Raw genomic sequence first — 70,253 nt, 5'->3', positions numbered from 1 at the left:
TTACCTCTTATATAACCTTACTCAAATGTTGTCATACAAAGTAGTGAGAACTGTTCATATAAACTGGTGAAAAGCTTTACCTTTCATATACACTACTGAAAAGCTTTCATATACACTGTAAGTGACAGTGAAATGATTTATTTCTTGGAAAAATGTATGTTTATTTCAGATTATGTATTTTAAGTTGTTTAGTTCAAATTTTAAGGTTTATGTAAAATTATTGTATTTTATTTCTTTTGAAACCATTTGTTGAAAGTTATCGCGAGATTTGCGTTTATAAGAAAGGTAGCGAGATTTGCATGAGAGAAGGAGCAGAAATCTGGGAAAGAGTAGCAGTCTCGTATTTCCTGTAGCTGTAAAGGTATTTGTATTTATGTTTGTAATATTTTGTAAATTTATTGGTTATGGTGTTTTAATTACTTAATATTTAATTTAGAGTGGACAAAGAAGAATTAATCTATTAAAGACCTCCGAAGTGGCAGGCGGTCACGAGGTAACTTTGTTACAGTATGTGTCACCTGACTGTCTGTAAATGTATCCATTTCTAAAGCTTGTCTTTATTTTTGTAGTTTTCACGGCGTTTATTAAAGAGCCCGTTTTGAAGGAAGCCGTGCCAGTGTTGTCACTTTGGAGCAACAGTGAAAACTCCTCCAGCCAGCGCCGGTTACAAACCGTTAAGACGACAGCAGCCGCAGTGAGTGACAGTGTAACTCGCCCAGCCAACGCCGGTTAGGACCGTTAAAGAGGACGGCCGCTGCAGTGAGTGACGGTGCCGTGGTGTAACACAAGAGGGCGCCATTTGTCAAGCTCACCGTTTTCAAGAAACCAAGCGCAGCAGCAACAACCTTGTACATCAGAAGTTCGGTGGAAATGAATTAAGGACAGTGTTAAAAGTAGAATAAGAGTGGATTAGGTGAAGTTTAAAGCCACATAAGTTTCTACAACACATTTGTCAAAAGGTTACTTATTCTCTACTGAACTTCAAAGTGATGTGTTGTTGTTAAGGAAAGAGTGTTGTGTATGTATCTTGAGGTCAAACTAAGTGGGAAGTTAACAAATTTCTTTAAGTTGAAATACATCTGTATTAAGAGTGAATCTCATTACAGCTACAGTATAAAGTAATATTCAAGTCACATAAGTTAGAAATTTGAAGGAGTATTTTGCAATTTAAAAAGAGCATTTAGTGACGTTTAACCAGACTTATAAAATGACTGACAAAGATCATAAAGAACTCTATGCTCTATCAAGTACTGAAGTGGAGGAAAATGATTCTGAGCAAATCTCAGAACCACAGACTGTTCGAAGAAGTGAAAGAGTTAGAACGTTAACCGAAAAGGGTAAAGAGCTTCAAGAGGAGAAACTTAAAATGCTTCAACACAGATATGCAGTCGGTTTTGAAAAATGGAGATATGAAGCAAGACTGAGCAAAGTCATATTAAGAAAAGAAGCTTCAGACAGTGAATTAAAGGAGCTGATTAACAATGTAAACGTCACCTGCATATATATGCAAACCATTTATGAAGAAATACGGCAAATACACACTCCTGGTGCAGACGCAAGGCGCAAAGTAGATGCATGTACATCACTTTCTGCATTTATTGTCAGAAGAGCTGAGAAACAACTGCAAGGAGACTCTGCAGAAGACGAAGAAGAGCCGTGGCCAGATTTTGGGTCATGCTTAGGATCTGAAAGTATGACATCAAGGTCAAAATCCAGAAGCTTTAAAGGTAGTTCAGGTAGTTCACAAACAACCAAGAGATTTGAAGCAGAGGCGGAGACAGCTGCATCTCAAGAAATATTAGCAGTTATGGAAGAGCAAGAAAAGGAAACGATTGAGTTACAAAAATTAGAACGCGAGAATTTGGAAAGGCAGCAAGCAATGGAAGAGCAGCGAAGAAAGATTAAACGCTTGGAAGAAGTTAAAAAATTCAATGCCGCAAAGGCACGAGTAAAGGTTTATGATGAAGCTGAAAGTATTTCTGAAAGTCAGAGTTCATCACAGAGCATTAAAGCAGAAAGTGAAATCCAAGCAATCCCTGTCACAGCGCACAGTTCTTCTCCAGCTCTAAATATTACCCATTTCCATAATGCTAAAATTGTTGAATCTATGCCACATAATCCTACAGTAATAAACCAAGCCCAACAAAGTCCTGCTGAACAACCTAAGGCCACCATAAGCCAAACACTTAATGCATCAAGTCCACCATTCATCCCTCAAGCCACACAGGTTTCCTCTGCTGCAGCTCAACAACAGTCAAATTATGAGCTAGTTGGCATACTAGCAGAAGCAATAAGCGCTAATCGTCTTCCAACTCCAGAACCTGCATTGTTCACTGGTGACCCCTTAAAGTTCAAAGATTGGCAGTTGTCCTTTGAAACCCTGATAGAAAGGAAAAACATTCCAAAGAATGAGAGACTCTATTATCTCAGAAAATATCTTGGTGGACCCGCGAAGAAAGCAGTTGAAGGTTTTCTTCTAGTGGGGACAGATGAAGCATATGACTCAGCTTGGAAAGTGCTGGAAAAACGTTTTGGAGATCTATTCACCATAGGAAAATGCTTCAGAGACAAGCTTCACAGTTGGCCTAAAATAAACTCCAAGGATGGAAGTGAGTTGAGAGAATTTGCTGACTTCCTGAAGAATTGTGAAGCTGCAATGTTACACATAAGGTAACTGGAGATTCTCAATGATTGTATGGAAATCCAGAAACTCTTGCTAAAACTTCCAGATTGGTTGACCACAAGATGGAACCGGACAGCCATGAAAATAAGAAGGGCTAGTGATGGAGAATATCCATCTTTTCATGTGTTTGCTGATTTTGTATCCACTGAAGCAGACTTAGCATGCGATCCTATAGCATCAGTGCAAGTTCTTAGAAGTTTGGAAATAAGTAAACCCAAACAATTACGCAACCAAGTCATCCAAGCTAAAACGCTAACAACAAACTCAAACAACACAAATACTGTGACCTGTCCTTTCTGCAAAAGAAATGGTCACATCCTTGATAAATGTTTCAAATTCACAGAAACCCCACTCCAAGACCGTATCAAGTTTGCACAAGCAGAAAGGCTGTGTTTTGGATGTTTAGAGAGAGGACATCATTCCAAGAAGTGTGACAAAAAGAGCACATGCGAAAAATGTCAAAGGAGACATCCAACATGTCTGCACAATGACGCGTTCATTGAGCGTAACAGGGTAATACCTGCAGTGAGTGAAAAGTCTCCAGACAACGACGAAGCTGACGCTGAAGAAGGAGACAAACCATCGGTGGCGATCTCTAACAGGGTAACTCAAGCAACTTCAAGCACGTTGACATCCTCTATTCTACCTGTATGGGTTTCATCAAAGAACGACCCAGACAGAGAGGTTTTAGTTTATGCACTACTTGATCAGTGTTGTATAGTAACAAAGTATAAATACTTCACTACTGTACTTAAGTAAATTTTGGAGTACTTTATACTTTCCTCGAGTATAAAATGTTTTGATAACTTTCACTTTTACTTCACTATATTTTCAAACTTAATTGCATACTTTTACTCTGATACATTTTCAATGTTTGGTTTAGTTACTCTTTACAAAAAAAAAGAGAGAGAGAGAGAGAGAGAGAGAGAGAGAGAGAGAGAGGGAGAAATGCAATTTGTATATCACTGACCTTACTTGAAGAAGAAAAACTGAAAGCTTACAAAAAGGTTGTATTTTCTGTCTAAACTTGGTCTAAATGTCTCCTGCACTTGGTTGTATATGTTATTTTAAGTGAATTTGACCTTCAAAGTTTACCAAAATGTAAAAAATGTCATTCAAATTGCATTTGCTTTGTTTTACTTTTTACTTATACTTTTGATTACCTTACTTGAGTACATCTATTTTTACAGTAATTTTCATACTTAAGTACAAGACATTTCAGATACTTTAAGACTTTAACTCAAGTAACATTTCAGTCAGTGACTTGGACTTTTACCAAAGTCATATTTTGGAGAGGTACCTATACTTTTACTTGACTCTGAGATTTCAGTACTTTATACAACACTGTACTTGATTCACAAAGTGATACATCCTTCATCTTGGATGAAGTAGCCCAAGGTCTTGACACAAATAAAAGTAAAGTCAATCTGTGCTTGTCAACTATGTCCACCAAGTCAACAGTTATACCATGTGACAAGCTGGTAAACCTTCAAGTTAGAGGATATAAAGATGAAAAAAGAATTACACTGCCACCAGTATATACAAGAGAGTTTATCCCTGTCAACAGATCACATATCCTAACCTCTGAAACCGCCTTAAAGTGGCCTCATCTGGAAAAGCTGGCAGATAAGCTACCTCCACTGCTCGAATGCGAAGTTGGTCTACTTATCGGCTATAATTGTCAACAAGCCCTCCTACCACGCAAAGTTCTTGCAGGCAAAGAGAACCAACCTTACGCACAGTTAACTGATCTTGGCTGGAGCATAGTTGGTTGCTCATCTCAATCTCAAAATCACAACGATGTCATCGGTACAAGTCACAGAATAATTGTTCGTGAAGTATTCCCTGTTTCACAACCAGCAGTTGAACTCAAGAAACAAGTACATTTTGTATGCAGAACTCAAGTAAAGGAAGCCAGTCCAACTGATGTGATTAAGGCTTTGGAATCCGATTTTTCTGAACATGCAACAGATGACAATCCAGTTTCACAGGAAGACATTTTGTTCATGTCAAAGGTGACCAAAGGTATAAAACAGAAGAACGATGGTCATTACGAACTCCCGTTACCATTCAAAACAGACAATCCGAATCTCCCAAACAACAAGCAAAGTGCTGAACACAGATTGTCTTCATTGGAACGTCGACTAAGAAGGGATGAGAAATACTATAAAGATTATTTCAAGTTCATGAACGATATTATAACTCGCGGAGATGCAGAAAAGGTGCCAGAACATGAGCTGAACAACAAGACAGCATGGTACATCCCGCATCACGGGGTTTACCACCCCCACAAACCAGAGAAAATACGTGTGGTTTTTGACTGTTCTGCACACTTCCAAGGAACATCTCTCAACGATCATCTATTGACTGGACCGGATCTCACCAACACATTGGTTGGAGTGTTATGCCGATTTAGAAAGGGCCTCGTCGCCATTATGTGTGATGTGGAAAGAATGTTCCACCAATTCCATGTCATTAAGGAACATCAAGATTATTTAAGATTTCTTTGGTGGGACAAAGGCAATTTAAACTCCGAACCTTCAGTTTACAGGATGAAAGTACATCTTTTTGGAGCAGCATCATCTCCTGGATGTTGTAATTTTGGACTCAAACACATTGCATTACAGGGTAGAAACAAGTTCAGCAAAGAGACTGTTGAATTCATCCAAAGAGGTTTTTACGTTGACGATGGACTTACTAGTGTAACATCAACAGCCAAAGCTATACAGCTGGTCAAAGAGTCAAGGGAACTTTGCAAAACAGGAAACGTACATCTGCATAAGTTTGTGTCAAACAATAAAGAGGTGCTTGCAACAATTCCCCAGGAAGAACAAGCTCAGTCCAAAGATCAGAACATGGCTTTTGGAGAACTCCACATTGAATGTGCACTTGGAGTACAATGGTGCGTAGAAGCAGACCAATTCCAGTTCAGAGTTCAAGTTAAAGAAAACCCATTGACCAGAAGAGGGGTACTTTCGACTGTTGCTTCCATCTATGACCCTCTTGGGTTCGTCGCCCCTTTCACATTGATTGGAAAGCAAATACTCCAAACATTATGCAAAGACAAGGTCAACTGGGATGATGATCTTCCAGACCACATTCTACCACGATGGGAAGCATGGTTGAGAGACCTGCCTAAGCTGGCAGCTCTGAAGATCCCACGAAGCTACTCACAAGACATCAACATCATACAGTATGAATTGCATAACTTCTCGGATGCGAGCCTCGACGGTTATGGTGCATGTTCATACCTTAGAGCAATAAGCAAGGAAGGACAGATAAGCTGTTCACTCGTCATGGGAAAAGCGAGAGTTACACCCATCAAACAAATGACCATCCCAAGACTCGAACTGTCGTCGGCTGTAACTTCAGTCCGAAACGCGGATGTAATTAAACAAGAACTGGAAATCAAAAATCTACTAGAATATTATTGGACGGATTCACAAGTCGTACTGGCATATATAAGCAATGACGCTAAAAGATTTCACACATTCGTTGCCAATCGGATTCAACGAATAAGACAAAGTACGAGTCCTGAAAAATGGCAGCATGTCAGCTCAGCGGAAAATCCGGCAGATTACGCCTCAAGTGGTTTAAATGCTGCACAACTGAAAGAATCAAACTGGTTGAAGGGTCCAGATTTCCTTTGGAAAAAAGATCTTCCAATAAAAAAGGAAATGGTGGGAGAAGTTGAAGGGACAGATCCTGAACTCCGTACAGGTCATGCACACACCGTGCAGTCAAAACAAGTGAGCCCTGTTCTAGAGCGTCTAAAGAAGTTCTCTGATTGGTCGAGAGCTGTAAAGGCTATTGCCAGACTCAAACGATGCATAAAAGAGTTTAAAGGTGTTCAAGAAAGAACAAACAAAACAACAGATCTTGAAGAGAGAAGAGACACAGAAGTTTTCATTATCAAGCTAGTGCAAAAGGAAGCTTTTACTGAGGAAATACAGAAAATCAGATCTCAGAAGGAAAATTCTCTGCACAAGCATGACAGACTAAAGCAACTAAATGCTTTCTTGGACAAGTCCGATGTTCTCAGGGTGGGAGGAAGATTGTCCCAATCAGCCTTGCATCATCATGTCAAACATCCCGCAATTCTTACCAAGGAGTCCCACGTATCAGCTCTCCTCGTTAAACACTACCATGAACGTGTACATCATCAAGGAAGAGGCATGACCATAAATGAATTGCGTGCAAATGGCATATGGATTTTAGGATGTGGAAGTATGGTTTCTTTGCACATTTACCACTGTGTTAAATGTAGGCGATATAGAAAGACCACAAATGTCCAACAGATGGCAGAGTTACCAGAAGTAAGAACAAAAACAGCACCTCCTTTTACATATTGCGGTGTTGACTGTTTTGGCCCATTCATAGTAAAGGAAGGAAGAAAGGAAGTTAAAAGATATGGATTATTGTTCACCTGCTTATGTTCACGAGCTGTGCATATTGAAACACTTGATGACTTATCAACTGATGCTTTCATGAACGCTCTTCGGGTTCTGATTGCCATAAGAGGTCCTGTTCGACAACTAAGATGTGACCAAGGGACAAATTTTATGGGAGCCAGAAGAGAGTTTTTGGAGCTAATGAAGGATATGGACCAAGAACCACAAAGAGCTATTGGTTGTGAGTTTGTGATGAACGTTCCATCAGCTAGCCACATGGGAGGCATCTGGGAACGGCAAATTCGAACAGTACGAAGCATACTAACAGCAATGTTAGATAAATTCTCAAACAGACTTGATACAACTAGTCTAAGAACGCTCTTTTACGAGACAATGGCCATCATTAACAGCAGACCCTTAAGTGTGGAGTATCTTAATGATCCCTTGGGTCCAGAGCCTTTAACTCCCAATCACCTATTAACGATGAAGTCTTCAGTTATTCTCCCCCCTCCAGGACAGTTTTGCAGAGAGGATTTGTACTTGAACAAAAGATGGAGAAGAGTACAATTTCTAGCAAACGAGTTTTGGCAAAGATGGAAACGAGAATATCTGCTAAATCTCCAACAGCGACAGAAATGGCAGAAAGTTTCACGGAACCTCCACATTAATGACATTGTGATCCTACAAGATGATAATGCTCCAAGATGTAAATGGAAGCTAGCTCTAGTAGTAGAGACTCTAGAGAGCCCAGACGGCAAGGTTCGAAAGGCGAAACTAAAGACAAGTGAAACGACATTTGACAAAGGAAAACCACTGACAAGGTTGATATATTTAGAAAGACCTATTCATAGGGTAGTGACGTTACTTGAGACTAATACAGAGTAAAACAGACTTTAATTCTGACATTCATTGAAAAATCACATTGAAACAAATTAGTGATTTTGGTGGGAGTGTAAGTGACAGTGAAATGATTTATTTCTTGGAAAAATGTATGTTTATTTCAGATTATGTATTTTAAGTTGTTTAGTTCAAATTTTGAGGTTTATGTAAAATTATTGTATTTTATTTCTTTTGAAACTATTGTTGAAAGTTATCGCGAGATTTGCGTATATAAGAAAGGTAGCGAGATTTGCATGAGAGAAGGAGCAGAAATCTGGGAAAGAGTAGCAGTCTCGTATTTCCTGTAGCTGTAAAGGTATTTGTATTTATGTTTGTAATATTTTGTAAATTTATTGGTTATGGTGTTTTAATTACTTAATATTTAATTTAGAGTGGACAAAGAAGAATTAATCTATTAAAGACCTCCGAAGTGGCAGGCGGTCACGAGGTAACTTTGTTACAGTATGTGTCACCTGACTGTATGTAAATGTATCCATTTCTAAAGCTTGTCTTTATTTTTGTAGTTTTCACGGCGTTTATTAAAGAGCCCGTTTTGAAGGAAGCCGTGCCAGTGTTGTCACTTTGGAGCAACAGATGCGATATAAATAAAACTGAATTGAATATGACAGTTTTTCTTTTTTAGAACTGACTTGAGGCCTTATTTAGTGTCAATTGTATTTAAAATGCAGTGAAAAACTAAGTGACAAAGACTTAAGAGGTTTAAATAAAACGACAATTAGGAAGCAGACAGTAAATTACACCTTTAACAAGACGTCACTTCAACAACAAGCAGAAACAATAAGATGTTAATCATCATTCTGAGGACTTTAACTAAAACAGAGTAAAGACTTATTATAATATCCACCTTCCAGCAGACGCTCTACATGAGGGTTAAATGCTTTCAGTGTTTACTTTAACTTCTGCTCAGATGGATCAGAACCTCCTAAATGTATCTGTCTTTGTCGTAGAGTTGTCCTCAGTGTGACGTTGTCCTCATGATGAGACCACAGAGCTGTGAAGAAGGTAAGAAGATGAATGTGGTGGTAAATCAGCAGGAAGGTGCAGAAGAAGCTTCAGTCAGAGCTGAGAGGCCATCATCAGACAAAGACTGAACACAAACTGGACCGGCAGGACTGATATCTCCATGAAAACACAACATGATCACCAACATGAAGCAACTCTGTTCATAAAAGGAAAAACTAAATAAAAATACATCAGTGACTCATAGAGAGGAAGCTGTTAGTGTCATCGATTCAGAGTCGATGTCAGGTTCAGATGTTGTGAATGTGACCAGATGTTCTGATGGGGTTCTTCACTGGAGCTGCTGCCTCTCACCATGAGAACCCAACCAGAACCTCCAACCAGCCACAGAAAGTCCTGCTGGTTCTGGGCTCTCTGCTGGCTGCTGCTCTCATCGTCCTCTACAGACTCTGTGAGTTCATCCGTATTCGTGGCTTTAAACCACTTCCTGTTTGTCGTTTAGAAATGATGTTGGTGAATTTATATCTGTTAAATCTTTTATCAGTTCTAGTCCTGTTAGTGACTCGGGAAGCTGTCCGAACCCTGAAAGAGGATAATGAAGGTCTGAGGAAACGTCTCCTGGGTGAGACTCTCAGTGTTTGAAAGTGTCCACAAGGTTCAGACTGAGTCTCATTCAGGGCTAGCTTACTTTGTTACATTTAAATTGAATTTACTTGTTTCCAAAAAAACAAAGAAAGGAGGTGCAATAAATAAGGGAAGTTATTTCGTGTAATTATTCTTCATTGTGCTTAATTTCAGATAACCCAGAGATTTATGTGATTTATCTTTTGATGTTCAGAAATAAAACCAACCAATTGACTGGGACAGAAACATTCAGGATCTTTGTCCCATTGCTGTCCCCTAATCTTGTCAAAGAGGCGTTGATGCTGTTTTGTTTTGTTTTTTTTTGGGGGGGGGGGGTCCAAGAAGAAAAAAATAGTAATAATATTGTACATTGGTTGTAGATTTTGTATGGACATATGTTTTGAATAAATATATTTATACAAAAAAAAAAAAGAGACGTTGATGAACTGACAGAAACAGGAAGTCAGATTGTAGCTGCAGGACAGAAGACGCCTCCTGCTGTGTCCAAATCCCACAAACTGCCACAGAGATTTCTTCTTCTTCTTGATTCAGTTTTTTTGTTCTGATCTGTTTAAAGATGAGACGTGTCTGAAGTGTGAAGCAGGCTGGGAGCTACATGGAGGGACCTGTTATAAGTTCAACACCATGAAGTCCTCCTGGACTGAGAGCAGAGATACCTGCAAAGATCTGGGAGGAGACCTGGTGAAGATAGACAGCAGAGAGGAGCAGGTATGAAACTCTGCTGCAGGTTCATGTTCTCACAGATTTCATCACATCATCACGTTTCTTCATCTCAGCACAGAAACGTCTCTCAGAATCATTTTCATCAACTTCTCCTGTTTAGATGTTCCTGTTTGGAAGACTGAGCAACATTACGAAGGATGATTTAAAGGACATGTTCTGGATCGGACTGACGGACTCAGAGGAAGAAGGCAGATGGTTGTGGGCGGACGGGTCACCACTGAATGAAAGGTTTGGCTGATGAAACAATGTCTGTTTAAAGAATTTAACTTTCAGGCATTTATTTGTTGTTTTCCTTCTGCTCTTCCTCAAGCTTGACTTTTTGGGCTGATTATCAGCCTGACAACCAGAGTCTTGATGGTGCTGCTGAAGCCGACTGTGTGAGGATGGGGAAGATAGGAGGAGCTGACTTTCTGAAGTCCTGGTTTGATATATCCTGTAATTATCCTCAGAAACATATCTGTGAGAAAGCAGCAGAAACTGGACAGAGCTCATATGTTTGTGGGTGAAGTTCTGTTGGTCTGGAAAACTGAGCCCAGGATCAAGAAGCTGCAGAAAAGCTGGTCTTGTGAAGAAAAATGTCACAAAAATTAAAAATTAACTTCCAAACATGTTGAAACAATCATAAAATGTTCCTCCTAAATAATGTTTGTGTTTTTATTTTTATATTAAGCTTATTATATATTGAACCCTTTCTGTATTCAGTAAATAATTGTAGCAGCTGTAGCTCAGCAGATAAAGTGTTTCTTACAGTGAAAAGCTCAACCTGAGGACAAAACAGAGACAAAATGTCCAGAAGCAGGCAGGTGTCAAAGTAAATCAGGGCAGAAATAAACACTGGATAAAACATCTAAGAAGTGATGGACATGAGCTGAAAAGGTCCAACTCAAACCCTCTGAGATGATGTTCTGAACGGGTTAATTACCTAAAAGCTGCAGGTGAACAGAATCAGGAAATAAAGATACAAGAATCCAGATTTCAGATCAGACTGAGAGACATTATGGTGGACAATGAGGACAGGTTCTGGATTGGACTGACGGACTCGGAAGAAGAGGGCAGATGGCATAACAGAGGCTGTGACCATCATCAGAAAAGTATCTGTGAGAAAGCTGATCAGTGTGTGAGTGAAGCTTAGTTCAGGCTGTAAAACAGTCCAGGGTCAACAGATGCTGATTTAATGAAGATAATGCCACAAACATATACATTTTCCTTGATACCTGTGTTAATGGTATTAAACAGTGGCTCTGTGACAACTATTTGCAGGTAAACTCAGATTATACGGAAACAGTAATCTTTGCCCCTGAGAGCCAAATAAATGAAAAAAGTCTTTTCTGGGTGTATTGACCTCCTCTTTAGAAACCTAAACATCATTTTTGATTCTGTCGTGTCACTGGAGTGTCATTTCCATGGATTAATAAAAACTCTTTCAGCTAAGAAATATTTCTAAGCTTCGAACTTTGATGTCTATGGCTGAATTAGAGATTTTGATTCATGCTTTTATTTCATCTTGTCTTGACAGCCTTTTTTATGTGTTTAAAAAAAGAAAGATCTTGGCCGTCTGCAGTTAGTGCAGAATGCTTCTGCAATAAAAAGACAGAAAATGACCCCAGTTTTAATCTCTTTACATTGGTGAGACGGTGTTCCACGGTCTGACTTTGTGAGTGCCATGTGCTGCGTGTAGCGCTCCACTGATTGATGGGTGGAGCAGACGTATTTATAGCTGGGCAGGTTGTTACTACTGCTGGACGTCAGCTGTTTGTGTGGCTGTTTTTGGGATCTACTAATCTGAGATCCTTAGTGCCTTTTTCAACCAATTTGATTGTTTTTTGAGCGCTACACCTGCTGTTTGTTCCTAGAGCGCTGTTGCTCCGCTGGCGTTGTCAGCTGCAGTTGGAGCTATTTGCAGTGAATGGCATCTGTTGGTTTATGACCGGCCTTCTTGTTCTACATCCGTTTTTTTAAAAGCAGCTCTGTATTTACATTTCTTATCTAATGAGCACATGTATGAGGGCTACTTACTTACTTGCCTTGTAGCGCTTTATCCAGTCCGACGACCCCAAAGCACTTTACACTACAGTCACTCACACCCTGATGGGGGTGAGCTATGTTAGTAGCCCAGCTGCCCTCTAGCAGACTGACAGAAGCGATGCTACACAGGACAACATGCTTGTCCTAAATCTCACAGCACAAAATATAAATAATTTAATTGCAATAAAATATAAACTCTGAAAGATGTACATGTCTCTCAGTTCTTCAGCAGGACAACTCCTCTGACAGAAAACATACTATACTGCTCATTCAAAAATCCAAGATTAATGTCTTTTTCATGTAATCGGGTCAAATGAGTTGTGTCTAAACCAAGTAATCTAAAATAAATTATTGCTGTAATTTGGTTCTTTTTTGTAAGTCATGTAACTTGATATGATCTCAGTTTTTGGCCAGGTGTAGTCTCAGGCTGGACGATCCACAAAATTTTTTATTGATAAAATAGAAATCATATTAATCGATATCGATAATTCTCAACAAATTCAAAACATATATTTTAAGTGCATCCCTGGCCCTTCTATGATGTTGCTTCGCAACCACACAGGGACTGAACTCAAACTCATATGTTTTTCAACCAACTTTTACCAAAACTGCAACTTTTTTAAAAAAAAGAAAAAAATCCACAAAACCATAAACACCTCTCATTTTCTTCATGTTGGTGTTTGTCTTCTCCATTAGTTCCTTTGCGCTTATACATTTTTCAGTTAAATGTATTATAATTTCTACCCTTTCAAACAACACAGACAATAAGGAAAAGTCCTGTCAAAAAGAAAGGGACTATTAAAATCTAAGTAAAACAAATCATGGTGTTTTAAAGTTCCTTTGGAGGGCGTTTTGTGGGGCAACAGTTCCCCACCGGGCCACTAGATGGCGGTGGCGCGCCGCGGGGAGGATGGGCGTGCACTGCTCAGGACGCAGAGCTGCGGTCAGCACTGACTCGCTCCATCATCATCATCGCCTGACTGGAGTAAACATTAGCTGAGAATAAAATACATCACATCTAACCAAACCAGAGTCATTTACACTGACCGGTTTAAGTCTTCTACACCAAAATTACGTCGTTTTTCTCCGCCAAGCGGTAGGTGTTCGCTCCTATCTACATTTTTTATCGCAAATACACATTAATATGGGGGAAATAGATGCAGTTATCAGATAAAGAGCCCGTTAGCTGCAGGTTGCGTTTGGAAATGGTTAAACGTGTCAATGTTTTGTTTTGTTTTTTGTTGCTGTTTTTAATCATCTCTGGCTGTAATGTGAGGAGCGTCGTTTATTTTCTGGTTTTACTGCGTAACATTTGCGTAAATTAGATTTGATGCCATCTGCCTCCCTCCTCAGCTCCTCCCTGCAGGATGCTGGTCAGACGACATGCTCCATAAATCATTTATCTTTTGCCTTTACTGCACAAATAGGAGCAGAAACACGTTCATATCTGCAGCCATGACACATGCTTTTAATATGACACATTTAAAGTGCTGTAATATAATTTAGGTTATTCAATTTAATTTTTATTTAAAACATTTTGTTCTAGAGAAAGGATCAGCCAACATGTTCTTCACCTGTGGTCCCAACGAAGCCATGGTGGTGTCAGGTAACATCTGACTCTGTCGTGTTTATGTCTCCACAGCATAAAACTGATTATTGTTTGTGCATTTGACCCACAAGTGTCGTGAAGCCGGGTTTTTATTAAAGTGAAAATATTAGACGACCTTATAAGTAATTGAACGAGTGGGGGGAAAATTAACCTGTTTGTAAATCAGAATCAGATATACTTTAATAATCCCAGAGGGAAATTGCTGCCAGGGGGAAATTGCTGACAATAACAATCATGTTTGTTCATTTTGTGATTTATTACATGCTGGATAATGATGATAAATGTCCGACTCTCTGGTTCCTCCCAGGCTTCTGTCGTTCTCCTCCGGTGATGATCGCTGGAGGCCGAGTGTTTGTCATCCCGTGCATTCAGCAGATACAGAGGTTGCAGCTCAGCTTTAATTAACCTTCTCTGTTATGCTTCGTTTTTAAATCGCATTAAACAACATTGATTTTTTTAACACACAAAATTTAACTGGTGGATTTTAAAAAGATACAGCATACAGGTTCTGAAATATTCCGATCATTTGAGTGGTCAGTCTTGTCTTTCTTGCCATCCTTTTAGAATTAGTGTGACACAGACGTTAGTGTGTAGATTTGGCTCCTGTTTTTTTTTATTGTAGTTAATATAATCAAGTTCATTTGAAATGTTCTGTGTGGCAGCTGGTTTCCATCTCCTGCTGCCGTGTGTTTTAAACCCCGTATGACAGAAACAAAGCTGGTTAATGGGCTCCATTAGTGCCTCTTCCAGCCCATCAGTGCTCTCCTCTACGTCTCTGTCTGCTCCTCCAGGATTTCTCTGAACACTCTGACTCTCAACGTGAAGAGCGATAAGGTTTACACCCGCCATGGAGTTCCCATCTCTGTTACTGGGATCGCTCAGGTCAGTCAGCCAGTTTCAGACCGCACAGTGTATCATGTTACTCTAGTCTAGTTTAAAAAAAAAAGCTGTAAACTCGCTAAAATTAGATTTATATGAATCATTGCAAGGGCAATTTAAATACTATAAATAGTTTAACATGTTTATATCTAGTAGAAGGGTTTGTTTTATGATACTTTTGTCAAGAAATGTGTATAGATTTTCTAAAATGCCAAATAAAATCAACTTTTTCTATTGTTTGTAGCTTTACTTTATAGCACTTTTACAAAGCTTTTAGTCTTTGGGTTGTCTGTTATATTTAGATAATTCACATAACCACTCAGTTGGAAGATTTTATTAGCAGAAGATTAATCTGTGATAATCGGGTCTCAGTATAAAAGGAACTTTTAGCAAAGACTAAACAGAGAATGGCACCCATTGAATCGTTGTCATCTTAAATGTTAGATTCAAAAACTTTTCTGGAAATTCAAACACGTTTAACTGATTTCTCTAAAGACAGAATCATTCCACCAGAAATAAACATTAGTTTCATTATATCGGCTTTATTCACGATCACACAAAGCTCCAGAACCAATTCTGGTTTCTCCTGAAATGTACAATCGTCTCATTTGCTTTGTTCACAATCGAGATGGCATTAAATAAACCGACCCAGCTCTGTACTCGGCTTCTTATCCGTCTCGATTCATCCAACGATTACAGAGTCATCTGTATTTCTGCAGACGACAAGTCTCTGTCTCGTACAGAATAATAGGGAATGGTCAGAGTAAAGTCCCCCTTTGGTGCTCCTGTGCTGTTAACCACCTGGTTAGAGACCCAACGCTTCTCTGATCAATGCGATTTTTGAGGCCTCCTGATTCTTTCTTTCTAACTAATTAAACATGCTGAACTCTGTTAAATACACTGGAGAAACCAAAAACCCTCAATCAATCAGTTTTTGGTAATGTTAATATTTGATCTGCACTCAGGGACAATAATAATATAATCAATAAGTCAATTACTGCCAAGGGGAATTAGCTTTTCCACCAAAGTGACTCACATATCAGACTATTTTAGTCAGTAGAAGTTGGGAAAGAGTTTATTTGCTGCATATCTGCATCCAGGAGCCTGCTGAGCATCAAAGTCTGCATCACTAAGCTGATTTATGTGGAGATCCATCTCCTGCAGCAGCAAACATGCAACCTTTTCCATCCTGCAGATGAAGATCCAGGGCCAGAACAAGCAGATGCTGGCTGCCGCCTGCCAGATGTTCATGGGAAAGTCTGAGGCTGAAATCGCTCAGATCGCCCTGGAGACGCTGGAGGGACACCAGCGGGCCATCATCGCCCACCTGACCGTAGAGGTACGCTAACTCACACCCCATCGTAGACACGGTATCCCCGGGCGTAGGGTTGCTCGTATACCGGGACTGATTTGGTACCGGGGTACTGCGGCATTTAAAACGACACGATGCTGCATAGATTTACCAAGTCAGACCCCTCTAGTGACTTTTTTTTTTTTTAGAAAAGTGACAAAGCTAGCGTCTTTTCTCTGTTGTTGGAGACTTCAGCGACACGTAAAAGCATCGATCGGTCTGCAGTTTACTGTTTTTAGCGTCCCTCCCACCTTCCAAGCACTGAAGCTTCGTCCTGCCTGCAGAAGTCGACCCGTTGCGCTGCTGCGTCTCCACGTTTCAGATGAATCCCACTAGGGCTGAATGATTTTGGAAAATAATCTAATTGCAATTTTTTTTATATATATATTTTTTTATTTTTTTATTTTTTCCCCCCCCAAGTTTAATTTATCATGTCTTTTTAAACATATACAAACAACAAATCAATTTGTTTCCTCGCTGTGCAGATCAGGTGCTAAAAGACTCACAGCATCTAAACTCAGAGCAGAAATGATTGCGTTCTGCCTACAATATATTTCAACCCAAATTGCAATTTTGACTTTTCTCTGCATTAACCACGAGCAACAAAAATGGCCTCTAAATAAAGATGTTTGTAAACAAGGACTATTTAAAACAAGAACTTTTAATGTTTCTATTAATCAGAATATTATTCAAGAGAACAGCTTTTAATTGATTTGGACATCAATCCTTGTTGAACATAAAGTGCAACCAACAAGCAAGTCTATGTATTAAACTGATTGACCTGTACTTAATGCTATGTATGATTATATAAACTCTAAAACAAGTAATAAAATTAGATTATCTCACTGCTGCAACTGTCTTCCCTTCCATGTGGAGGCAAACCCACTTTAAACATTTTACCAACACCTAATGGACGTGTCTAATTCACTAATTGTTACATAGCCAAAAATTGCAGACTCTGCGATTTGGAAATTGTGTTTTCCTAAATCGCGATTATATTCAAAATGCGATTAATTGTTCAGCCCTAAATCCCACATGTGCAAAGCTGCCGCTGATCCTGCCCTGGTCTACAAAGCAGGACATTAATATAATTATTTTTTCACTGAACCGGCGTTGCCCTAAAATAAAGTCTTTCTCCTGCATTAAAAAGCTCGTTTGTTTTAGCTGATCACGTCAGAGCTTGATAACTATCAAAGCTTTCTTATTGTAAAAGCTTTAATTTCCGGTAATATCACAACTTTACTCTCATATCATCACCGCTTTATTCTGGCAATATTATGACTTTGATCCCGTAATTATAAATAGTCTAAGTACGGCCTGATCCAAGCACATTTGGTTCGTGCAAAATTAATTAATTTAGTTTGGGAAAAAAGAGATTTTGCTGCTACAGTTGCTAGCTTGTTTTAATTTCAAATAATTGTTCTCATTGTTCTAACTTAGGACTTTTTATTTATTATGTTCTAAAAGTGTTTTGAGTGCAATAAGAATAGGTTAGTGTTTTAAATTTAGTTTTACTGTATTTTAAAATTGTGTGCATCAGAAAAGGTTGTCTTTGTGGTATTTTACTTTATTTACTGATTGGTATGTTTTAGTAAAATAATGTCAGTAATGATATTTTGTGTTCTCTTTTTATTTGAAAACGTATCAAAAGTATCAAAATACATGTTTTAAACAGGCACCGATCTCAAAATGTTGGTATCGTGACAAAACTACCGCGACGTTTGACGTTAGATTTCCAAGACATCACAGTTTTTTGGCTTTTTTCTACCACTGACCTGTGTGTTATCATCCCAGATAACATCTGTTGCTTTTAGGAAATCTACAAGGACAGGAAGAAGTTCTCAGAGCAGGTTTTTAAGGTGGCTTCATCTGACCTGCTCAACATGGGGATCAGCGTGGTCAGCTACACGCTCAAGGACGTCCACGATGATCAGGTTCCTTCTCTTACACCAAGACAAAGGTTTTAAAAGGAATCAGAAGAAACTCCCAACCAATGATTTCTTATACTCCCTTCTGTTGGTCCACAGGATTATCTGCACTCACTGGGAAAAGCCCGAACAGCCCAGGTCCAGAAGGACGCTCGCATCGGAGAGGCTCAGAACAAGAGAGACGCGGTGATCCGGGTGAGACGTCATTTCTCTGCATCGTCCTTCCTGCCAAGCATTTATCATCGCAGCAGATTAGAAATACGAGCGCGCTTCTCTGCTCCTCCTCTCCCCGTCTCCCTGCAGGAGGCGCACGCTATGCAGGTAAAGATCTCCGCTCAGTACAAGAACGAGATCGACATGGCGAAGGCCCAGCGGGACTACGAGCTGAAGAAGGCGGCCTACGACATCGAAGTGAACACCAAGAAGGCGGAGTCAGAGATGGCTTATCAGCTGCAGGTGATTTACACAGTTTACTGTTTATGGCTGATGGGTGGATGCATGTTGGTTTTCTTTATTGCATAAATATACATATTTGTTTAGCACGTTTTCTAAAATCATCTTCCTTAGTCGCACACCTTCAGTTCTTGAGTACGCTATTTTTAATAACTGATAGCTACAGTATTCTTTCCTATGTTGTAGATTTGCTCTTTGCTGCTGGTACACCTGAACTTCCCCTCTTTAGGACAATAAAGGATATTTTATATTCTTTTTTTTCCAGGTGGCGAAGACGAAGCAGCGCATTGAGGAGGAGAAGATGCAGGTGCAGGTGGTGGAGCGGTCCCAGCAGATCATGCTGCAGGAGCAGGAGATCACCCGCAGGGAGAAGGAGCTGGAGGCCAAGGTGAAGAAGCCTGCAGAAGCGGAGCGGTACCGCCTGGAGAAGCTGGCTGAGGCTCAGCGGTAAGATGCAGTATTATTCTGACACAAACCTCTGGTGGAGCGAAATGGACTGTAGAGTTTAGTTTATCACTGATTGTGTGCTTGAATGGGAACGATTTTCACCACTGCAGGGATTTTCAGCAATTACCTGGGATTTTGAAAGCCAAGCGTTTCAGCACAATTTTGACCAAGTAATCCCATGTTCACATTTTCCTGGATTTTCAATAGAATTTCCTGAATCCTAAGATTTTTCTTCAAATTTTACTTTGGTAAAAAAGTTATTTACGAAGCGTGTTAGGCCTTAAGAGAGCTCCTAAAGTGACAAAATGTTAGTTTTAGCGAGCCTCAGAGAAGATGGTTGAAACAGAGACAGCTGTTCGGCTGATCCTCCTCATAAACGTGGAGGAAATAAACACATAAACTACCATAAGAGTCGTACAATTATAACTTTATAATTCCCATAGAGGGAAATTAATTAGCTTCAGCGGCCCGTCGGGTTAAATGCACAGCTCTAAGTAATGTAATTTTATGGAGGATAAAAGAATATTAGAACATTTTTGGATAAATGTAATAATGTAATGTAATAATAAAGTGGAGAAATGTACAAAGAATATATATAAAAGAGGTGAGAAAGTATTTTCTGTATTGCATAAAAATTTTAATTGCCTAAAAGTAATCTAGGTTTGCTTGTGTGACGTGCAGAGAAAAAGGCGCCCTGATCTGCAGCGATGCGCTTTAAACTCTGTATTTGTGCCAATTTAACTTTTAACACTTCTTCTCCTCCCAGAGATTACTGGACAGATGCGTCGCTCTTCGTTTTTCCTTTTTCTTTCTCCATTCCATGTCGGCCATTTTGCCAAATCTGACCGCTTTATACAAGAAGGAAAGCCTAGTAAAATGCTGACAGGTGAGACAGGCGCATTAATATCACATAGATAAGGTAGTAAAATGACTGGTAGTAAAAATAAGCAAATGTAAATAATGCACTGCAAAAAGTGAATTTAAAGTAAGTAAAATTTTCTTGCAATAACTAGATAGGATTATCTGCCAATGGAATGAGTATTTTGACCCCTAAAATAAGCTAATTAGATATAATGCACTTAAAATAAGATGATAGAGATGAGTTGTTGAGTGCAAAAATCTTATTCCACTGGCAGATCATTTAAACTTGCTGCTTAAATCAAGAACAAATACACTCATTTCAAGATAATTTTACTCACTTTTACTACACTTTTTGCAGTGTGATGAGGTTCTATGTAAGATGCTTTAAATTAAAACATTTTGATGCTGTGTGAAAAATAATAAGTTTTTCTTTTTTTCATCATCACAACTCACATTTCTTAATCTCGTCTAATTTTTCTCCTTTGATCACCAGGAGCGCATTTTTTTTTTTGCTGTTTTTTCTCCTTGTACAATCGACCGATCACAGCTCTTAAAAGGCAGCATCAGGGTCAACTACACCTCTTCACTAAGATCAACATTTCTGTAATTTCCTTCCTCCATCTTGTTTTATGAACAAAGGGCGGGATTCGGGATTTGCTTGTTTGTTCTGTGTTTCCTTATTACTGCCACCCGTTGGACTGGAGGTGTAGTGCAGTTTTCTTCCCCACACGTCATTACGGTGATGTTGATCCGATTTCTGCTGCCTTTCAGAGCAGTGGAAAACAGAAAGCACACAAATTACCCGGGTAAAAAAAAATCCCAGGTATTTAAATCTCAGGACTTCCTGTGGAAAAAGGAGCTACACGTGAAGCGTTGAACGTTGTGCATTTTACACGCCAACCTTCACTGTATCAAAATAAAGCATATGTCATTCGGGGGAATATAATTTATATGATTTTATATAATATATATAATAGACCCCCACAGACATCCACTTGTTGTGGTTGAGTGGCTGTAAAACTCGTTTCCTCTAACTGGCGGTAAAACGGGTTCTCTGACCATCTCTGCTCTTGTTTCTCTGCAGCATGAAGATGATCATGGAGGCAGAGGCTGAAGCCGAGTCCATAAAGGTGAGATCGCCCCTCAGGAACAGCAGCAACTAGCCGTAGAGGTGCAGCTTCTCATCAGATGAATATCCGCCGTCTCCACTTTTATTTTCCAATTAAGGTTGTAAAACCTGAGGAACCGCCTGGAAAAACAAAAACCCAGTTCTAGACGCTGTGTTTGGTATGTTCACTCAGAGCCACTGTCTGCAAGTCGCTTTCAGCTTCAGCAACGAATATACTGTAACAAATTTATTCTCATAGAACAATAGAAGATATTTTAACCCATTTAACATCTATAAAGTAATTGTTTTGACACGAGCATTTTGCTGTGAGCTGAAAATAACGCTTCTTGTTGCTGTTATGAGAACAAATGGATAAAAACATCTGGACTTGACAGCTCTGTGTGTGTTTGCACTAATCAGCCAATAAACTCTTTTCGCTTACTGATAATCCCTTTTTATACACGTTAAACATCTTTTCTGGTAACTTTTGTATCGCTAAGCCTTTCCTGTTCACCTGTTCAGGTTAAAGGTGAGGCTGAGGCGTTCGCGGTGGAGGCCAAGGGCCGCGCTGAGGCGGAGCAGATGGCGAAGAAGGCCGAGGCCTTCAGCGAGTACAAGGATGGAGCCATGGTGGACATGCTGCTGGAGAAGCTGCCTCTGGTGAGACACGCTTCTCTGCTGTTTACACGCTTTACACGTTATTTACATCTAAATACACCTGGGATAGCTGATATATCAAAATGCAAACATTTGCTATAAACAGTCATCAATTATTGTGGTTTGTTGAAAGGCTCTTTAGAAATTAAGCTAATTAACTTGATTTTATCGTTTTTTTTATTATAACAAAATGATTATGCTATAAATAAGTATAAAAAACCAAACCTACAACTCGATAAGGGTTACGTGAAGTCATCAACAAATGTGGTTTGTTGAAAGACTCTTTAGAAATTAAGCTAAATAATTTTATATTAGATTTTTTTGTAATTACAACAAAATTATTATGGTAGGTATTTTTACACTGTAAACAAATTATTAAAAAAATAAATAAATCATATTTTATTATTTTATTTTAAATAAAATAAAATAAATCAATTAGGGTTACTTGAGGTTGTCAACAGATGTGGTTTGTTGAAAGGCTCTTTCGAAATTAAGCTAGATAACTTGATTTAATCTTTTTTTTTCTATTATAAGAAAATGATTATACTTTAAATAAATATAAAAAACCCAACCTACAAATTGATTAGGGTTATTTGAAGTCATCAACAAATGTAGTTTTTGAAAGGCTCTGTAAAAATTAAGCTTAATAACTTGTTTTTATCATGTTTTTTAAATTATAACAAAATTATTATGCTATAAAAAATATTAAATAAAACAACCTACAAATCGAATAGGGTTACTTGAAGTCACCAATAAATTTTTTTTGTTGAAAGGCTCTTTAGAAATCAAGCTAAATAACTTGATTTTATCTTGTTCTTTTTTTTATTAGAACAAAATTATTATGCTATAAATAAATATAAAAAACCCAACCTACAAATCGATTAGGGTTATTTGAAGTCATCAACAAATGTGGTTTATGAAAGGCTCTTTAAAAATTAACCTTAATAACTTGTTTTTATCATGTTTTTAAAATTATAACAAAATGATTATGCTATAAAAAATATAAAATAAAACAACCTACAAATCGAATAGGGTTACTTGAAGTCATCAATAAATGTTTTTTGTTGAAAGGCTCTTTAGAAATCAAGCTAAATAACTTGATTTTATAATTTTTTAAAATTATTACAAAACTATTATGGTAGGGATAGTTATGCTATAAACAAATAATAAAAAACAATAACCTACAAATCGATTAGGGTTACTTGAGGTCATCAGCAAATGTGGTTTGTTGAAAGGCTCTTTAGAAATTAAGCTAAATAACTTGATCTTATCTTCTTCTTCTTTTTATTAGAAACAAATTATTATGCTATAAATAAATATAAGAAACCCAAACTACAAATCGATTAGAACAATAGATTGTGTGTTACTGCTCTATGGGTTGTGATTTTACTCCTGTTATTTAAAAATAATATATTAACCAACTGATATTTAAGGCTTCTAATGTCTTCCCGTTTTTATTTTTGCGGACTGAAAAGTTTTAGCACCGCTGCCTGAGCGTGTTTCTGGTGGCTTTTAGCGTTAAGATGTTGTTGCCTCTGTCCTCCACCAGATGGCAGAAGAGATCAGCAGGCCTCTGTGTGAAGCCAAGAAGGTGACCATGGTGTCCAGCGGAGGAGACGTCGGAGCGGCCAAGCTGTCCGGAGAGGTGCTGGAGATCATGACGCGCCTCCCTGCAGCTGTGGAGAAACTGACCGGCGTCCAGATCTCTCAGGTACCTCAGTCACCTGGAAGCTTCTCCCTCTGTGTGTGCTGCTGTCGCTTTGTTAAGGTCTCAGGTTTCTAACGTGTTACATCGTTCTTCTCCGTCCTGCAGGTGACTTCTCGGACAGGATGAAGGGAATCGAGCCAGAGAAGCTTTCTGTCAGATCTTTTCTCCGTCTTCTCTTATCAGCCGCGCTGATTCCTCTGTGTTGCTGTTTAACCTCAGCTGGTTTGTTACGTTGATCTTTGAGGAAATGTTCACTTTTCATCCGTTTACGTTCACATTTCATCTGGTTATTGATGCCGTGCTTTATCTGAGTTAAATAACGAATTACCTGTTATCACTGTTCTTTGTGTTTTACGTGGCTCATGTTACACACTAGCAGCTCTGTGGCAAAGTCTTGAAGCACCCTTTATTTCTTAATATTTACTTTCAAGTAGACAGACCTTTTTGTGGTTGTTTTTAGCTTTAAAAAGGCTTTATTTTATGTTTTTTTTTACCCCCATATACACTAAACAATTTAAAATGCTTCGTGTTTTGCAAAGTGGTGCTGTGATCAGAAGCCTAAAGCTGATTAATTTGCTAAGGTTTCTCATATATGGAGACAAGACATGAATTCATCCCATCGCTTTTAATGCCAGGATGAGAGTTGAGTGGCTTAGGAGAGAAAAAAACATTCACCTGAAAATGTTTAGATATTGGTTTGAAAAAGAGTGAAGGGACAAAAAAAACCCTGCCAAAATCCAAAGAAATCTTTTTTTTATTTTTTTTTTTTTACAAAACCATCTGAAAACCATGTTAACGCCTGTTTACTCATAAATAAAACCTAAAAAATAAGAGGAGGGGGGGGGTCAGACTTTTGCACAGAGCTGTTTTACCGCTTTAATTTCACATAAACATTTTGTCCAGTTCTTATTCTATATTTACCATCGTTACACTGACTCTATTACATTACTGTAGTGGGATCTTGTCTTTTTCATCTTTCTTCTCCCTGAGAGACTAAAACATTCCCAACACATGGAGCTCGTTTAATTTATTTATCATTTAATCATTTTGACTTGTTTACATTTTCTGCCACTGTGTCTGCTCTTACCGCGCTGTTTGTGCTTCCTTAGCCCCCCCCCCCCCCCCCCCCCCCCCCCCGCCCCGTCTGTCTTTACCTCCAACATGTCTGACACGACGCGTGTCCACTGCCTTGCTGCCAAACCTCAAGTGCATCTTAGCATGAACGTCTAATACTAACAGGAAAACATCCCTTTTTTTTTTGACATTTTTCATAACCTGTTTCTGACACAATCAAGTTTTTTTTTTTTTTTACACATCTAAGTTTTTCAAAAAGCATGAAAGATTGGAAAATTACAGGCAATATAAAGTCAGAAAGAGTTTATTACTATGTATATATTTGGAATCTGTTTTTGTTTTATGTTTTTGTCACTTTTTTTTTTATTTTAAGAGCAGGATAAGCTAAGGCAGATTTGCTCAAGGCAAACCAATTCTTGCACTGTAAACATTCTCCAAACACTTTAAATCAGACTTTATGTGATGCAAACACGTCTTCTGCAACAGGTTTCCTGTCTTTAGCTGCCGCTCTGCAATCAGGACACTTAGCTGGTATTGTGGATTTTATTTAATAAAGCCTTTTACTGAAGGAGCTTAGAAGAAGGAAGTTGTTCCACTTTTAAAAATTAAAACGTATAAGCAACTTCAAATTACATAAAATTTGTTTTTCTTTACTCAAGGATTGTGGTTGAGCAAAACATAAATGTATAAATAAATTTAAATTTTAGTAAGTATTTTTTTTCCTTTACCCTCAGCTTTTAACAAGTCTCAGGTTTGATTCCACTAACCTATAAAAACTAGATCAGATCCTAACAGGAGTAGCTTCCAGTTAAGCTTCCTTTTAGTGAGTTATGTAGCAGCTCTTAAACAGGCGGATTCTGCCGAAGTTAAAGTATATAGAAGAAAAATCCAACATTGTTGAAGGTAGAACACTGCATGGGGGTAATAAAATTAACTATATTTGAGACAGGAAGCCCAGACTCTGAATAAAAAGGTAAAATTCATAAATCTGGCCCTGATGTGATGCACATTAATGGGAATTTACAGTCTTCATTGGGAATGACAGACAGATTTTCCCTTAATGTTGCTGTAATGTGCTTGTTTTACAAACCATTTCCACGTATATTCAACATATTGTGTCGTTTTAAGGAATCTATACCTGAAAAACACAGATTTTCACTCTGAAACAACGCTTCTGTCTCTACAAAATCCCCTAACATGCCTTAAATCATACATCTGTCTCACCTTCAGCCTCTACCTCAAGTATTGGACCGGTTGCATGAAATACTTCATTAAATTTACGTATACGGGTTCGTTTTAGTGACACAAGTGAGTTTAACCTGTAAAATTTCATTTAAGTCGGAACCCTTTTTGCTTCTAGCTCTGTTTATTTTACAGTATTTATTTGTATTTATTGTGAATTTATTTTTAAGGAGCCATATGCAAAACGTATTCCAAATATCGCCGCCTCTGTTGTTCCTCCTCTAATCCCGCCGCTTCTTTCGTTGTGTGTAAACTCTGGAGCCAGGCGTACGGAAATGGCTTTTCAGTGCTATGTTTTATTTATCTGAAGGCAACCACTGCTGTTTTAACGCATGCTTCAGCACCTATTACACTTGAATCGTACTGTATTGTATTCTTAGGAACGGTGTATGTTTATAGCTAGGACTCAGCAGGCGAGCGTCACTGCAGAGTCACCAAAGTTGGCTGGAAATGTTCATCTGTCGTGTTCACAGCTCAAATGTGGATTATATGTCCTTTATGCAGAATATATTTGATACAGTGTCCATGTAGCATTGAGTGTTAACTTTGGATAACCCTAACCAACCTTAAAGATAAGCTCTATGTGCAAATAAATGTGTTAAATCTAGCGTGGGTTTATTAAAGCTCTCTCTTGAATATAAAACTCTCACAGACTGGATAGTAAGACCTTGGTAAATGTTATTGATGTCAGGGCATTTCTGGTATTTTGTGTTTTAATAAAATCTACCATCCTGTATCCAATATACTTAATAAATTTACAAAAGGAAACCAATCAAGTCTTTGCAGTTTCTTAAAACAGTTAACACACAAATAAGTATGATTCTCTTTTGTATCAATTTGTCTGATGGGCACATACCTATCACCAGTCCTCATTGGGTGAGAAGCAGGGTACACCTTGGACAGACCACTAGTCCCAGGACAACACAGAATTACAGGATAAACAACCATGCACACAGTGCCTCATACCTAAAGGAAGTTTGGATCAGTTACCCTACCAGTCATGTTTTTGGCAGAGTACCCAGAGAGAACATTCAAAGTCCGTGTAGAAAAACCCCAGGTTAGAACCCATGGCTACCAGCTGATCCACTCTGCAGCTCGTGAGTTAAACAAGGAACAAAAATGAAGTGGGTGTGTCTCTATAAGGGAAAAAATTCAATCAGCTTTGAATTTTTTCCTTATATTTGCCATGAAATCAAATCTGTCTTTCTAAAATTAGTCCTCCTCAGGTTGGATGGAAAGCATTTATGAGCATCAATTTTCAAGTTTTGCCATAGATTATCATTTGGATTAAAACTTGGACTTTGACTGGGCCATTCATGAAGAAGCTTCGATCTAAACCATTCTGCTGTAGTTCTGGCTGCGTGTTTTGTCCTGTTGAACCTTCCTACCATTCTCAAGGGTTTTGCAGCTTCAAACAGGTTTTATTCTAGGATTACTGCTTCCTGTCTTCCTACCCACTCAGTTTCTCTGTCACAGCTGAAGAAAAGCGTCTACCAGATTTATGCATTCCACAAATCTGGCCAATCTCAAACCTGAGCTCTGAATATCTGCAGCTCCTCCAGAGTCTTCACTCAGCCTGTCTGTTTCAGCGGACATCCATGTCTTCAGAGGTTTGCATTAGCTCCGTATTATTTAAATTCTCAGACGATAGGTTGAAGAGAGCTCTGTGAGATGTTAAAAATGTTGGAATATTGTTTTATAACCTGACTGCTCTAAACTTCCCCACAGCTTTATCCCTGAGCTGTCTGCTGTGTTCCTTGGTCTTCATGATTATGGTTGTTTTTTAATGTTCTCTAACAAATCTCTGAGGCTTTAACAGAACAGTTGGATTTGTACTGTCTGAGACTAAATAACACATTGAGTTTTACTAATTAGATAACTTCTGAGGGCTTTGGGTTGCTCTGGATTTCATTTAGGGGAATCAAAATAAGGGGGTTAGATAGATAGATAGATAGATAGGTCATGATCATTCCAAAAAGGTTGAAAAAAATTTAAATAAAAAGTCCTGTTGTTTTATTTTTTAACCTTTTTGGGAAGAAAGACGGGTAGGTCAGAATTTTACACTGTACGTTTCAATACTAAATATTTCAATTTATATACCATAATATTACCCAAAGTCCTGCAGAAAAACGTGATAAAGAATACACCGGAAACGCCATCTAAACATTATCAGTTTTGTAAAAACATCTAGCTTCAATCAGTGTCATACCGGAAGTAACGGAATTTTATTTTGAAAATAATTTCTCGTGCAGTTAAACGACACCACGTGTTTAAAACATTTGTTCGCAAACATGCAAATACATATTAATAATATTTATATAATAGTAAACACCTTAATAATAATATACAGGACCGGCACCGTTTAAATGAAACAGATGCGTTTTCTTACTTATGTCACGTTTGTACTTTTATTTTGAAAGGGTTGACCGGAAGCGGAACTGTAGAATTGCGCGGCTTTGCTCGCGAGAAAAGAACTGGAGGGAAAAAAAGAGAAAAAAACCGAAGGGAGAAAAAAAAAGGCATTTCTGAGAGCTTTGAGGGGCGGATTTGGACAAAGTTTCCCCACTGTCCCGTCCCGAGGAGTCTTCGGGGGGGTTGAAAGGGAGTCCAATTCACCGGTAATTAACTCTGGAGTCATAATTCGGTTGTAAATGAATTGTTATTTTCAGTCTGTCTGAGAGCGCCGTCGTCCCCGTCGCCGGAAGTCTGCATGAAGCTGCGTCTCCTACAGAGGCAACGGGGTCAACGGTTTTTTTTTTTTCCCCTGTCTTGTTTTTTTTTTTTTTTTTTTTTTTTTTTTTTTTTATTCAACACTTTTTTTTCTCTTTTTTTTATTTTCGCTGAGCGAGATGAGCAGGGAGTGAGGAATGGAGGCGTAGGGACTGAGGCTGAGCGTTTGAACACACTCCGGCCTCCAGTTTTAGCTTGACTGAACAAGCCAACGAACAAAAGGGAGAAAATTAATGGAGGCAAGTTAGCGTTAGCCATGTTTGTGTGTGTTACCCAGATAACACAGCTCAGCTGCCGAGGCAGCAGCCCGTCCAGCTCGCAGCAAAACACACCAAAGCAACCCCATGTCATCCGATTTTATGACAGTTTATACCGATGTTTTTTTTTAAATCTCCGCAGGCTTTCCTCAGTCACCGCTAGCATTAGCCCGCTGCTAGCTGTGCCACAGTTTTGGAGCCAGTTTGTGCCCTGTCGTTAAAAAATGGCTCTCAGATTACCGAAACATCGACTTTAAAGTACCAGCTGCTTTTAAAGCGGGGGTGTGGATAATATGAGGCATACGGGAGATTAATTAATATGACTTTTTTTGTCACTCCCCATTTTTTATTTATTGGCTGCAGCAGAGTTTAGGAGGGAGATAAAAAAAAAAACAACATGCCCAGAGTAAAGCTGCATGAAATGTGGCAGTATTTGTTTTGGTCGGGTCTATTTTCCATGGGCTTCCCGGTCTCTTTTCCCGTTATAACCCATAAATTAAGCTTTACTAACACGTAACTACCTGCATGCCTTTTTGTGAGGTGTGGATGGAGGTGATATGACTATGCATGGCATCCCAGTTGTTCACGTAGAAATCTGCACCTCAGAGCTACGTTTTCGCAGCAATATGTGTGCAGAAATAACATGCAAATGCATGGCGACGCAGGACAACGATGATGACGTGTTGCAAAAAACATGTATGGATTTAAAAAAAATTAATAATAATATACAGGTTTAATTTCGCTCGCAACTTGTGCAAGATTGCATTTTCACGGCAACTTATTTGTGGAGGATCACAATGAAGAAGTGCATGGGCTGTGGCGCTAAAACCAATTTAATTCTGGCTTTTCTGGCCTCCTGTGACTTATTACTGCCTGGGATGAACATCTTTGCCTGATTCCTTTCACATCTTCCTCGCAAATCTCACATAAATGAATCTTCAAAGAGAGTTTTTTTTTGTTCTTGTTCAACTGAGCTGCTAAATTTTAAGTTCATATGTTGGACGTGTCGGGTTGCATTGAAAAGAAACAAGCTAAGATGTGAAAAAAAAACAAAAAAACACAGCCATGCATGGTCTCTCCTTTCATGTAACAGAACAGAAAGAAAAGAAATCAGTGAAGAGGGGAAGGACAGGTGTTTTCTAAGTGTGTTGCTTTTTAATTACAGAAATAATGGACGATTCCCATTTCAACTCGTCATACTTTTGGTCTCCCGTCCCCACTGTACAAGGACAGGTAGAGACAAACCTTATTGTTGGAAATGTCTTGAAATGCTGATGGTTATGATGGGATTGTCACGTTGACTGTTTTGTAGAGCTGCTTTAAGGATTCTGTCGATGCATTTGTTCCCCACCCTGAAGTCTTCTGTAATGTCTCTCGATGCATTCGCTTGATCACATGATCACTCCGGTCCCTCTCCTCTTTTATCTCTTCATTTTCTCTCTGTTCCTGTTCCTCCCTTTTTTTGGCTTTTTTTGCATCTCACCGTGCCTTCCTCTTTTCTTGTCTCCCGTTCATTTATTCTCTCCTTCCTCTTCACCGATCCCCACCGGTCAACTCGTTCATTTCACTCCCCGCCCGTCTAAACTTAAATTGTGTCATTTTCTATCGCATCTCGGCTTCCATCACCAACTCTTCTTCTCCTCATACTTAACATATTTTCTGCCGTTGTCGACCTTTTTAATTTTCCCTCCATCTGCTCTTGTCTGACATCTTCTTTTTTTGTCATTTCCATCTGTTGCTTCAACCTTCTCCATTCTTCATCTTCCTTCAATGTTCTCACCTGACTTATTCCTCCACCTCTGTCGTCCTCATTTTACCCTCATCACACCACCCCGCCCCTTTATTGCTCCACCTTTTATACTTTCACTGCTGTCTAGATTGAGAACGCCATGTTCCTCAACAAGGCCAAGGAGCAGCTGGGTCCAGACAAGGGCAACGCGCCCCCCTTCCCTCACTCCTCCGCGTCTTCCACCTCGTCCCCCCACTACCCCACCGCCGTGCTCGCAATCCCGGGTTCAGTGGACGCAGGGGGCGGCGTGCGCGTGGTCCCCAAGCAGGAAGGCGGCGGGAACACGTCGGGGGGCGGAGGAGGAGGAGGAGGTAACAGCGGCAACGCCAGCTTGAGTGGCGTTGGGGGACATCTGCATCAGTCGCACACCTCCCAGAACGTGACGGTGGTGCCGGTTCCTTCCACTGGGATCATGACTGCAGGTGAGAGGAAAAAAAAGCTTTTGGCTTTTTCTCACTTGAATTAAATCTGACATCAGTTTCTAATTATGTTTGTTAATATTCCTTTGGATTGAGAGAAAATATAAACACGATAAATCTGCTTCAGTAGTTTGCAGTTACCGTATTTTTCGGACCATAAAGCAAATCGGGTTATAAGGCGGACTAAATATTATATTATCCTCTCCTCCACGTCTCTGTGAGGAGGAAAGAGTAGCTGGACTACGCTGCCCTGTTTCTAACATCAGGCCAAAATAAACTTTTATAATGAATTAACTTACTAGGTTTATTGTTGCTAGCGTGTACTCCAGGCTGCCTTACATTAATGCACTTCTAGTTTAGACATTACAGTCAGGCAGTCTGGTAGACAGCTCAGGGGTCCTATCAGGTAGTGACAGTGTACCGTAATGCTCCTAATATCCATTGAGGAGCGGATTTGTTGCTAACCAAAGTCATACTTACACATTTTAACTGATTTTTGAGCACATTGTGCACAAAATTGGCCATTTGTTGCCCCCTTTACTGATTCTCAACTGCATTTCAACAAATATTTGGTCCACCAGGATAGATGGCTGATGCAGATGGAAGATTTTAGTTTTTAATTAAGGCAAAATTATAAAAAAAAAAAAAAAAAGTTAAAGTCAATCTTACAATTGAAAATGTTAAGTACAACACAAAGTATGTTTTAATAAACACACTTTTGACATTCTCTTTGATTCACAGTAACATCTATCCAATGATATTTAGTTACTCAATTGCAGACTTTTCTGTCTTGAAATCTGCTTTGAATTCAATTATTAAAATTCACCGAACAATTTACCCAAATACTGTTCTTATATTTCTAAACCAAAAAGTGTTCAGTTTATTGGATTAAAACTTAAATAAAAATTTTAAAGAGTAAAATTAAATAATTTGCAAAGTGGATGAGCATCTTTTCATACAACAAATGAGCAAAACCATTTTTTTTACATCTACAATAATTAACACATTGGTTTTCGACAAAACATCTGACTAATAATTTATTTAAAATTATCATATTTTGTAGAGCATGTAAGAAATTAATATCATAACTTTTATAGTTTAAAAAAAAAAAGATTTCATTTTTTTTTGGCCGTTTAGTTCCTTTGACTTGACAGTTTTGGCCCATGTACTGAGAAGTTTGGACACCGCTGTATTATGTGTTCTCTAACCTATGGCAGGGCAATATATCAAGATTTTAAACATATAGAGATATTATTTTTGGTCCGTGTCGCCCAGCTCTGCTCTAACCCCTAAATGCTAAGGTCACAATCATAAATTACAGCATTAATAGCATCCAATAAAACTGGTTATAAACACAAACATCATGATCCCCAGGCAGAGGAGAACATGTGTTCATGTACCAGGAACACATGGAGCGGCCCCGGCTCTGTGGTACTGATGAAGGATCAACAAAGGGGGGTCGGCTCTTTCTCAGGATTTGTTCTCTAAAGATAATTCATAACTGAGCTGTTCCTATTTGGAAATATTCAAAAGCTTTCATATTTAGAGGATCCACTGTACTGCAGCCCAGACCAGCCTCTGTAACATTAATAATTTGATATTCCTGCGGTCCTAATCAGCGCGTACAATATCAATTTGAGGAGAACGAAGAAAAGCAATACGGTCGCATTTATGTTCAAAAGCATAATCCAAGCAGCTCTGGAAAGTATTAACCAGTGGTTTCAGTAATTAACCATGATTCTATAAATTATGCACAAACAACTGAAAATCAACAATAAAACCTAAATGGACAATCATTTCTTTTAATTAGGCAAGGCAAGGCAAGGCAAATTTATTTATATAGCACAATTCAGTACAAAGACAATGCAAAGTGCTTTACATGATTAAAATATAGCAAAATAAAACAGAATAAAAACAAGTAGGAATAAAATGTAGATAGAAAAAAAGAACAAAAAAGTGGTGATTCAGTTAACTAGAACAGTCAAAGGCAATCTTAAACAAATGCGTTTTTAATCTTGATTTAAAGGAACTCAGGCTTTCAGTACTTTTACAGTTTTCTGGGAGTTTGTTCCAGATCAGTGGAGCATAGGAACTAAATGCTGCTTCTCCATGTCTGGTTCTGGTTCTGGTTCTGGTTCTGCAGAGCAGACTGGAGCCAGAAGACCTGAGTGGTCTGGAGGGTTGATGCCCTGATAACAAGTCTGTGATGGATTTAGGTGCTAATTCAGGGATTTATAGACTAACAGAAGGATTTTAAAGTCTATTCTCTGAGATACAGGGAGCCATGGAAGGACTTCAGAACCGGGTCCATGTTCTCTACGTTCTTAGTCTTAGTGAGGACTTCAGAACCGGGTCCATGTTCTCTACGTTCTTAGTCTTAGTGAGGACTTCAGAACCGGGTCCATGTTCTCTACGTTCTTAGTCTTAGTGAGGACTTCAGAACCGGGTCCATGTTCTCTACGTTCTTAGTCTTAGTGAGGACGCGGGCAGCAGGTTCTGGATCAGCTGCAGCTGTCTGATCCACTTTTTAGGCAGACCTGTGAAAACACCGTTGCAGTGATCAATTCTACTAAAAATAAACGCATGGATTAGTTTTTCCAGATCCTGCTGAGACATCAGTCCTTTAATCCTGGAAATGTTCCTCAGGTGATAGAAAGCTGACCTTATAATTGTCTTTAGATGCTTTTGGAGGTTCAGGTCTGAGTCCATCACTACTCCCAGATTTCAGATTGATCAGTGGTTTTTAGCTGAAGTGACTGAAGCTGTGTGCTAACTTTTGATCTCTCCTCTATTGGTCCAAATATTATTACTTCTGTTTTGTTTTTATTCAACTGAAGAAAATGTTGGCACATCCAGGCATTGATTTCTTCTAAGCATTTACTCAGTGCTTGAACTGGTCCATAGTCACCTGGTGACAATTAAAAACTCACAAAACAGTGTTTTGAAATACTGACGTTCAAATCAGAGCAAAATTTTCCATCTTGTACTTTTCTATTTATGCATCTCTCCGGTTATTTGGACTTACAGGCTTCCGTATTATTGTCATCCGTTAAATTAAACAGAAAATCTACTCAATTTAAAGGCATGTGTGCCTGATTTAAACGGAGACGTTTGTGATCATCCCTGTGAAGAAAGTTTTTTTTTTTTGATTTCTAATTTCTAATCATATTATTACTTCCATATTCAAAATCAGAATCAAGTTTATTGCCAAGTAGGTTTGCACTTACAAGGAATTTGACTTGGTGTTGATGGTGCAGACAAAATAGATATAAATACATATTCAACAGTGTTTCATACTGAAAATATTTACAGCTATATGGAAACCTGAAGTTTCTGTCTCCTCTCTACACGTTAGATCATTTTTAGCTGTGGTGAAACGTCTTAAACCGCCGCTTCACAGTGTGTCTTTCCTCTCAGCGGGGTTGGTGATCACCACCCCTCAGGGCACGCTGGTACCCACAGCCTCCACGCAGTCCTTTGTAACTGGACCCCCCACTGCCACCACCATGATCGTGTCTGCAGTGCACCCCTCAAACACAGGTAGCGCCCCGCGGCACTTCGCCCCCGACTCATTTAATTAAATTCAATTCAATTATATTTATAGAGCGCCAATTCATGAAACATGTCATCTCGAGGCACTTTACAAAGTCAAAATCAATCAGATTATACAGATTGATAAAAAAAATTCATTTATAAGGGAACCAGTTGATTGCATCAAAGTCTCTCCAAGCAGCATTCACTCCTCCTGAAAGAGCGTAGAGCCACAGTGGACAGTCGTCTGCATTGTTGATGGCTTTGCAGCAATCCCTCATACTGAGCATGCATGAAGCGACAGTGGAGAGGAAAACTCCCCTTTAACAGGGAGGAGAACCTCCAACAGAACCAGAACCAGGCTCAGTGTGAACGCTCATCTGCCTCGACCCACTGGGGCTTAGAGAAGACAGAGCAGAGACACAGAAAGCACAGAAGCACACATTGACCCAGGAGTACTTTCTATGGTAGAGAAGACAGAGCAGAGACACAGAAAGCACAGAAGCTCACATTGACCCAGGAGTACTTTCTATGGTAGATGGTAATAGTGGATGATCTGCCTCCCCTGATGATGTCACAGCTACCAGAACGCCAGACCAGGTGTACCTTCTATGAAGAAAAAAGAAAGAGAAAAAAAAGTTAAGAGCTGAAATAACAACAAACAATGCAGATTGGAGAGCAGTAGGAGAACTCAGCAGAGTGAGAGAAATAGACCCTGATGTCCTCCAGCAGTCTAAGCCTATAGCAGCATAACTATAGAGATAGCTCAGAGTAACATGAGCCACTCTGACTAGAAGCTTTGTCACAAAGGAAAGTTTTAAGATTAGTCTTATTTAGGCTTAGAAATGCAGCTGCATCATCTTTTCTGTTCTTTGTTCCAGTTTCTCTTGTATTTCTTTTTTCTCTTTCATTTCGTAAAAGAACATTTCTCTCATAATTTCCTCAGGGCATATTTTTTTTTTTTTTCCTCTCTTGTCTGTTTACCTGCAAGCGTAGCGAATGAAACCTCTTGGTGGTTTTTCCAGATAAGAAGGAGGATGTTTCTGTTCCTCCAGCCGTCGTCATGCAGACGCCGTCGAAGCGAGGCAGGAAGAGCAAACAGATGATGAGCCGAATCGGCGGGATCCTGCCTCCAGGAAGCGACGCGTTGATTTTAGCCCATCTTGCCGCTGGCGGACAGGTGAGCTTCCTCTGCTCGGACGGTCGTCTTGGTAACGCAGCGTATTCGAGTTTTTACCCTCATGATTTGCTCCTGGTGTGCTGCAGCACCACTCCGCCGACCCGTATGATCTGTCAAACGACGAGGATGACCACACCAGCAAAGACGGACCCAAGTCCTACAGGTGCTGCCGTGATATTTAGGTTACAGAGAGCGCTGCTCCGTCCAGTCCTGCTCGTGTCTAACCGTCTACCGTCTCTTCACAAGGTGTCGGATGTGCGCGGTGACGTTCTTCAGCAAGTCGGACATGCAGATTCACGCCAAGTCCCACACCGAGGCCAAGCCCCACAAGTGCCCCCACTGCTCCAAGTCGTTCGCCAACTCCAGCTACCTGTCGCAGCACATCCGCATCCACAGCGGGGCCAAGCCCTACTCCTGCACCTACTGCCAGAAAACGTTCAGGCAGCTCAGCCACCTACAGCAGCACACACGGTACTGGGCCCGCCGCTGGTACAGCCTCTTGGGGGGGGGGGGGGGATCAGTCGGCTTCAAACCTTCACACTGCAAAAATGGATCTAAAAATAAGTAAAATGTTCTTAAAGTTAGTGTATTTGTCCTTGATTTCAGCTGGTAAATAAGATTATCTGCCAATGGAATGAGTATTTTAACCCCTAATATAAGATAATTAGATATATTGCACTTGAAATAAGATGATGGAGATAAGTTGTTCCTATTTTAAGTGCAAAAATCTTATTCCATTGGCAAATCATCTTTTTTACCTGCTCAAATCAAGGACAAATACACTCATTTTAAGAACATTTTACTTATTTTTAGATCCATTTTTGCAGTGCAGACCCTGTTGGAATAAGGTTGACAGTGTTCAGCTCTTTATGCACACTGCAAAAAGGGAACTAAAAGTAAGTAAAACTTTCTTGAAATTAGTGTATTTTTTCTTGATTTGAGCAGGTATATAAGACTATTTGCCAATGGGATTAGTAGTTATAGCCTTAAAATAAGATAATTAGATATTCTGTACTTGAAAAATGATGATGGAGATGAATTGTTCCTACTTTAAGTGCAAAAATCTTATTCCATTGGCAAATAATCTTATTTTCCTGCTCAAATCAAGAAAAAAATACACTCATTTCAAGAAAAATTTACTTACTTTTAGTTACCTTTTTGCAGTGCACAGTCGAATCATCGCCTTCTAAAGGTCATAAATGGACTTAATTCTGATTGGATCAATGAGACATTTCATGTTATGGAGGTCAGCTGATTTGAGGAGGTTTTCTCAAACTGCAGCAGTTCCTTCCCTCAACATTTCTGGGTCCCTGCTCTAAATTTCTCCGGCTGTTACTTTCATTTGGTCACACTTTTTTGCAAACTGTAAATGCGCCAAAGGTTTCAAACGTAGACATTTTGTGACGCTGGGCCGGAGGAGCCCCCTGTGAGCTGAAGTGTGTGTGACGCAGCCCATAATCACAACCCTCATTTCATCCGTTGCATTTTGTCACGTTTCTTGCATGATCGTCCAGAGCAGAAATGCTTCTTTTTTTTTTTTTTTTCCCTCTGCATTAAAAATTAACTTGCGGATTGTGTCAGGTCAGCAGGAATGGCTTGCATGTGAAATTCACCGCTGTTCCCATCAGATAAATGACGTCCACGCTGGGTTCTTGGTCTTTTCTCTGTTCTGCTAGAAAAGCTGCTGGAAACCAACAAACACTAAAATACTCAGTAGAATAATTTCCTACCTTTTAGATTTTCCCCAGTTTATAGGCTTAATGTAATCAAACTAATATATAAGGGTTCTTATACAGTATGTGTCAAACTCAAAGACCCGCGGGCCTAATCTGTCACATCATGGCAATTTATTCAGCCCCCAGGAGCTGAAAAAAGGCATATAATGTCATAAAGTAGAGGTATATATCCTTTTAAATTGTATAAAGTGGCTAAAACTGTGCCTCCTGTAGTGAATATTGATTTTTTTACGTGTAGTAACAGCATCTTGCCACTAGATGTCAGTTTTTCCCACAACACATTAAAACAACCCAGAAATGTCCAAGAAGAGAAAAAGTGATGCAGAATGATGAGTTTAAAGTGTAACTCACCCCAATATCAACTATTTTTGCAGATAAACTGTATAATCTGGGCCTAAAGGTGCTACTTTTATGTTACTGTGATTTTTTTTAAATATATTTCTATGTGAACTGAAATCAAATTAGGAAACTATCTATACAGGTGCAACCGGCCCTTTTAATGACTTCATGATGCCAAAGTGGCTCAATATAAAAATGAGTTTAACAGCCCTGCTCTACAGTGTCCATTTCCTCCCTCCTGTGTTTCTAATGTGTGCTTCCAGCCTCCTGTGTTGCCTAAAGCATCTTCTGCCCTGGTCCCTGGGTCAGCTGTGGGGATCTGCTGCCGTTAAACTACCTTAGTCTGTTGAGCTCAGGATGCCTGAAGCTCGTTAGGCAGAAATTCTCCCTCACAGAAAAGCTTTTTATTGGATATTTCAACAGATTAAACCTGCTTGTATCATCCTATCACATCTTTGTAGGACAGCTGTGTTACAGCGCAGAAAACGTAAAATAACAAAGACTAAAGCTGAATCTGCACCCATTGACCTTAATCCTGTACCATCAAGAATCCTGAATGTTTCAGACTTTAATCTTAAAACCTGATTGGCTCCTCCCCATAAAATCCTTTGTCTTGCACAACTTCTTCAGACGTCCTTCCTTCTTCACTGAAGACTGATTCTCTATTATTAGTTCACTTAAATTTAAAGTTTAAATACGAAAACATATGAAAAAGTGCAGATTATGTTTCTGGAACAGGGGTGACCTGTAAACAATCTTTTAACATGAAAAGCCCATTTCTTCAACCTTTTTTCTGCACTTAAAATAGGAACAATTCATCTCCATCATTTTTTTTTAAATCTCTAATTATGTTATTTTAGGAGTAAAAATACTTATTCCATTGGCAAAAAGTCTTTTTTACCTGATCAAATAAACAGAAAACACACTAATTTTAAGAAAATTCTACTTACTTTTAATTCCCTCTTTGCAATAAAGGGATGATGGCACACATTTAGACTCTGGTACTGATGCAAATAGCAGATTAAAAAGCACATTTATCCTTTTCTACCTATGAAAAGTGTCTCATGGTGAAGATCTGATGTTGACTGTCCTCTAAATCTGGAGCTTCACCCAAAAATATTATTAATTGTTTTGTAGGTTTACTGGTGTTTAAAAAAGCTCCCCGTCTGCCGATCTATTTTTATACATAAGAGTCATATTTAACTATTTTAGCTGGGTGTGCTTTAAATGGTGACTGTACATTAATTTAATAATGCATGACTAATATAGAAAACCATAACTAATCCAAAACTACTAATTATTTTACTAATCATGCATGAAGTTGCGATTGATAAATCCACCTTCCACTCATTCATGCTGCCTTCATCCCAGCAGATTGTTTAATTTTCTGTCTGAGCTCGTCGCCTCGCGTTCATTTCTTTATTTTCCTCACTGCTTCGCTCCGGCTTCATACACCGAATGCTTTAATCAGAGCAACGCCTGATTCTCAAGGTTCCTGTTGCTTTTCCACCCGTCTGACAGAGATGCACTCCACTTACTGCAGGACACACCAAATGGAGAGAGAGCGAGCGAGCGAGAGAGAGAGAGAGAGAGAGAGAAAGGGAAGCGTGACTGTGCTTGCTGTATGTTTGTTCTGTGTTTTCACAACTCAGACGCAGCACAAAGAGCACACTGTCAAACATCCTTTAAACTTCAACGCATGATTTCATCTGCGGTTCGTCGGGAAGTTTGGTCATGCTGTAGCTTAAAAATCTCTCGCTGTTTCTCTCTCTCTCTCTCTCTCTTTTTCTCTCTGTGTGTTTCTCTCTCTCCATCCCCCCTCCCCCCTTCCCTCCCTCCATCCCCTCCGATCCCCGGCTTTCCGTGTTAGAAACCACACTGAGGCCAAGCCCCACAAGTGCCCCCACTGCTCCAAGTCGTTTGCCAACTCCAGCTACCTGTCGCAGCACATCCGCATCCACACGGGGGCCAAGCCCTACACCTGCTCCTACTGCCAGAAAACATTCAGGCAGCTCAGTCACCTACAGCAGCACACACGGTACTGGCATGGGCGGGGCTGGGTTGCCGCTGATCACCTGTGTTCTTGTGTGTGCATGTTTGGAGCGGGTTCGTGGAGGACGATTAATCCCTGTGGGACGGCTTGGTTCGTAGAAGCTAGGGCTGAGATAATTAACAGGATTAATCGATCTTTTTTGAAATAATCGTCAACTAATTTAATAATCCAATAACCGTAAACTGGCCCTATACAGACTCTAAAACCTGCTGTTTGCTGGGAAAACACGCCACCCAGAGCAGCAATTAAACCAAAACTGTACAAAAATTTTTTTCCATAAATGAGCTTGAATCAGAACTCCCCAAGTGGCAGTTATAGCTTCCCCTGGTTTAAATTCACAATTTCCTATTAAATGCCATTCGCTGTCCGATTAATAAGAATATTAAAAAGAATCAACAGATTAATCAATTAGCAAAATTATTGTTGAAGCTTTAATCATATTCCTTACTGTTTTGCTAAACAGGGATATATATATATATATATATATATATATATATATATATATATATATATATATATATATATATATATATATATATATAAACATAATATGTACTTAATAGTTAAATTGCCTGCCATACTGTGGGCATTGAATTGACTATTTTTGCCATTTATAATGCATATAAAATGTGCAATCATTGTTTTTTTTTTTTGTCTTAATGGTGACCTATTATGAAAAATTTTCTTTTTACACCTTTTTGTTATTCCATTTGAGTCTCTGCTGCCTCTAAAAACCGTCCATGCAGTAATCAATTTTTTGTTGGTGTCTGAAAAACGATCCGTTTAAAAAAAAAAAAAAAAAATTATTGCGTCACAATCGGCGGGTACAAAAATGTAACACATTTTTATATCACATCTTACAATGATGTTGTAATTATTATTGGAATAAATCACATACAAAACTTAACATTTGCATCAATACATGCTGAAAAAGTGTGTACACATTAGCATGATGCTAATTTGCATTGTAAATCCTATAGGGACGCTAGCGTTATTAGCATTTTATTTTTTTCTCAGATTCATCTGACATAAAACAACCAAAATGACTCCTAGAAGTTTTTTTTTTTTTTTTTACACAAACCAACACTTCATAAAAAAATTAAACTTATAGACAGATGTTTCTAGGCAGTTGTGAAGATATAAGAGGATAGTTTAACGCTGCAGAAACGTGGTTTTTAACAACAGGCGACTTATTCACCGTTCAGAACCCGTTGCTGCTGCCATGCCGCCCGTGCAGGATCCACTTCTTCAGCCTCAGGGTCAGACACGCACTGCTGTGTTGTTGTGCATCTGTTTGCAGCCATTTTCATGTATAAAGTGCGAGTTTAAACTCTTTCTGAAAGGAGCTTAAAAAAGACTAAACTGGGGAGGTGAAATGTTTTTATCTGAGAATGATTTTGTTCAAAAATGTTTTATATAGACCTGTCCTGCCCTAATTGTTTAAAAGGAAGCATAATAGGTCAGTTTTAAGTTCAAAACATTTGTTTACCGGGTATCTTAATTTACTAAGAGTATCTCTTTTTAGATTAATCAAAGAAATATTCAATAGATTAATGGTTTGCTAAAATAATCTGTAGCTGCAGCCCTGGTAAATGTATCAAATTTGGGAGAAAAGATGATGTTGTATTGCAATTTATTTCACCTATTTACATTCAGAGAAATCTAAACAGGCTTAACTGGACTTTAATTAATTAAAGGTGAGTTTATAATAGTTTTGTTGCACAGCTTGATAATTCTGACCACATCTTCTGGCTTTCTAATCCACCTGAACCCGTTACAGACAGGAAACTACAGACATACAGGGTCGGCCGTGGAGACGTGAACCTAAATAAATAGTTTTGTGGAAGTGAAAGCAGAACAAACGCGAACATGACAAAGGAATGGGTGAAATATTAATAAGTGATAATAAATATTATTGCTGTTATTTTGCAGGAACCTCCGGTTAAGTTTTACTTTTGTGCAAAATGTTGTAAATATTGACTAATCTTGTCATATTCTTTCCTCAGGATTCACACCGGTGACCGACCGTACAAGTGTAACCATCCTGGCTGTGAGAAGGCCTTCACTCAGCTGTCCAACCTACAGGTTAGTAAAAAAAAACCTGCATCCATTCATCGCTTCATGAAATCCTCTCCAACACATTTTTGGCTTAAATCTCCTCCTCTCTCCCGTTCCTGTTCTCAGTCTCACCGTCGGCAGCACAACAAAGACAAGCCTTTCAAGTGTCACAACTGTAACCGTGGTTACACAGACGCCGCCAGCCTGGAGGTCCACCTGTCCACACACACGGTCAAACACGCCAAGCTGTTCTCCTGCGGCCTCTGCAACAGATCTTACACGTCGGTACGTCCTCAGACCTTCAGCTTCATCTCTGTGTTTGTGACTGGATCCAAATCTGAGATGGTTTTCTGCACAGATGATCGATGCTTCATCTTCATCACTTGTGATAGGGCTGGACGATAATTCAATAACAATATATATCGATCGATAGAAAAAAGGGTCAATAAAAAGTTCAATAGAATAACAGTTTTCCTTCCTTATGCATTCTAGCCATGTAGGTTAATATTACATTATTACATCCTCCCAACCAATCACAACGCAGACCCAGGAACCAAGCTCCGCCCCTTTAAAGAGTTCAGAGAGCACGCTTTCTTTTTAATTTTTAAAAAAACTTGCAGTTTTGGTGAAAAGCTGGTTGAAAAATGGGTTGAATTTGAATTCAGTGTTTGTGTCTTTATCTGAAAATAGGTCACTAAACAAAAGCATAAAATTACCAGGCCTGCACTTAAAAATATGTTTTTAATTTGTTGATAATTATCGATATTAATCAATATGATTTCTATTTTATCGATATGCTTTATTTCTACATTGTCCAGCCCTAATAGATATATATTAATGATAGAAAAGAAAGGTAATTAAAAAGTTCAATAGAATAACAATTTTCCTTCCTTCTGCATTCTAGCCAATCATGTAGGTTAATATTACATCATTACATCCTCCTAACCAATCACAACGCAGACCCAGGAACCCTTTTAAAATATGTGTTTTTAGTTTGTTGATAATTATCAATATCGATCAATATGATTTCTATTTTATCGATATCCTTTATTTCTATATTGTCCTGCCCTACCATGTCTGTCAGGAGTTTCTGAGAAACTCAGGAGAATCTTCTCCAAACACAACATGTTACCAGTAAATTTCCAACCTAATAAAACTCTCAGATAAAAACTGGTTCATCCCAAAGGCAGAACATGGAGCAGCTCAGGGAACCTTAAGAAAGAACAGATGGTGTGAAAGAGGCCATGTTGGTCAAAAGGGGAGGATAGTTTCAGCTTTCAAGCATCTAGAGCTCTGCTCTGAAACTCATTCTAACGAGGCTTTATGAGCAGTTTCATCATCATTCAGGTGACCAAGTCCTCCACTCACACCAGAGATCGCCTCTAACGACCCGGGACAGAGGCGGGTGGGTCACTGATTAGCATCTGACTGAGGATGGGCCTCCATGTGCAGCGCACCAGCCGCAGATTGCTAAGTGTGAGCCGCCAGAAATGACGAAAACTCCTGGATGGGCGTCGAAACTTTTACAGAAAGAACTGATTGAAAGTCCCTTTGCCTCCGATTTCAGCCTCTTTGTTGTTGACTGAAAATTTGCACCGAAAAGGATCATGAAACTCTTCCATTGAAGGCTGAGAGTGAAAAGCAGCGATCAAAACAAAAAACAAAATATTTTAAAGAAGCTAAAATATTAAAGACATTTTGAATTATTTAAAAACAAATTGTTAGCTTCATATGTAATCGTCTCTTGCTTCTCAGTTTTAATGCCTTCAGTTTGTATTTAAGATTTACAAAGTAATAAAAATGAAGTAAAGCCACTGGATGACTAAGGTGTGTCCAAACTTTTCACTGCTAGTGAGGAGCGTTTAAATGCTTGTGTTGATTTTAAAATTTTATTTATCGGTCTGTAAATTAGATTCTGGAAAAGTCGACAGTTTTGACATAAAAGGTGAACAGAAACGCTGAATCTGAGCAATAAAACATGTTTAGCATTTAGTGAAATTCAGCCTTTAGCAAAGAAAAGTCCTCCATTATAATTACCAGTCTAGACTAATTTAGACTTAGACAACTTTATTTGTCATTTTGTATGCACAGAGTGCGTACAGAACGAAATTTCGTTGCATACAGCTTTGTAAATTGCAGTAAAAGTTAGATTACAGTTTTTAGGTGGAGCAGAGATTTAAAAGTGAACATAGATTTAAAATACACTATAAAAACAATTGAAATGTAAACAATGCAGGAGAAGGTCACAGTACACAAACCATTGAATGTGCAGGATTGGGTTGTGCAAGGATGCTTTTAAGGACTAAGAGTTTGGTAACATTTATAATGCTAGATGGAGATGCAAAGTGTGCAAATATGCAAATGTTGTGCAGAGTTTATAGTTTATAGTTCAGCCGTTCAACAGCAGTTCAACAGTCTGATGGCAGCAGGGAAAAAGCTTCTGCAGAACCTGGTGGACCTGCAGCGGATATTGATAAATATTCTTATTTTCTGATAAAATCCTCTCGTCTGAACTAGTGAATTCATGTTTCTGCTGCTGTTCAAAGTCAAAATAACATTTTACTCCAGAAAAAAAAAATTTAATTTCTGTTTCGGTCTTTTTGCAGGAGACGTATTTGATGAAACACATGCGGAAGCACAACCCCGACCCGCTAACCGTGGCGGCGACGGTAGCCGCCCAGCAGGCCCAGGGCCTGACGCCCGGCCGGGGCCGCGGCCGCGGTCGAGGCCGGGGGGGCGGCAGAGGGAGCCAGCTGCAAAACCAGAACAACCCAAACAACAGCAATCAGAACCAGAACCCAGGGCCGCCGGGCAGCTACCAGCAGAGCCAGCAACCCTCTGAGGGCGTGGTGCCGTGTCCCTTCGACCTGCACCAGTACAAGACGGTGTCGGCCAATGAGATCCAGTACAAGCCGGTCAGCGTGGGCGAGCTGCCGGTGACCCATAAGGACCTGTGTCTGACCGTGTCCACGTCCGCCATCCAGGTGGAGCACATGAACTCGTAAGGCCGCGCCCGCCTGTCGGCCGACCCGCTCCGCCTGGGACAGAACCAACAGGCCGCAGTGTAAAAAGCTCCATTTGATTCACCTCATTCATCTTTACCGTCTTCTTAAAGTAATCAATAAAAAAAAAAAAAAACAAGAAACGTGGCTGAGGAAGGAGAAACTGTTACCTTCATCATCAGCCGCCCGCCTCTGGCTGCCGCGGGGTCGGCTTTAGTGGCTCTGAAGGACGATTTTAAAGGGATCGATGTGACGCTGCGACACAATCAGGAGGCAGAGGTCTGGTTCTGAAGCTGAGAACAACTTCAAGCTCCTCAGATTACAGATAATCTCCAGCAGGTCGAGTTCTGGCTCCTCCCAGAGGGGAGGACGGCTCCGGACGTTTCTGTCTCAAAAAATCACATTTTCGCTTTGAAATTGGGAACTTACTCACAAATAAATCTGCAGCTCAAGTTTCATCTTTAATGTTTTGTTTTCGCTGTAAAACGAGCAGCTGTAAATGATCTGTAAAATGAAAAATAACAAGACTCTCTGCAGATGAATAACTCACAGGGTGGCGGGGGGGGGGGGGAACCCAGATTAAACTCTTCTTAAAATATTCCCAATACTCTGAGAAAAGCAGAATGAGGAAGAACTGAGAAAAGTGATCGTTCAGAAACGGTGAAGAAATGCGAACGGACCCAGAAATCGGGTCGCCCGATCCGTCTGGAGAACGTTTTCAGTTTAGAAACTTTCTACATGTACTTCAAACATCCATCTTCAAATCCACGTCACATCTGAGGAGTCGGGGGGGGGGGGGGGAACCGTTTGGTTTTGGGAGCCTGAAGTCCTGAGCAACAGAACCCGGGTTCTACAGGAATGTTCTGAACCCGATGGGATCTGCAGCAGAGCGAAATAAAAAACGAGAGAGAGAGAGAGAAGAGCGGGACGGGGGAGTCCTACAGAAAGCACTTGATGAAGCTCGTACTTCACGCCTATGTTTGTCATCGTTTGTCTTTTGTTCTGTTTTTTAAATATCTATAAATCATGTTTGTATTTTTCTACCAACAGAGGAACACAGAGAGTCAGCAGAGTGAGTGCATGGAAGCGACAGGAAGGAAATGTTTGTTCCCGTTAGTTTTATTATTATCCTGGGAGGAGCAGCTTAAACGCCTCCTCGCTCCTCCGGGGGTCACCGGGGGGGCGATAGATGGGAAATAATGATTGTGTGATAAACACGGCTGAGAGGTACTGTTATCGACCTTTTTGTTTATTTTTAGCAACTTTTCATACATATTATTACTTTTGTTCTAACTAGTGCAAATGTTATCCACAGTATACTCACTCTGAGGCATTATTGCTGTATGCTGTACATAAAATAGGTAGAAAAGACTTTTTTTTTTTTGTTTTCCATCTGTAAAAGGGAAGTATGTCTCGTGTACAGAATATATAAAAACAGACCGTGTCTCAGGTCGACGACAGAAACCAACAAGCTCTGATACAAATTCTTATTAAAAACATGCAGCTTTTCTCTTTTAACAAAACATTTATGATGAGGATTTATTATTTTGGCCTGTTAAAAATAAGCAGGGCTGCTAAAACGATCTAATTAGTACTAATGCTGTTGCTTTAGGTTCATTTAAAGCATGATATTTTTTTTCATTTCATACAGAAAATAAATGAAAATTGTCAGAGAAATGTAACCGTAAACCTATTTTGACTTCTTTTTTTTTTAAATATATCATTTATGGTGCTGTGTAAAATGAAGCCACTCCTAACATGTTAAACTAGCATCAGATTAAAAGGTGACCTGGGACAGCGCTAGCCGTCTCCATCCAGTCAGAAGGTTCTAGCTGCCTGTGCAACAAGCCGACGGTCCTCATGTATACTCAACTTAGTCTGTCTCTGTGTCTTTTTATGGAAAAAAAAAATAACCTAGCAATGCTCCTGGTAAGCAGTTCTGAACTGACCTATGTTAAACTCTTGCATACTGTACGCACAGTTAAACCTCTTACTCATCTGAACGGACTGTTTCTTCTTCCCTTATGGAGAATAAAATTCAAAAACTGTTTATGACAAAAGGCCACGACTGATTTTTTTTTAATTATTATTATTTCAGCTGAAACCTCTAACGTCACTGGGACAGATGTGAGAGTCATAACTGTAAACATGTAATTTTCACACATTGACTACACGTTAATAACTTTAAGATCAGCAAAAGTAGCAGTTTTTGTAAGAAATGTCCAATTTAAACAGAATTATCACTTACAGATGAAAACTGGAACTGTTTAAAACAGGTCAGACTCATGGTTGCTTGACATTCTCCATTTTAATCTTCCGAGGTTTTACATAAGTAGATTGTTAATCAATTTAATGCAAAAAGACTTTGCATTAAATGTCAAAGGGAACAATTGTTTTTACCGTCTACATTATAGAGTTCATGTTTTGGCGATCTTTAATCAGGAGAACGTTACAATATTTTGAAATCTGTAGGATAACATATTTGCCAAGTTCTAGAATATATTTATTTATTTACCAGGTATAAGGCTTATGAAATAGAATCAAATCAATGCATAAGATTTTATTTAAACTACCGGTCAGTGTTTTTTTTTCACCAGAAAAGTCAAACACTAAACATGAATGGTCATAAGAAATGTATAGCATAAAAAGTATATTTCAATTCATTTAGTAATTGTATCCCTGTTTATTTAAGGCATCCAGGTAATCCAAAAGAACAACCAAACTTTTAAAGAAACATGATCATTTTTAATCAATAATTTAAATAATAAAAAAACTTTCTGTTTTATGAATTAAATTTTCAGCGAGATTACGTTTTTTTTTTTTTTCAGAATTGAATTGGAAAAGAGCGCCAACATTATTTTCTTATTTCTGTTTTTGCCTCCTTAAGCGTGACCAGACCGGGGAAAATGTTTAAAAATGTGATCATTTTCTGCACCTTCTATGAAACCCTGGAGAACAATAGATTCATAAAAATAAATTTAGAGGGGGAAATGCTTCATTTGTAGCTGGCGTTTGCCGTTTGAGCGGAGTTTAGTATGAGCAGTGTGTGTCCCGCCCACGCAAGACAGCCAGTGAGCTATAACAAACATCCACCCCAATGGGGGCGGGGTTTAGGCGTTCTCGGCCAATCACCGTCCCCCAAAACATTTAGATTTCAAATTCAAACGGACAAGACTGCGGATAAGACGGCCGAAGGGACCGCACATTTATTTTAAGGTATTTGTTGTTAATATATAATTTTTAATCCTCTTATTTGTCGATCAGTGGTCTGGAATTCATCGTCAAACATTTTTTTATCGTAGTTTTGTGATTTAACGAAACAGTTTATAGTTGTAAACTCGAGCTAAAACAAGTTCAGTTCAGCGACAACGCGGACGTTGGCAGTTAATTCACGATGGATTAGACGGGTAAGGTATTTGGAGGCAGATCAAATTAAAAATGTTTTTTTTTTGCTATGATTTAACTCATGTAAAAAACACGGTTTATTTTACAATAACGTGTGTTCTGCCTCGACAAACCATTTAAGCTACACTGGTTCCCAAATCCTGGTGGAGCGGACCGAGTTATCGCGATTAAACATGTTATTCTCGTTTTTTAAGCTAATTTAGTTTGCTTGATCTCTGGGTAACGTTATGATAAACGCATATAATATGCTTAGTCCTATGCTGTGTTTTGATTGTGCATTTTTAACGGTGACTTGTATATCTGTGCAATATAAACATCATTGTTTCAAAGTATGACTTGTATATATTTATAGTTTTGTTTGGGTAAATGAATCAAAACTTTCGCTGTGGGATTTTATTGTTAAAGAGGTTTATTTTAGGTCAGGAAAACGGCATGTTTATTTGTATTTTTTTTACCTCAACAGTGATGGGCGGTGCTCTTAAGTTTCTACACCATAACTATTCAGGCTATTGTGACATGGAAAAATCCCAAATATGTCTTTGTTGTAAGAAAAAGAAAAACAGTTCAGAGTGTGGCTTTTACTCAGTGCACCACTTCACTTTAACAGAAGGGATTTAGAACAGTGTGATTGAAAATACAGTTTCAATCACAATCAGTTTCAACGATAATTAGAGAAAATAAACTTTGTAAATGGTACATGTCAAGTTGTGACCTGTCATTTCTCTTCCTTTAATGTTGTTTTTTTGACCATTTATTGTTCGTCTGCCCTCAGATCATGTCCCGCCTCCCAGTCATGTCAGCAAAGAGGGTTCTCACCAGCAGCAGCTCTGAAAATTCCCAGGATATGGCTCCTGTGAAGGTTTGTAATAATAATAATAATAATAATAATAATAATAATAATAAAAGGCCTCCTACAACATTAGCGTGTTTTTCTTTGTCAGTGCTCCTAAGGTGGTGTAGGAACGTTTCCATTTTCTGGTATAGAACCCAGAATCTGTGTCACTGACGCCACTATTTGCTGTCTTCATGTGTTTTTGCAGAAGAAACTCCGTAAAGATGAGCCTCAGAAACCTCAAGCAGCTGCAACGGTGATCGGAGACAAGCGACCTCCGGCTGCTGCAGCCAGAGCTCCTCTGTGTACGTTGTGTTTTTATCGCTTCTGGACCTGGAGAATCTCATATGTTTGGAACTTTAGTTGTAGCACCAGGGATGACAGAACATCTGATCAGATCGTGTATTTCTTTTCATTTCGTTTTTGTTTTTATTTTTATTTTGTGTTTTTCTCCAACAGATCGGCCAGTCAGAGGTGCAGGAGCTGCCACTGTGGCTGCTGCTCCGTCCAGAGGTGAGACATGCTGTAGTAACTCAGTGTTTACACTACCTGGTGGTTTTGATGGAACGTGTCTGAGTGTAATGTTGTTCTGTTAGGTGTCCTGAAGCCGGCTGCAGCTTCTGCTGCCCCGAAAGCAGCCAGCATCAGACAACCACCCGCAGCTAAACCCAGTGAGAAACCGTTCATTATAGTTCACTTTAACAGGGAAGGTTCTGGGGGGGGGGGGGGGGGGGGGGGGGGGGGGGGGGGGGGGGGTTGGATTCAGTGTTTGCAGCAAAAGATCTGCAGTTCCATTATGGTGGAGATGGTGAGACGAGATTATCCAAGTTCTCTTTATTTATTTGTGTAAACAACATTAATTTATGAGTAGAAATAGTTTTTGATACACTGCAAAAAAAAGGAACTAAAAATAAATAAAAAATTATTATAATTAATGTCTTTTTCCTTGATTTGAGCAGGTAACTAAGACTATTTGCCAATGGAATAAAATTCATGTCCATTTTCTTATTTCAAGCGCAGAATATCTAATTATCTTATTTTAGGGGTAAAATACTTATTCCATTGGCAAATAGTCTTATTTTGCTGCTCAGATCAAGGAAAAATATACTAATTTCAAGAAAAATTTACTTACTATTAGTCCCTTTTTGCAGTGTAGATGGAAAAGGATTTTTATCCAAGCTGAACGCACAATAGTCATAACCTTGTTCAGATGATTTCTTTAAGGAGAAAAAAATGTTGAAACAGCCCAACAGCTTTTAGTTTAAGCTCTGAAATCCTTGACCAATCAGTAAACTTTATTCACAATTCCACTTATAGGGACTATAAAACGAGATGCTAAGTTAAATAAGTCACAGTTTATTGTGTTTGTAAAATTTTAAAAGACTTATGAAGCTGCTGTGTGTAGGTGTGACTGGAGGCGGTCGCCGTCAGCCATGGGACCTGAAGGGTAAAGTCACCGACATGGAGGGAAAGCTCCGCACCTACCAGACCAAGGTCAAGTCTGTGAACGAGGAGAACGAGGCGATGAAGGCCTCCGTAGCTCAAAGTCAAACCAGGATGGCTGAACTGGAGAGAAAAGTCGAGAGTCAGAAGATGAAACTTAGGTAGGAGCGGCTCAGCCACGACGCTAAACGACGTAGATGAAGGGCTGCTGACTTTTCTTTGTTCTTTGGTGTGCAGTGAGTACGAGAGGGAGCTGCAGAGGCTGTCTGGAGTCCAGAATGAATTGGAGAAAGTGTCGAGTGAGAAGAACCTTCTTCAGAAGGAGCTCGCCAATCTAGAGCAGAAATACAAAGTGGTTGAGACTCTGCGGGAGAGCCAGGAGACGGAGCTGCAGACTCTGAAGGTGAGAGTCTGGTTCTAAACGGGTCAGAGCTGCTAACAGATGAGTTACTAACAACTAGGGCTGAACAATTAATCGCATTTTCAATATAATCGCGATTTAGAAAAACGCAATTTCCAAATCGCTGAGTCTGCAATTTTTGGCTATGTAACAATTATGGAATTAGACACGTCCATTAGGTGTTGGTAAAATGTTTAAAGTGGGTTTGCCTCCACATGGAAGCGAAGACAGTTGCAGCAGTGAGATAATCTAATTTTATTACTTGTTTTAGAGTTTATATAATCATACATAGCATTAAGTACAGGTCAATCAGTTTAAAACATAAACATGTTTGTTGGTTTCACTTTATGTTCAACAAGGATTGATGTCCAAATCAACTAAAAGCTGTTCTCTTGAATAATATTCTGATTAATAGAAACATTGAAAGTTCTTGTTTTAAATAGTCCTTGTTTACAAACATCTTTATTTAGAGGCCATTTTTGTTGCTTGTGGTTAATGTAGAGAAAAGTCAAAATTGCAATTTTGGTTGAAATATATTGTAGGCAGAACGCAATCATTTCTGCTCTGAGTTTAGATGCTGTGGCTCTTTTAGCACCTGATCTACATAGCGAGAAAACAAAATGATTTGTTGTTTGTATATGTTTAAAAAGACATGATAAATTAAACTGGAAAAATAAATCGCAATATTAAGAAAAAAAATCGCAATTAGATTATTTTCCAAAATCGTTCAGCCCTACTAACAATCAGACCTGATCAGAGGGTGTAACTGTTTAATTTTCCTCTGCAGATGAAGCTGTCTGTGCAGGAATCAACAATGGCCCGGCTGCAGGCCACCCTGAAAGACACAGAAGAAGAAGTGTGCTCTCTGAAGGAGACGGTGGCGGAGCAGAGGGACGAGCTTCACGCCGGGGAGATGGAGCGCCGGCGGCTCCACAACACCATCCAGGAGCTGAAGGTGGGTCGCTGCACGGTGACGCCGCTCCTCCTGGTCCAGAGGTCGGCCTTTAGAGGCTAAAAAAACCTCTGGATGACTAGTGGAGCTGTTTTTATCTCTGATTATTAACCAGGTTGAGCTGTTAGCATCTGTTGATTTGATCTGAAACACTTTTGTGTCGCAGGGTAACATCAGGGTGTTCTGTAGAGTCCGTCCGCTGGACGACGGTGGTCTGAGTAAGCACATCCAGCTGGCAGCCAGCGACGACAAGTCCATAATGCTGGCCAAAAGCGAGGAGGTGAGAATGTGCCGAGGTTCTGCCGCCTATCAGGATGCCAATAAAAAATATTCTGAGCTGGTTTTTCTCTTCCTGCCTTACAGTCTCATACGGGTAAAACCGCAGAAACCCAGAAGAATTATCACTTCAGCTTTGACCGGGTGTTCGGCCCCCAGGCTTCGCAGCGGGAGGTGAATAATAAGGAAGCTCCGCTCATTTAGAACAGCTGCTGTAGTTTTTTTTTTTTTTTCTGTTTTTAGTGGAAAGCTTCATAGAAATGATGTTTTTTCAGATCTTTGACGAGATCTCGCTGCTGGTGCAGTCGGCTCTGGACGGATACAACGTCTGCTGCTTTGCCTACGGCCAGACGGGGAGTGGGAAAACCTACACCATGGAGGGAGAGGAGGTGGACGACACCAGGGGCGTCATCCCCAGAGCCGTGACGCAAATCTTCAGAGCCGGAGCGAAGCTGCAGTCACAAGGCTGGCAGGTTGGTCAGGATCATCATTTATTCAGACGATAAGTTAGATTAAAGCTGAGTTACTTCTACAGTCACTTTGGTCTGAAGTATAAATCTGTGCTTTTCCTCCTGAACTCTAAACAAACGATTGAAACCTTTCCTCAAAGCAGACGACATCATGGCGAATGTTTGATTAACCGTTTCCATCTTCGTCTCAGTTCACCTTCACTGCCAGCTTTGTGGAAATCTACAACGAGACCCTGCGGGACCTCCTGTACACCGGCAAGACCAGCAAGAGGCCCGAACACGAGATCCGAAAGTCCTCCAACAACGAGGTGACCGTCACCAACCTGACCTACGAAAAGGTCTACACCGAGGATCAGGTACGGCTCTGCTCCTGGTTTCACACCGTGAAATGTTAAACCTTACAGAAAATCATTTTTGCGTATTTATTTTCTCTCGTAGGTTCTTGGTCTGATCGCTTTGGCCAAACAGAACCGCTCCACGGCCCAGACCGCCCAGAACGACCGCTCGTCACGCTCCCACTCCGTCTTTCAGCTGCAGATCGAAGGAGTGAACGCTGGCAGGGACATCAAATGCAAATGTGAGTGTTGGGTCACATAAATGTAGCGTTGGCTTCATTTGTGCTAAAATATAAATGTTGACTGGAGTACAGTCTGCTATTGCTGCAGATGTAAAGCAGAACTCTGGAGAGGCGTTTAGAAAGTGGACAATAACTGAAATAGTCGGGGTTTTTTAATTGATTAGCAATGACCAGTGATCAGCCGTTCAGAGCTCACAGATTCTACAGTCACTGAATGCATCGTACCTACATGCCACCAGGTCGTAGTAACAGGCTCCATCAGAATAACAGCTTCTAGCTCCTGTTCCTGGACCTTTCATGGAGTCAGAACTCCATCATGGGAAGGAAATGAGCCTCAGACTGCTGCGCTGAATTCAGACGGCCTTTAACTCTGAGGTTGTTACTTTACAGAAACACACAGAATGCAAGTAAAAATCCGGGCCTAAAAGCCTCTGAAAATGAACTACAAAGTGAGCGCTCTCTTCTATCTGGACTTTTTCATTGATTTTTGTCAGGTGGGCTGTGCTGATATGTCATGTTAGCAAAGGATTATGGGATACCGTAAGGCCTGTTGGCGCCTGTAAGTGACGCTGTGGAGTTCCTGGCTGCTGGAGGGAACCTTCAGGCTACTTTTCTTACCTCCCTCCTCACTGACTGCACTATTCAGACAGATCTGATCAAGGCGACACTTCTGATTTGGATAAAGAGTCCTGGCTCTATAAAGGTGTTTAGATGGAGCCCCAGTGTCCTGTGGGGAAGCTGTTACTGAGGGGAAAAGATAATTTAGCTGTTTTCACCATAAGGAAGGTTTACAGTTCAGGTCAGTGGAAGCAGAAAGATGTAAGAAATTCTTTAAAAATAATATTTTTCTCCTGCATCCCAGAACATCTGATTTTTCTCTTCGGTTCATTAAGACTCAAAGTGAGGCAGGCGCTCAGTAGATGGAACGATGCTGAAAATGTTAGAAAACAGTTTCTCTCTTTGGTCCCTTTGAGCTTTCAGTCTTTACCATCAAAGGTTCTGCATTTGGAAAAGCCGGCATCCTTTTTGAAACGTTAGTTTAGACAAGGATTTACATTTTTAAATATAGAGAATCGGTGCTCGGCTCAAAGAACACAAGGATGGGTGAAAAGTTTTATGCCTGAAGCTGGTGTTCATTCTGGACTGATCGCGTTAAATCCTCAACAAATCTATAAAATCACTATTTAGTAATACTAGCAATTCTAACTGCGCTTATTTCTACTATAAGATCCTAAAAACTTTAAAATCTCAAACCTTTTTCCCCATTTGTTGCAGCTTCTGCTCCTGGTATAAATACCTAAAGGTTTAAAAGGAGATCATTTTCTCACGTCTACATATTCTAATTATTAAAGAGAAATATGAATAACATTAAATTTTTATTTAGAAACACCTTTGTAACTCAAGGTTGCCGTACAAATGAAAACTGAAAAGCAATCAAACCAACAAACGTGCTACGAGGAATCGACTGACATTAGTATTATGAGTCAAAACTTAAAATAAAAACAGAAATCAGATCCCAGCTTATTGGGTTCTAGTTGTAGCGTAGAATTGTTTTAGTGTTGTGAACATTTTCCTGACGGATCCTCTGGTCTCCATGTGTTCAGCCACGCTTTGCCTGGTGGACCTGGCCGGCAGTGAGAGGATGGTGAAGAGCCAGTCTCAGGGGGAGAGATTCAAGGAGATGACGTCCATCAACAGCTCCTTGTCCAACCTGGGCATCGTCATCACTTCTCTGGCCAACAAGGTCTGTGAGCCCTGAAATAAAACCAACCTCATTCATCCAGGAGTCGAGCCGGCGCTCATTCTGTGTCTGAAACTGTTTCAGGAGAGCCACGTTCCCTACAGGAACTCCAAGCTGACCTACCTGCTGCAGAACTGCCTCGGAGGAAACAGCAAGACGTGAGTCCTCGCCGCTTTAGGACATTAAAACATTAAAACAGACGTTAACTGAAGAGGAATAAATACTGTTGCTGAGACACACCAGAGGGAGAGCAGCTTCTAACTTTAACTTTTCTCTCTCCAGGTTAATGTTTGTGAACGTCTCTCCGGAGCCGGAGAGCTTTGGGGAAACCCTCAACTCTCTGAGGTTTGCCAGCAAGGTCGGTGAAATCTGTCTGTTAACGCGACTCTACGATATTTATAATGAAACAGGGTGCTTGCGCAAGTCTTGAAAGTCTTAATAAGTATGGAATTTTGAAACACTGTTTTCCAGACCTTGAAAAGTCTTGAATTTTGTGTGAAAGTCTTAATAAAGTATGGGGGAAAAAATGTATGGTAGAATTTTACAGTATGCTCAAAGGCATTGTGAAATGAGAAATAGGAAGGTAGGCTATAAAACTATAATTTTACTAACTGGTCACGTACTGTATTAGCCTAATGGAATCAAACACTTGTTTGATGTGAAATTCATGTACTTGTGATTTTCATGTTTTGAAACGTTTTCATCAGTAAAAGCATAATTTACTGTGAATAATGCATTTGTTCATTGAATACTAGCCTATAAAAATTAACATTTCTAATAAACAGTTTGTATAATCTCAACCAATGAAGTAGGCAGTAGGCACACAAGTATACAAGTACATAAAGTTAAGGTCTTGGGAAAAAAATATCGGTTTTAAAAAAAGTCTGGAAAAAGTCTGGAATTTTAATTTGGAAAAAGAGCAAGCACCCTGTGAAATTACATAAACTTTTTATTTCTGAAGAAAAAACAGTGCCCGTATTCTCAAAGATTCCCAGAGAACTCATACCTTAGCCTAAAAATTCCTACCTAGGGACTTTAGCTCCAGATCGATTCAGACGCTGCTGAGAGCGACTCTGAGTAAAGAGACAAATGTTTCTTAGTGAGGAGGCGTGGTTGACTTTTAAGAGCTGTGATTGGTTGATGATGTAAGGAGAAAAAACAAATGTGCTCCCAGAAGAAGGCCAAACATTGGCAGTGCGGGTCAAAAGTCTTGCCCAAGGACACAACAGCTGAGACAGTCTGAGCCGGGGATCGAACTGGCAACCCGCCGGTAACAGGACAAACTCCACAACTCCTGCTCCACTGTTAAAGAAGTTCATGTGTTAATTTCCTCCTCTGTGGATCGGCCAATCAGCTCTCTCTGTTTCCACAGTCTTCCTGCTTAAAATGCTCTTAGGCTCGATAAAATTCCAAGAAACATCTTAGAATTCAGGAAATTCCAAGATTTTTCCTAAATTGGCGTCACTGAGCTACTTTTTATTCAGAGGAATCTTTTTGAATACGGGAACTGATCTTTATCTTGTTTCCTAATTATCCCCTGGATATTTGAGTAGAACCTCGTTTAGACAGTTTGCTGATCAAACACGGCACTTATTCAGGCTCTTTATCATCAAAAATCATTCATATTTAATTTTTACCATAAAACCGTTTTTATAATTTTTGGTTTTCTATTTTGCAGGTGAACGATTGTGTCATCGGGACTGCAAGCTCAAACAAGAAATAACTATATTGTTAAATGAGCTTTTTTTATACTTCTGTAATTGCCCCAATAAATGTTTTTACCTGCTTTACTGCCGTTTGGCTCTAATTGCGGCGCTAAAGTGAAGTTTCTGTAAATCCTCAGGGCCTCTATTAATCACCAACAGGCTTTTTAATATTCTTTGTTTTTATCAGCGGTCTCTGTAAAGTTGGCCGAGCTGTACCTGTACATATTTGTTTGTCAGCTTTTTTTCTTTTTTTTTTTTTTTTTTTTTTTTTTTTTTTTTTTTTTACCTCTGTAGCTTTGACATTAATTTTCTATCACTGATGTTTTGTTGGGGGAAAAAGATCCATATTGTTAATTATTTTTCCTCATCTTTTGTCAATATGAATAAAAGCAAAGCAGTTGTAGTGATTTCTTTATCCTTCTGATCCACTTACTACAGCTGTGCCATCTGGTTTCTTCCTTTGTTACATTCCAACCTGTATTTGCAATTTTATTTTGTTTTATGTGATGGATCTGCTCCAAATGGCCTAAACTGATGAAATTAAATGGCGGAAAAAAATATTAAAAACAAAAAATGTAACACTTGTGTGCATAAGTATCCTATCCTCCCCTTTTGCTATGAAGCATCATTCTGCTGCAACTAGTTCTCTTCAAATGTCTTATAAATAGTAAAATTAAGTTCTTCTGTGTGCAGTCAGTGTCACATGACCTGCCTGTATTATTATAGCTTTTAATCAGGAACGCCATATTGGATCACTTCCTGTTGTCTTAGATAGTAATTGTGATAATATGGCAATACGGTTCTAGTTGTAAAGGCTATGTTGGACTATAGTGACGTGTCATTTGATGATTTTGTTGATTGTGTCACTTCCTTGTTGAGTTTTGCATTAGCTAATGTAGCACCTTTGAAAACGAACATGATTATTCACATGAAGCTGGCTCCCTGGTTTAATTTAATTAATTTAAGAAATTGGAGAGAAAATGGTGCTCTACACATCTAGAGGAATCCTACCTAATCTGGAAAAAGGTCAAGGTTTGGTTTTGCATAAAAAGGTCCTTTTGTAAAGTTAGAGCAGCATATTTTTCATGAATAGAAAATAAATGAGTTAGTCATAACGCTGTTGCTCCATTCATTCCCTCAGCTCTCAGCAGCGATTACTTTATGGGATTCTTTATAAATTAAATAAAATAGATTCTAAAATCGTTGGCATCCTCCCAAACGTGATTAATTCATCCTCAGAGAGGGAGGAGGAATTTTTGGAACCGGTCGGTCTTTGAACTGTTTAGAAGCAGTAGCTTTCAGAGTTATCTAAAAATTTTGCTTAATCTAAACATTCTACTTGTCTGTTTGACCCAATCAAGTTATTTAAGGAGGTATTACAAATGAATAAATGTGTTAGATCTCAGTGCAACATTTGATACAGTTGATCCTAATATTCTAGAAAGACTAGAACATACTGTGTTGCTTAAGGGAAATGCGTGAGGGTGGGTTTCCTTTTATCACCTCAGGAATATCGCCAAAATTGGAAACATTCTGTCCAGGGGTGATGCTGGAAAAACTAGTCCATGAATTTGTCTCACTCTGCTGAGTTCTCCTACTGCTCTCCTATATGAAATGCTTGTTCGTTCAACTTTTAACTTGCAATGAAATAACCATTTTATTTCTGAGAAAATATCAGATCCATTTATTTCTCCTAATTATCAGCTTTAAAACTTTGTTTATAGACCGTTTGCTGTCAAAACCACTTACAAAGGCTCTTTATCATAAATCGTTCATATTTTAATGCGTAATGCTTGTTTATCATCACCCTGATTAATCAGAACATTCACTTCTACTGTAAGAAAACTTTTTTAGTTTCCTGGTTTTTCTGTGACTGTGTCACCAGGACGGTAAGCTCCAACAAAAAAAATGTAAATCCTGTTTTTTTTTTTTAGATACTTATGTACTTTTTATTTACACTTTTGTGAGTTTTTAAAGAAACATTTTGTGTACCTTAACTTTTAATCTTCTGAGTTTTAACAATTGCTCTTAATGACACTTAACAATTAGTTTGTATTTTATGTCCCTACAACTGCCTTTCTTGACCATCTACTTTAACTGGTTTGTAAATGTTTGTACCTGCTTTATTTGACAAACTCGGTGTTGCGTTTGGTTCTTGTGGTGCAAAAGGGTATGAGAACTAAATTCTCAGGGTTTATTATAGTAATCACTACCAGGCTTTTAAATATTTTTTTAAATGTATTTATTTTTTTATTTTATTTATTTTTTATTTTTTGCTCTCAACGGGGATCAGAACCATGTTAAATAGAGAATTTAAATCAGGATGGATTTTTATTTCTCTTGTCTTCGTTGACATAATTCATGAAATTATTTCATAAAAAATAATCACATTAAAGTGCAGAAATATGGGTGAAACGCTGGGATTTTATTCATAGTGGACACATATTTGTTAATGAAGAAAAACACCACTGGTTTAAATCTTTAAGAATATGGAAATAAATGCAGTTTTAAGTGTGACAGTTTCAGGGTTTCAACGTTTTTATTTCTAATGCAGATATTAAAAATATTAAACTTTCATGTCTCACACGGTGACTCCAGCTTCTTAAAGGCTTGGTGTAAATAGCAGCTTTTCTGTCGGCCAAAGTCTGGCTCGCCTGTCTGGAGCCGCCTTAAAGGCGCAGTGTCGCTGTCTGCAGCCGCAGGGTTCTGACGGGCGACGCGGTTCGGTACGATGCGCCTGGAAGTTCGGCTTCTGGGTGACCTGGCAGCGGTTCCTGCCCTCAGCGCCGCCTCGGACCGGACGTGTGCGGGCCGCCGGGACTGAAACGGTGAGCCGAACCTGCCGCTGCAGCCTCAGCCTCAGCTGGGCGAGCTAGCCGCGGCTAACAGGCTAACGGGACCAGCTGTGACGGAGCGATGGAGGCTGACGGCGGTACAGATGTTTCTCACGCTTCTGCGGCCAGAACCGGGCTGACAGTCCGGCTCAGGACCCGCCGGCAGCCCGGAGCTCTGCTCTCTGGGTTCTGTTCAGATTCTCTCATGCACTCTGCAGTAAAGTGTTGTTATCGGTGCTGTTGTTGACTGTGGAGAACCTGAAGTCTACCTGGTAAACTAGCTGCCACCTAGATAAATCTGATGTCTGATGCATGACATGCAACAGAAATGAACTTAATTGGCTGCAGGACATGGAAACACCTGATCTTAAAGAAACTGTCCTGCCATGAGGGATGATCTGCAGATTATTTCAGTTTAATGTTAATCACCTCTAACATCAAACTTTTAGTCCAAACACTTGACAAAAGGCTGAAAAAGATCAGTTTCTTTATATGTTTGATCAATTCGCAACCTCGTTATCAGATCTGCCAGGAGAAAATAAAAATATGTAGAGAAACAGATCATTATCAGACATTATAAAGCTTAGATTTAGATTAAATGATTGTGTCTTGCAGGTAAATCTTAGTGTGTTTCTGAATGTTTTGGTTAGTACTTGTGAAGTGCATCAACTGGTTTAACCGTAAATCTAACAGAACATATTATGCTTCTTCAACTAAACTTAAATAAGCCATAATAAGCATAAATGGCTAAAGCTTAAAATATTAATGGGTGTGTTGCAGTTTAAGTTTCGAAAAAAAAGAAAAATTTAAAATTTTTTTAGAGTTAATTTAAATTTGTAGCCTAGTGGCGCAAAAGGGATGGAAATGCAATTGTTAAGGCTGCAGAATATATTGTGAAATTATCATTATTACATCTCAATATTACAAAATACTATTTGGCAGGCTGGAAAATCTTGGCCAATATATTCTGAGGGTCTTGCGATCACACAGGCTGCAGCATGGTGGCGCTGTTGCGAGCGATGGTCCTGGGTTTAAATCCCAGCGGTGGCCTGTTGAATGTTTTCCCCCCACGCACGATTTCTTCAGATACTCTGGCTTCTGTCATCGTGCATCACCAGAACCGGGCTAAAGGAAGAAGAACTTTGTCCAGAGCTGCTGCTTCAGACTCCGTTCTTCTTCTACTTTTCCCTTTCAGGATGGATTGGTCTCCATCTAACCCGTCTTTTGCATTTTCTTCTCTCACACACACGCTACCTTCATGTCTCCTTTCATTCCACCCATAAATCTGCTTCAGACTCCATTATTCTCAGCTGACAGAAAAACCTGCAAATAACGAGCTGCATTTTTATTAATTTAACCATCTGCTTTCAGGAACGTTTATAATTTGCAGAGAACATGGAAGTTGTCAGGGTGGGACAGTTGTCAGCTTTGTTAGCTTGCAGCTGGAAGGTTCTTGGTTCAAATCCTGGCCCTGGGTCTGTTTGCATTGAATTGATATGTTCTCTCTGTGCATTTGTGGGTTTTCTCCTGATACTCCAGCTTCCTTGTGTGTTTGCATGGTGGCGTGTCTCTGTGATGGACTGGTGACCCAGTCCAGGGTGTGGCCCGCCTCTCACCCGATGAAAAAAGAATAAGCTGGTGTCAATAATGGATGGATGCAAGTTATTAACATATCCCTGGTTTAAAGCAGTCAGCCTCTGCTCTGTGATGGTCCAGCTTTGATTCGTCAGCCAACCTAAGCAGAGCAGTCAGCAATGCGCTGCAGAAGAAAACGACCACAGCCGTAATCATAAGAATATGAACTATTAAGAGTCTGAGGGCTGTTTCATACAAGCAGAAATTAGGGATCCAGGATAAGAGATAAAGCCGGGCCTGAACTGTTGTGATCAGATTATCCTGGTTTTATTCGTTTTAAGCAGGAAGGCCAATCCAGGCTCAGGAGATGCTTCTATGTTAAGCCAGGTTTAAGTAATTCAGGTAAATGTCTGCCCTCAGCTTTTTTCAGGAGACCATGAGGTGGATCACAGATTCACTGACGCTACAAAGGATGAGACGCGTGCACCGAACTACAAACCATCCTCTGATGGAGGCTGATGAGGAATTGAAGCACATCGCACTCACATGAACAAATAGAAAGCACAATTACAAATTGCAAAAGCACTACAACATTAACAAAACGGAAGAGGTACGTCCCAGTGGGAGACCTAAGAAATTGCTGATTGCTCTACAGCTCGTTTTACTTTAACAACTCCCCATTACTAAGGGGTGGACCTTTTTTGTTTCAATTTGCATGTCATCTAAGCCATAACGAGGCCTTTGTTGGGCGCTACTATAAAGCTTGGAGCTCCACATTACTCCATACATTTTGAATTGAGAAAGCTTTCTGGATAGGAATCGAAACGTGTTCAAACTTTGAAAAAATAAAATAAAAATTCCAGTTGTTTTGTTTTTTAACCTTTTTAGAATGACCATGACCTGGATGACTGAGAATCTTCACCAGCGTAATGCTTTTGTTAATATTGTAATGTTTTTGTTAATGTTGTAGTGCTTTTGTGATTTGTAATTGTGCTTTCAGTTTGCTGAAGTAGTTTGCACCTCAGGGCCACCGTAATATAGGGAAACATTTGTTTGTACTACTACTTATATAGCAAAAAATACATAAAAGGTTAAAGCGTTTCTTCTTATCTATCAGATTCTGTGACTGTAGAGGGCGCTGTTTCACTGACCCCTTCAGTAACTCCTGAAGCAGTAAAGCAGTAGATGAAACTTTTTTAGCAGACAGCCTTTATATAACAATATTCACCTCAAATCAGATTTTAATGATTAATACAAACATTGTTTGGGTTTAAAACATTAAGCATAGACTCTAAAACAAACTGAAAGAAGTTAATGAAGGATACCTGATATGCAATGAAATGACCTATTCAGGATAAAATATATCAAATAACATAATATTCTTTCCCTGCACAGTAGTTAGGTCACTGAGCCTCATGGTTTGTGAAGTATTTTTCCTTTTTCAGGTGGTAAGATCACGTATTATGTGCACTTGAGGGGAAATATGTTTTGTCTGGAGAAGGCAGCAAACAGCGCCCCCTAGATTTTGATGAAATTGTGGAAAATGGTGTAACACTTTATTAACAACAGCTTTACCTCTTTATTAGCCACTTTAATTCCCTCAACACATGCAATGGTTTATTAAAGGCCTTTCTGTCTAACTTAGAACAACAGCAGTCTTCAGAAACACAGTTTAACAGTAACAATGTTATTAATGGTATAGATAAAAATCTTATTCCATTGGCAAATAGTCTTACCTGCTTAAATCAAGGAAAAAATACATTAATTTCAAGAAGATTCGACTTACTTTTAGTTCCGTCTTTGCAATGTACCATTTAGTTTCTGATCAGTTTGACCGCTGTCTGAACAGATAAGGTACCAGGATTAACTTAGCCTGGCTGTTAGCCTGGTCTGGAGCAGGCTAGCTGCACAGAATAAATCGCTGTGGTAAGTGATGCGTTACTGCTTTTGTGAAACCGAGTTCACGCTTAATTCAGCCAGAATACCTGGAAAATCCTGGCTTAATCCTCTGTTTGTGAAACAACCCTATGGAAAGATAGCTTCAAGTGGCAGCAGGTAGAAAGAAAAGTAAAGGGTACAAGAATGAAGCCCTGTGGTACCCCGCAGGAAATTAAATAATCAATGCTGACACAGGAGTTTAACTCTCTTTGATCCTCTTATTGTTCTGGTTGCTCATTCTCGTGTTTTTTGGGGTAAACATGTGTAGAGGATGTGGATTAGCTACAAGCTCCAGGAGCCTGAAAGTTTTCCTTCCATCCCAGATGCAGGCGGTTCCCATGGAGGTGGGAAGCAGCAGCGGCGGCGGCGGCTCAGGTGGATCCGTGATGGAGGTGAGCTTCCCCAGCGCTCAGACCTCGGTGCTGGACAGCCTTAACCGGCAGAGAGAGGACGGCAGTCTCTGCGATCTGTCCATCCACGTCCAGGGACACGTGTTCAAGGCCCACCGCTGCGTCCTGGCCGCTTCCTCGCCGTACTTCCATGACCAGGTGGGTGAGTTTGGCCCGGCGCGCTTCTGAGACGATAACTCAGTAGTTCTGTCAATTATGAAAAACATGACACTTATTTTTATTTCTCTGATTAGGGTCTATTTCTCTCACTCTGCTGAGTTCTCCTACTGTTCTCCAATTTGCATTGCTTGATTGTAATTTAATCTTTTACATAATTTTGTTTCTTCATAGAAGGTACACCTGGTCTGGCGTTCTGTTAGCTGTGACATCATCAGGGGAGGCAGATCATCCGCTATTACCATCTAACATAGAAAGTACTCCTGGGTCAATGTGAGCTTCTGAGCTTTCTGTGTCTCTGCTCTGTCTTCTCTAACATAGAAAGTACTCCTGGGTCAATGTGAGCTTCTGAGCTTTCTGTGTCTCTGCTCTGTCTTCTCTAAGCCCCAGTGGGTGGAGGCAGATGAGCGTTCACACTGAGCCTGGTTCTGGTTCTGCTGGAGGTTCTCCTCCCTGTTAAAGGGGAGTTTTCCTCTCCACTGTCGCTTCATGCATGCTCAGTATGAGGGATTGCTGCAAAGCCATCAACAATGCAGACGACTGTCCACTGTGGCTCTACGCTCTTTCAGGAGGAGTGAATGCTGCTTGGAGAGACTTGATGCAACCTGCTGGGTTTCCTTAGAGAGGAAACTTTCTCACCAACCTGGAGGATCTGATGGAAGCTGACTTTGGAAAGAGCCTTGAGATGATCATGTTTCATAAATTGGCGCTATATAAATAAGATTGAATTGAATTTAGAACAATTACAAATCATTGATTCTTTTTTTCCCAATCATATTGACTCTTTAGAAGTGATCCAGGGTTTGTATTTCTGACGTTTTGGTCCTGTCCCCTGGTCCAGGTGCTGCTGAAGAACATGTCGACGGTCTCCATCCCTGCGCTGATGGACCCGCTGGCGTTCGAGGGCGTCCTGAGCTGCGCCTACACCGGCCAGCTGCGGATGCTGCGCGACGACATCGTCAACTACCTCACGGTGGGCAGCGTGCTGCAGATGTGGCACATCGTGGACAAATGCACGGAGCTGCTGAAGGAGGGCCGAGCTGCTGCGGCGGGAGGCGGCGGTGGAGGAGGAGGAGGAGGAGGAGCGCAGGATGGAGCGGGTGGAGGTCCTGCTAATCCCGGGTGCAGCAGCAGCAGCAGCGGTGGTGAAGCTGGTGAGACCAGTAGAGCTAGGAGCTCAGACGCTGTGCAGGTTGTGGAGCCCAACGACCCCCAGAGAGTCCCCCAGCCGTCCAGTCGGCCCTCGGTGAGTGAGAGCCAGTCGCCCAGCAGCACCAACTACTTCAGCCCCCGAGACGGGAGCAGCTTCCTGGGAGGAGGCGCGGCTGCAGGGGGGGCTTCCCTGGATGGAGGCAGAGCCAGCAACACCCCGAGCTACTGCACCCCATCCGGAGGAGAGGAGGCCCTGCTGATAGAGGAGGAGGAAGAGGAGGCGGAGGAAGAGGAGGAGGAGGTGATGTACCACCAGAGGAAGAGGGGAAGAGGAGGCGGCAGCGGGAGGAGGAAGAAAGTGAGCTCAGTGCTGGAGCAGGAGGTCGGCGTCAGCGACAGCTTTGGGGTTTCCTCCTATCAGGTAAATTTTTCTTTGTCCATTTGCTGCTTTGTGAGTAATTTTCTTTTTTTTTTTATGATAAATAACGGCTGTGTTGCTTTTTTCTCCTCCTGCAGGACGGGGAGGAGTCAGAGGTGGCGCTGCAGAAGCGTCCCACCTACAGCCAGCCCAGCATCATGCCCCGCAAACAGTGGGTGGTGGTGAAGACGGAACGGGCGGAGGACGACGACCTGATCGTGGTGTCCGGAGAGGAGGGAGGGGAGGAAGAGGAGGACGAAGACGAGAGGGAGATGGAGCTGATCCGAGAGCGGGAGAGAGGCAACTTCAACATCTCCAACATCAGGAGCCTGTCGGCAGAGCTGGCGGGCCGGGCGGAGAGCGACATGGACTCACAGGTGGGCCCAAAGTCAACGCCGGTATGTTGCTCCTCCAAAAGTGTTCACAGCCTTTAGTTTTTCACGCTTGGTCACGTTACAACCACAGAGTTCTGCTAAATCTTGTGTTTTTCAATGTTTTTACAAATAAAATCTGAAAAGTGTGGCCTTTTTTTTTATTTTGCTCCCTTTAATCTGATTTACCTAAATGAAATCTAATGTAACTGTTGTAGTTTTTCATACGTACACTGCAAAAATAGAAGTAAAAATAAGTAAAATTTTCTTGAAATGAGTCTATTTGCCCTTGATTTAAGCAGGTAAATAAGACTATTTGCCAATGGAATAAGATTTTTGCACTTAAAATAGGAAAAATTCATGTCCATCTTATTTCAAGTTCAGTCTATCTAATTATCTTATTTTAGGGGTAGAAACACTCATTCCATTGGCAAATTATCTTATTTACCTGCTCAAATCAAGGGCAAATACATTCATTTCGAAAAAACTTTACTAATTTTTAGTTCTCTTTTTGCAGTGTAGATCACTTAATTTACAAATATGGTTTAATTTAACCTCAGTATAAACACATATGTGGCGTTTCTGCTGAAAGCAATGAAGGAGATACAAGAAAAAGGGCGACAGAATGTCCTCTGGTCATGTGAGGCTATTAGGTCGACATGGAAAACTTACATTTAACGCCCTGAACACACCATTACCATGGAGAAACATGACAGTGGCTGTACACTGCAGGGATGCTTTTCTTTATCAGGGACAGGGAAGCTGAGTTGATATGAAGATTAATTGAGCTACATACAAAAACAATCCTGGAGGAAAAGCTGTTAGAGGTTCCACAGCAATGGTGTGGAGGTCCAGGAGGTAGCAGGAAAGGAACCCTGAACATACAACCAAAGCTACATTGAGATACTTTAGATAAAAGCATATTGATGTGTTCAAATGGCCTAGTCAAAGTACAGACCTAATTCTCACTTTGAGAATCTGTGGCTAGGCCTGAAAATTATTAGCTAAAGTAGAAAACAACTGGACTTTTTCTCTTCTTCCTCTCATCAAAAAAGCTTCTTCATCTCTGAACACGGTTTGAAGCAACTATCTAGATGTTTTAGTCAGAACAATCCCACTAACAGCGCCATCAGTGTCACTGATGGGACAAATAGGACACGTAAAGTCCAGCTGCCTGGCTGTCATGTCCCGGTGGACCGAGAATCTAAATCAGCTTGATCTGATTAAGTTTCGGCTGTTTAGTTTAAAGCAATGGGCAAAAAAATCCTGGCTTTTGGTGTAAAATAATGGTAAAAAAAAGCTTCAGCTGTTGATTCAGAAGGACTGAATACAAATGCATGCCACACTTTTAAGACTGATATTAGAAAATGATGAAAAAGCTTGAGGGGTGTGAATACGTTTGCAGGGCGCTGTAAGTGGAATGTTTAAATATGTTGAAAACTCAACCTGATGTCCGAGGTTAAAGTTAAAATTTTTATAATCACAAGAGAAGAACAAGTTTTCTAAATTACAGTCCAGGAGTCCGAGGCAGCAAAGCATTCTGGGAGCGCTAATAACCCTGAAGGCCTCAGTGAAGCATGGCGGCGGCTGCGTCATGCTGTGGGCTGAATCCGTCTGACGCTCTGGTCCTGATCTGAGCTGCTGTGTTTCTGCAGGTGGACTACTGCCAGTCGACGGAGGACTACCTCAAGTTTGAAGGCAGCCTGATCGAGCAGACCTTAGCCCAGCACCTTCATGACAGCGCCGCGGGTCAGAACCAGAACACCAGCCGGGCCGTTTCCGCTCTGCTGGGTCAGGTCCAGTCGGCGGCCTCGGCCCGGGCCCAGCTCTTCCCTCTGGACATGCAGGGGAACCAGATCCTGCTCTACAGCCAGGCGTCCGGCCTCTCCCTGGACCCGGCCGCGCCCGCGCTGGGCATGATGGGCGGAGCCTCTTTCAAAGCGCCCGGCCTGGAGCACGGCGCCGTCCAGCTGCAGGCCGGGCTGGGGGCGGACGGCTCGGGCGGCGGCGGCGGCGTCGCGGGCGGAGGCGGTGGCGGCGGCGGCTCCGGGGGGACCACCAAGGTGTTCATGTGTCACTGTGGGAAGACGTTCACCCACAAGAGCATGAGGGACCGGCACATCAACATGCACCTGGACCTGCGGCCGTTCCACTGCCCCGTCTGCGCCAAGAAGTTCAAGATGAAGCACCACCTGACGGAGCACATGAAGACCCACACCGGCCTCAAGCCCTACGACTGCCTCGGCTGCGGCAAGAAGTTCATGTGGCGCGACAGCTTCATGCGCCACCGCTCGCACTGCGAGAGGCGCGGCGGGCCGGCGGAGGCCGGAGAGGGCGGGGCGAGCGGCGAGGCGGGGCGGCGAGGAGGAGAGGACGGCCCGGATTACACCTCCACCGCCCACCTCCTCCTGCCTGCAGCCGACGGAGGTCAGGGAGGAGGACCGAGAGGAGGAGGAGGAGGAGCGTCTGGGTCTGGTGTGGGAGGAAGCCAACATGGCAGCAACGCCGCCGCCGCAGGGGCGCTGCTGGGGGGGGGGCTCCCAGAGTCCGGGTCCGGATCCGGGATCAGGGATCTTCGGGGGTCTGGGATTGGCCCGGGGGGTTTGTGACGAAGACGTGTGTGAGGTCAGCGCAGATGGGAGCAGCGTGACCTAAAGCTGGGTCTGGTCCCATAAGTTCTCCTGGTTCTGATGGTTCTGGTGGTTCTGGTTGTTCTCCTGGTTCTGATGGTTCTGGTTGTTCTGGTTCTGATGGTTCTGGTTGTTCTGGTTGTTCTCCTGGCTCCTGCTGCTGTTTCGTTCAAGTCTTTTTGTCGGTCTCACCAGGTGAATCAGACCTGTAGATTCAGATCTGCTCTGCGTGTCGTTCAGTTTCACGGTTCTTTCGTCCTAAACGATTCAGTTTTTTGCACAAACAGATTTGAAAAGTGGCCTCATCAGAACCGGACCGTCGACCCAGAATAAGCTGTCAGTTTAAATATTCTACGGTGTTCCTGAGGTTAATTTTTCTGCGATCCGTGGAGGAACATGGGTTTGCTGAGATGAACTGGAACCATGCTGGTTTCTTGGATGGAGGAACGCTCCAGATTGCTGGGATTTCTCCGCAGGTTTGTGTTTTGACCCGTTGCTGTGCCCAGAAAAAAACCCCGCAAGACTGATCATAAGCAGAAAAATAAGTTACATTCATGTTTTTATTAGAATCACAGAGCAGCAGGATTTTTTTTTTATTTTTGTAACACATTTTACTGTCACCCTGAGATTAAGGAATAATTAAGCCGGATTCATCTCATCGTGCATTTTAATGGATTATTCTCAGATATTCTACACAGAACAGATTCACACAGGTTTGTCTCTTTGCAAATGTTAATTTTTCATGATAAAACAAGAACAAACATCTAAATATTCCACCTTTATATGAACCGCTGCTAGAATTAAAATCTGACTCACTGCAATTCCTAATTTTAACTTTTAGGGAGCAACAGAGCGACTCTTAATGTTTTTATTCTGTTCTCAGGTTTTGCACCTTGGGGAAAAAATTATTAATATGATTATTTCTATACATATTAAAAATGTAAGACTTATAAGACGTTCACTGTTCAGGTGTATTCCAGTTTTGTCTCTTAATTGGACGTTAAAAGAAGTGGACCTGATTCCTCGGAGTTCAGCTGGATGGATCTGTTCCCAGATGTTCAGTAAATGAGAAAAAAATACCGTTCATTTAATCTGACTATAAATTAATCTGGTTTTATGGTGTTTGCAACAAAATTGATAGTTTTGTCAAATTTATTTACTGGTCCAGGTAAAGAAAAACAGTAATTTTATTTAGTATTTTTTCGTTTACAGCATCTAAACTATATGTGTGCATTATAGTTTAAAAATATAGTTTACATTTATCACATTTATATGAAAAACATAGCATGATAAAATATTGGGTTTTAAAAAACATACATTTGTCTGTTAATGACCCCTGGAACTATTTGAATACAAAAGAAAATTTCAAAAGGTTACAAAATAGTCTGTGATGTATAGTAAAATATGTTGGAGGCCATTTTTTTTAAATTAACATTTGGTCTAATTCAAGATAATCTAAATAGATTCCTGTGCATTTTCTCATAAACATAGTTTACATATACTTATAATATAGAGTTTTATAAATTCTTGTGTCTTATTTCTCTTGGTTTGGACTGAATGGTTGAATATTTGTTGATCTAAGTGCATTTTTCTGGAAAAAGCTGTGATTTTTGTTTTCTTTCAGAGCTGAACTACGTGTTGAGACAGACTGTTATAAAAAAATTATCTATTTGAAGTGTAAAGGTAAATTTAACGTAATTAAACTTAAAATTTAAAGCATTTAATGGGAGGAGAATTTTGTCTCCAGCCCTTTGAGAAGAAAGGTCAAAATTCTTAATAATTTCATATTGTCTTAGTAACTGAGTTTGGAATATTTACGTGTCTTTATTCCTTTAGGAGTTCAGGACAAGTTATTGATATTCCGACACAAAGATGTAACAATCAGAGACTTAGGAAATGTATTAGTTTGACTAATATGTTTAAAATGTGACCTTATAGGTTCACCAGTTTGGTTCTGGCCACTTCGATGGTTAAAACTCAATTTATTATTTAACGGCCCTGTCACTGTTAGAGATCTGTTTGGTGAGATCAGAAATTGTTAAAGTTAATGTGAGTTTACTGTATCTGTTTTTATGGAAAAGACTCACTTGGAATTGTTTACAATTATGTTAATCACATTAATAATAATAAAAAAAGACATTCTAACAGGGTCATAAATAGAATTGATACCCTTAATTAGACACATTTGTGTCTTTAAGTTTAAAGACATTTAAATGAAAATAACATTTC

General features: G+C 40.1%; 5 protein-coding genes across 12 annotated transcripts; all 5 read left to right on the top strand.

Moving 5' to 3' along the window:
* Nucleotides 1–2,935: 2,935 nt before the first annotated feature.
* LOC118565143 lies at nt 2,936–6,862 on the top strand. Its single transcript, XM_036144828.1, has 3 exons — nt 2,936–3,386; nt 4,034–5,585; nt 6,793–6,862. Exons 2-3 carry the CDS (start codon nt 4,126–4,128, stop codon nt 6,860–6,862), a joined length of 1,530 nt encoding a protein of 509 aa, XP_036000721.1. The 5' UTR covers nt 2,936–3,386; nt 4,034–4,125.
* Nucleotides 6,863–13,226: 6,364 nt separating this feature from the next.
* flot1a (flotillin 1a) lies at nt 13,227–24,147 on the top strand. Its single transcript, XM_021315626.2, has 13 exons — nt 13,227–13,423; nt 13,874–13,933; nt 14,244–14,319; nt 14,728–14,818; nt 16,011–16,154; nt 17,981–18,100; nt 18,194–18,289; nt 18,398–18,550; nt 18,813–18,994; nt 20,940–20,985; nt 21,486–21,623; nt 23,170–23,331; nt 23,434–24,147. The coding sequence occupies exons 2-13, from the start codon at nt 13,891–13,893 to the stop codon at nt 23,452–23,454; spliced, it is 1,272 nt and encodes a 423-aa protein (XP_021171301.2). The 5' UTR covers nt 13,227–13,423; nt 13,874–13,890; the 3' UTR covers nt 23,455–24,147.
* Nucleotides 24,148–28,103: 3,956 nt separating this feature from the next.
* Nucleotides 28,104–46,798, top strand: znf384a (zinc finger protein 384 a). 7 transcript variants are annotated; one of them, XM_036145837.1, is made up of 11 exons: nt 28,104–28,262; nt 29,797–29,864; nt 30,509–30,842; nt 34,257–34,379; nt 35,426–35,550; nt 35,637–35,713; nt 35,797–36,021; nt 39,496–39,663; nt 41,685–41,763; nt 41,863–42,021; nt 44,343–46,798. In XM_036145837.1, the coding sequence occupies exons 2-11, from the start codon at nt 29,802–29,804 to the stop codon at nt 44,739–44,741; spliced, it is 1,752 nt and encodes a 583-aa protein (XP_036001730.1). In that variant the 5' UTR covers nt 28,104–28,262; nt 29,797–29,801; the 3' UTR covers nt 44,742–46,798. The 7 variants fall into 7 exon arrangements, with proteins under 7 accessions (XP_036001730.1, XP_036001727.1, XP_036001733.1 ...); XM_036145834.1 differs by having other exon boundaries at nt 35,396–35,550; XM_036145836.1 differs by lacking the exon at nt 28,104–28,262 and adding an exon at nt 28,269–28,613 and having other exon boundaries at nt 35,396–35,550.
* A 1,071-nt stretch (nt 46,799–47,869) lies between these two features.
* kifc1 (kinesin family member C1) lies at nt 47,870–56,801 on the top strand. 2 transcript variants are annotated; one of them, XM_036145832.1, is made up of 17 exons: nt 47,870–47,954; nt 48,916–49,002; nt 49,184–49,280; nt 49,435–49,488; nt 49,572–49,646; nt 50,381–50,579; nt 50,656–50,821; nt 51,606–51,773; nt 51,937–52,050; nt 52,134–52,220; nt 52,322–52,519; nt 52,708–52,872; nt 52,955–53,093; nt 54,698–54,837; nt 54,919–54,992; nt 55,117–55,192; nt 56,513–56,801. In XM_036145832.1, the coding sequence occupies exons 2-17, from the start codon at nt 48,919–48,921 to the stop codon at nt 56,555–56,557; spliced, it is 1,881 nt and encodes a 626-aa protein (XP_036001725.1). In that variant the 5' UTR covers nt 47,870–47,954; nt 48,916–48,918; the 3' UTR covers nt 56,558–56,801. The 2 variants fall into 2 exon arrangements, with proteins under 2 accessions (XP_036001725.1, XP_036001726.1); XM_036145833.1 differs by lacking the exon at nt 47,870–47,954 and adding an exon at nt 47,967–48,145.
* A 2,361-nt stretch (nt 56,802–59,162) lies between these two features.
* On the top strand, nt 59,163–68,461 carry zbtb22b (zinc finger and BTB domain containing 22b). The gene is given in 6 exon segments (XM_036145831.1): nt 59,163–59,368; nt 63,217–63,435; nt 64,295–65,026; nt 65,122–65,400; nt 67,050–67,922; nt 67,924–68,461. Coding segments are annotated over 5 exon segments (2,220 nt in total). The 5' UTR covers nt 59,163–59,368; nt 63,217–63,225; the 3' UTR covers nt 68,050–68,461.
* Nucleotides 68,462–70,253: the final 1,792 nt, after the last annotated feature.

Source organism: Fundulus heteroclitus, chromosome 13, assembly GCF_011125445.2.
Source record: "Fundulus heteroclitus isolate FHET01 chromosome 13, MU-UCD_Fhet_4.1, whole genome shotgun sequence".
Lineage (NCBI taxonomy): Eukaryota > Metazoa > Chordata > Actinopteri > Cyprinodontiformes > Fundulidae > Fundulus > Fundulus heteroclitus.
Note: the sequence above shows the minus strand (reverse complement) of the source record. Positions and strands in the feature narration are given on the sequence as shown.

Excerpts from the sequence above, each read along its gene's own strand:
- znf384a (XM_036145834.1), top strand. The coding sequence starts at position 29,802 with ATGGACGATTCCCATTTCAACTCGTCATACTTTTGGTCTCCCGTCCCC. Across the intron at positions 36,022-39,495 it reads CACCTACAGCAGCACACACG|AAACCACACTGAGGCCAAGC; the intron begins GTACTGGGCCCG and ends TTTCCGTGTTAG. Across the intron at positions 41,764-41,862 it reads CTCAGCTGTCCAACCTACAG|TCTCACCGTCGGCAGCACAA; the intron begins GTTAGTAAAAAA and ends TCCTGTTCTCAG.
- kifc1 (XM_036145832.1), top strand. The coding sequence starts at position 48,919 with ATGTCCCGCCTCCCAGTCATGTCAGCAAAGAGGGTTCTCACCAGCAGC. Across the intron at positions 49,003-49,183 it reads AGGATATGGCTCCTGTGAAG|AAGAAACTCCGTAAAGATGA; the intron begins GTTTGTAATAAT and ends GTGTTTTTGCAG. Across the intron at positions 49,489-49,571 it reads GGCTGCTGCTCCGTCCAGAG|GTGTCCTGAAGCCGGCTGCA; the intron begins GTGAGACATGCT and ends TTGTTCTGTTAG.
- flot1a (XM_021315626.2), top strand. The coding sequence starts at position 13,891 with ATGTTCTTCACCTGTGGTCCCAACGAAGCCATGGTGGTGTCAG. Across the intron at positions 18,551-18,812 it reads AGATGGCTTATCAGCTGCAG|GTGGCGAAGACGAAGCAGCG; the intron begins GTGATTTACACA and ends TTTTTTTTCCAG. Across the intron at positions 23,332-23,433 it reads CCGGCGTCCAGATCTCTCAG|GTGACTTCTCGGACAGGATG; the intron begins GTACCTCAGTCA and ends TCCGTCCTGCAG.
- LOC118565143 (XM_036144828.1), top strand. The coding sequence starts at position 4,126 with ATGTCCACCAAGTCAACAGTTATACCATGTGACAAGCTGGTAAACCTT. Across the intron at positions 5,586-6,792 it reads TGTGCACTTGGAGTACAATG|GAGTCCCACGTATCAGCTCT; the intron begins GTGCGTAGAAGC and ends ATTCTTACCAAG.